The sequence below is a fragment of the Mya arenaria genome, chromosome 7 (assembly GCF_026914265.1).
Source record: "Mya arenaria isolate MELC-2E11 chromosome 7, ASM2691426v1".
In the NCBI taxonomy this organism is placed as follows: Eukaryota; Metazoa; Mollusca; class Bivalvia; order Myida; family Myidae; genus Mya; species Mya arenaria.
The window spans coordinates 1,764,788-1,836,876 of record NC_069128.1 but is presented as its reverse complement, the minus strand read 5'-3'; the positions used below and the strand labels follow the sequence as shown (position 1 = coordinate 1,836,876).

At 35.4% G+C, this 72,089-nt stretch overlaps 3 protein-coding genes and 1 pseudogene across 3 annotated transcripts; 1 reads left to right on the top strand and 3 right to left on the bottom strand.

Annotated features, from left to right (window-relative positions):
- Positions 1-15,671: 15,671 nt before the first annotated feature.
- LOC128240402 (uncharacterized) lies at positions 15,672-20,042 on the bottom strand (annotated as a pseudogene).
- Positions 20,043-26,186: 6,144 nt separating this feature from the next.
- LOC128240401 (neurogenic locus notch homolog protein 1-like) lies at positions 26,187-47,027 on the top strand. The gene is made up of 14 exons (XM_052957037.1): positions 26,187-26,255; positions 26,942-27,007; positions 29,191-29,298; positions 29,856-29,972; positions 33,221-33,376; positions 34,543-34,659; positions 38,238-38,363; positions 40,585-40,782; positions 42,623-42,751; positions 43,184-43,303; positions 44,039-44,140; positions 44,622-44,791; positions 46,234-46,353; positions 46,872-47,027. The coding sequence occupies exons 1-14, from the start codon at positions 26,249-26,251 to the stop codon at positions 46,968-46,970; spliced, it is 1,635 nt and encodes a 544-aa protein (XP_052812997.1). The 5' UTR covers positions 26,187-26,248; the 3' UTR covers positions 46,971-47,027.
- A 2,132-nt stretch (positions 47,028-49,159) lies between these two features.
- Positions 49,160-52,915, bottom strand: LOC128239937 (uncharacterized). The gene is made up of 5 exons (XM_052956393.1): positions 52,860-52,915; positions 51,642-51,785; positions 51,098-51,203; positions 50,383-50,542; positions 49,160-49,388 (listed from the first exon to the last, which is right to left on the bottom strand). The coding sequence occupies exons 2-5, from the start codon at positions 51,779-51,781 to the stop codon at positions 49,288-49,290; spliced, it is 507 nt and encodes a 168-aa protein (XP_052812353.1). The 5' UTR covers positions 51,782-51,785; positions 52,860-52,915; the 3' UTR covers positions 49,160-49,287.
- An 8,942-nt stretch (positions 52,916-61,857) lies between these two features.
- On the bottom strand, positions 61,858-66,531 carry LOC128241766 (uncharacterized). The gene is made up of 5 exons (XM_052958844.1): positions 66,491-66,531; positions 65,226-65,369; positions 64,246-64,351; positions 63,504-63,672; positions 61,858-62,726 (listed from the first exon to the last, which is right to left on the bottom strand). Exons 2-5 carry the CDS (start codon positions 65,363-65,365, stop codon positions 62,626-62,628), a joined length of 516 nt encoding a protein of 171 aa, XP_052814804.1. The 5' UTR covers positions 65,366-65,369; positions 66,491-66,531; the 3' UTR covers positions 61,858-62,625.
- Between the last annotated feature and the right edge of the window lie 5,558 nt (positions 66,532-72,089).

Genomic DNA, 72,089 nt, shown 5'->3' with positions numbered 1-72,089 from the left:
TGACTCAATTGTCTAGCCTCAAACCATGCACACACTGATTGCCTGACTCAATTGTCCATTATCAAACCATGCATACACTGATTGCCTGACTCAATTGTCTAGCATCAAACCATGCATACACTGATTGCCTGACTCAATTGTCTAGCCCCAAACCATGCATACACTGATTGCCAGACTCAATTGTCTAGCCCCAAACCATGCATACACTGATTGCCAGACTTAATTGTCTAGCCCCAAACCATGCAAACATTGATTGCCAGACTCAATTGTCTAGCCCCAAACCATGCAAACACTGATTGCCTGACTCAATTGTCCATTATCAAACCATGCATACACTGATTGCCTGACTCAATTGTCTAGCCTCAAACCATGCATACACTGATTGCCTGACTCAATTGTCTAGCCCCAAACCATGCATACACTGATTGCCTGACTCAATTGTCTAGCATCAAACCATGCATACACTGATTGCCTGACTCAATTGTCTAGCATCAAACCATGCATACACTGATTGCCTGACTCAATTGTCTAGCCCTAAACCATGCATACACCGATTGCCTGACTCAATTGTCTATTATCAAACCATGCATACACTCATTGTTAGACTCAATTGTCCATTATCAAACCATGCATACACTGATTGCCTGACTCAATTGTCTAGCATCAAACCATGCACACACTGATTGCCAGACTCAACTGTCTATTATCAAACCATGCACACACTGATTGCCATACTCAATTGTCTAGCATCAAACCATGCATACACTGATTGCCTGACTCAATTGTGTATTATCAAACCATGCATACACTGATTGCCTGACTTAATTGTGTATTATCAAACCATGCACACACTGATTGCCAGACTCAATTGTCTAGCATCAAACCATGCATACACTGATTGCCTGACTCAATTGTGTAATATCAAACCATGCACACACTGATTGCCTGACTCAATTGTCTAGCATCAAACCATGCATACACTGATTGCCAGACTCAATTGTCTAGCCCCAAACAATGGATACACTCATTGTTAGACTCAATTGTCTAACCTCAAACCATGCATACACTCATTGTTAGACTCAATTGTCTAGCCTCAAGCCATGCACACACTCATTGTTTTACTCAATTGTCTAGCCTCAAACCATGCATACACTGATTGCCTGACTCAATTGTGTATTATCAAACCATGCATACACTGATTGCCTGACTTAATTGTGTATTATCAAACCATGCACACACTGATTGCCAGACTCAATTGTCTAGCATCAAACCATGCACACACTGATTGCCAGACTCAACTGTCTATTATCAAACCATGCACACACTGATTGCCAGACTCAATTGTCTAGCATCAAACCATGCATACACTGATTGCCTGACTCAATTGTGTATTATCAAACCATGCATACACTGATTGCCTGACTTAATTGTGTATTATCAAACCATGCACACACTGATTGCCAGACTCAATTGTCAGCATCAAACCATGCATACACTGATTGCCTGACTCAATTGTGTATTATCAAACCATGCACACACTGATTGCCTGACTCAATTGTCTAGCCTCAAACCATGCATACACTGATTGCCTGACTCAATTGTCTAGCCTCAAAGCATGCATACACTGATTGCCTGACTCAATTGTCTAGCCTCAAACCATGCATACACTGATTGCCTGACTCAATTGTGTAGCCTCAAACCATGCACACACTGATTGTCAGACTCAATTGTCTAGCCTCAAACCATGCATACACTGATTGTTAGACTCAATTGTCTAGCCTCAAACAATGCACACACTCATTGTTAGACTCAATTGTCTGGCCTCAAACCATGCACACACTCATTGTTAGACTCAATTGTCTAGCCTCAAACCATGCATCCACTCATTGTTAGACGCAATTGTCTAGCCCCAAGCCATGCACACACTCATTGTTTTACTCAATTGTCTAGCCTCAAACCATGCATACACTCATTGTTAGACTCAATTGTCTAGCATCAAACCATGCACACACTGACTGTCAGACTCAATTGTCTAGCCTCAAACCATGCATCCACTCATTGTTAGACTCAATTGTCTAGCCCCAAATCATGCACACTCTCATTGTTAGACTCAATTGTCTAGCCTCAAACCATGCATACACTCATTGTTAGACTCAATTGTCTAGCATCAAACCATGCACACACTGATTGCCATAGCGAGGACAGTTCACATGAAGGAACGTGCTATATGCATTATCAGCAGACCATATTGTCAATGCTACGCACATCGATACGGTGACTACTGTGAATATTATGGTGTGGTGGTCAATAAATTTTTAGATTCATCTGTGTATGCTAAGACTCATAACTCATTGATCTGTCACTACGAAACTATGGCTTAATTGTTGAAGTTATGCATGCTGTTGGTAAATGGTGTAAGTTTTGCACCGCTGTTTGTGTTTACGTCTAGATCATTGCGGAGCTGTGTCGCCGTGCTTGAATGGTGGGACCTGTGTAAACCAGATGGACTTTAACCATCCTTACACTTGTACATGCCCATATGGGAGAGAAGGAACCCATTGTGAGAATGGTATGTCCAATTTACAAAGGATATTTTGTAAGTTTTTATGTAAATATAATAATTTTCATGATTAATAACACAATGGCTTTGAAAATCATGCAATACGAAGAACAGTACGTGTACAAACATGATGGACGTTAACAACCAACACTTGTACATATCCTTATGGTCAAGCGTTGACAAATGTTAGAATTGAAAACCACACTTACATCACAGATGTAAAATAATCATAGTTTTGTATTCAATATTAATGTAAATACTATATCCTTAAGATATACATATACGTGTGTGTTTTCATATAAACCAGACTTATGTAAACTTGGTTTGTTGTTTTGTATGTCTCTTGTTGGTTGTTTTTCTCGCAAGGTCTTGATCGATTCTCGAGCCATTTAACAATCTACTGGTATGTTGTTACTTGTGAGCTCTTGTGAGTTTTGTGTCTCTTGCACTTTTGTTACAATGTTCTGTTTTATTTGTGAATTGTTATTAATATTTGCTTTTAAGCATCACCAATTACAACGACTACACTACTCCTGACACCTCCAACCCCAACAACTCAACCGGTGACCTCAATAACGACCCAAACCTCTGGTAAAGGCCTTTCATTTTTTGCCAATTGTGCAGCTTCTCAGCTTGCCGTGTGGCTGTACTCGCAGTGTATTATGCACTTGATATTCGGTTAGCGCAGTGGTTAGCGCACTCGCTTTTCTCCGAGGCGAGCCGGGTTCGATTACCGGCCTGGGCGCATGTGAGTTTGGTTTGTGATCACCAAGCCGGACAATTTAGTTTCCACCGATACTCCGCTTTCCCCCACAACACAAGAACAAACTCTCGCGTAAAATCGTGCCAACGAGAACGACGAAGTAATAGTTAATACAACTTTCTTCTCAATTGTTGTAAAATAAATTAAGTTTAAACTAACATGCACAATTTATTATACTTATTGTTTATTGTTCATAATGCTTTCTTTAATCATGTATGGATTGTGTTTATAATCGAGTTAAATAATGGTTTATTTCATTATATGATATAACTTAGTTTGCATTGCATGCGTTGATATTCTTGGAAATAGAGAGGCGCTTTAACAGGCGCTAGAGGGCGTTGACATTATTGGAAATATCAACACTGTCAAACGTCTCAAGACGGCAATTATTCGTTTCGTTGAAGGACCTTGCTTACATTTTGTTCTAAATTCTAGAAAGGACAACTACAGCAACAACCACGACTCAACGAACTTCAACTACTACGCCAACTTCATCGGTGACATCAACAACGGCACCAACAACGACCCCACCCTATCGTAAATGCACTTTGATATGAAATATTTAAATGCAGCTCTTTCAGTACCACGCATATGTATTTATTTTAATTGATATGCTGATTATATCTATTGTATTTGTTAAGGATGACTTTAAACAATATGGCACGATTTGGACGAAGACCATATTATATAAAATCTGTTAATAGAAATGTAAAATAATGGAAAAGAAATCTGGGTGATTGGAATATAAAATTTATTGGAAAATTCACCGAATAAATTTACTATGGTCTCTACGAGATTAGTAAGATACATATTTTCTTGAAAACTGGTCATTTGAAAACATTTCTAAACAAAATAATGTGTATTTATATAAATTTAGATAATTCACATCGCAACAAATATTGTTTTTCAACAATTTTTCACTGCGACAAAAAAAATTCTATTCACACTGCTACATATAATATTTCAAAATATTCACATAAGAACACACTAATTTTCACAAAGTTTTACACTGAAACATACACACATTTCTTTAGAGTATTAGAAAAGCACCAACAACTTTTTCTCAGCGTTTTTCTACTACAACTCATTCCCTTTTAAATGCATCAACACATCAAGATATACTGTAAATTCATAATGCAACAACTAATGCACTCTTCATGTAATACCGTTTACATATTATTCACAGACACTAATTTTCGGAGTGTTCACAATGCAACAAATACTTTATATTTTCTGCTATTCAAAGCTATCACATTGTAACATGATCTCTTATTCAGAGGACTGGCACTGCAACAAATACTTTATATTTTCTGCTATTCAAAGCATTTACATTGTAACATGATTTCATACATTTTTACACTGTTATCAATACTCGTTTGCAGCCTATTCCCACTGCAACAAATACTCGACTGTTGCTGACCTCGCGCATAATAACTCTGTGGAACAACGTACTGCGTTTCAATGTTCAAGCGGAAGTCATACCGGATCAGACGCTTTCGTTCTTGACAATTGCAACGTTACTGTTACATACCAGTGGACACAAGGGAGACAAGTACGTACAAGTTGTAAAGTTGCTTAACCGAACGTGTGAGATATTTTCTTGGTACGGTCCGTGATTCCGCCATTCCTCAACCAAACATATATCATGATAATATTGTTTTTAACATTTTGGCTACTGGGTTGTCCCTGTAGTTATATTGTATGTTAAGTGTCAGATGTGACTCATTACATTACATATACACAAAATTCAGTCATAGCACTAAAACAAGGCGTTTGAAGATGAAGCATGTACACGATCAATGTTATCCAACTGGCAGAGTATCTTATATCATTATTATCCTTATCTCTAGATTAGCCTAGGTGATAACATTGGTCAGTTATTCGGCAATAGCTGTTTAACCTCAGTTTTGACCCAGATGTCAAGGTCAAATGGCTTAGATTGTAGACCAATCATATATTGTGTTTAATGAATAATGTACAAGAAATAAAGGAAATGAACCGTGTTGGTAGGTTTATAGTTGAGTCGGTAAGCTTACGAGAGGCACGAGGTTTTGAAGTCGAATAGTAAAAACAAAAATTACGACGTATGTTTCTAATCGGAAGATTTTGGTTACTTATCTATATAAAAACAAATACTCTGTTTATTACTCACAATTTGCCTCCGAATTCCCCCATTTTCAGAAAAATAAAAAACAAAAACAAAAAGCAATATTTTATTTTCACCAATCTGGAACAAAATCGAATAATAATAAATCCACTGTGTTTTTATTTGTAAACAAAGCGATGATAGACCAATAATCGCAGCCTCGCCATGAGATTGACCTCCATAAATATTACTAATATATTCGTGTGAAAACTTCGGGCCATGTCAGATGAGGTTTGCCAGAGGTGGCCTAGTAGCTACGATTCATTAACATCATAACTGTTTGCTATTGAAAAAACACGTATTAAGACCTGTTTGTAAGTCCTTGATATTACTAACAATTAATTACATATTGACGATTAATCCGTTATATTTACATCCGAACTTGATTTTCTGAACGATAAAATTGAGATCATTTTGCATGAACCGGTCGATCTTTCGTGACCTTTGTAGGCGGAGTTTGGCAAGAAAAGCAACGCTCTGATTGGGCGCTGGTGAATCACCGCGCGTAGTGATCTTACTACGATTTACTTTATTGCTAAATATAGCAGGGTACATGTTCCGTTGAATGCTGGCTTGTTTACATGTTTCTTTTGATGTTTTACGAAGAATTTAAATGAAAGACATTATTTTCTAGAAATATCATTAAAAATATTCTTGATTTTGCATTTCGTAACAAAAAAAAACACGCATTGAACAAATAATAAAAACAAATTAAACTTACGCGGTTTTTATTACGGTTCGTCTGCAACAACTATCAGAACAAACATGGCTGATGATTCTGAGTTCGGCGATTTCTAGGACAAATGTATGATCCATTATCGGATTCATATAATGAATATCTTTCTACGATAGATTTAGGCGATATCTTCGACCAGTTTATCTACATTAAAATATCTACCTGAAATGATTGGTTAAAGTGTCATGAATAATCGCGAGTTCGAACAAACGTCTAAATATTGACAATTCGAGAAGACTAGCACATCACAACACTTCAATATCTTTGCCAAAGTTAAAAGATAACAAAAAAATAATGAAATTATGACGTTATGATTACCTTGAACTAGAAGTAATCCATAAAATCACCGTGACCACATGTTTTATGCCCACTCACATGGGTCATGCTCATGTAAAACTGGAGTTAAAATCTATCGAAAGTTCTCTTGACTAAAATAAACATATTACAACAAAAATCATTATTACCTCCACATATTTTACAGAAACTATCATATAAATAAAAAAAGTCTTTGATTATTTTTTTCTTCTGCAAATTACTTACGGACTATTTATTATGCGGTAGATAAAACGAACACACAGCTAAAGCACCAAGGGCGATAAGTGCCCTTACCATTAACATTCGCTCTACACGTTTTGTTCGCCTTTGTTGTAATTAAAGACTTGTTCTCAAACACTATTAGGTCGAAAAAATAAACATATAAAAAGGGAAAATGTAAATATAAGTATTGATTCTTATGTCAGTGTGTTCATGCAGTATGAACGCACGGCCACGATTTTCTATATTATGCAAAATTGCGGCCAAGCGTTCATACTGCATGAACGCACAAAACATAAGAATCATTCCTTTATTCCCGTATATATATTAAAATCATATTTGGCACATACCATCTCAGAGTAATTATGCACATGTTCTAATAACTCTGCTATGAATATTATTGCGACAAATATTAGTGTAAAAACTGAAGAATCGACCTCCGCAATACTTAAATATAAATCGAATCAAAACACTCAGAATCTACTCTGAAACTTATTATAGTTTTAAGCTGTTTATTGAAAACGGCCCCTGGATCGCATACATGCATTTTTTTTTATTTTTCTAGGATACCTAAACGTTTTCTTAATAACAATTTAACAAATAAGTCATGAACAAATGCAAGCTTGTCGGTGTTGTTCACTGGCGTTTCGATGCGAAAAATGTTGCAAAAACTTTGAAAAACTAACATAAAAATTGAATTTTAGTTTGTGATACATTTTGCAAAGCCTTATTGATAATAATGTGTTGATTGGACATATCACATCATTTGAATTTCATATTGGAGTAGTCTCTCGCCGAACTGTAAATGTGTACGTAAATTGTGTTTTTATATAACCTAACCTTATCTGTTTCTCTTTGATTTAGGTGGCTACCGGTTGTTCCAACATACCAGCTTTCACTCCCATTGCAACGTTTCTCGAGGGTACATTTTCAATCAATGACTTGGCCGGAGTCTTCATTGAGTGCCTTCCAAATGGGTTCAAGGTATGTCGTAAATAGAAAGAAATTTTATGTTTTACTTCGAACGGTTCGAAATATTGCCGGATATACATCAATAGAGGGTCTTAAAATTAGATTTATTTGGTAAATATTTTGTACATATGCGACAGTGTTACTAATAATGACGCTGATTCAACTCAACTGGTGTTTCGCCGTCTCGGACTTCACGAAGTCGAATATCCCCTCACGGGTCAAAACGCTGTACTTATAAACTTTTTTGTACATAGTGATATATTAAACATGAATCGTTAAAACCACAAAGCATACACAAAATAACATATAAATTGATAAATTGCATTTTCATGACTGCTCAGACAAAAAAGCATTATATAATATGACGTGACTTCAGCTGAGTGCAATACGGGCGTAATGCAATGGAGCGGTATACGGATTACTGTATGTTGCCTTATGTTTAGCTAGTAGCTCAAAGAGGCGTATAAAATACATTGTTATACGAATGATGAGTTTATTTGTCAAATAAATGCATTCATGACAAAACTGTGTGTTCTGATTTTAGATTGCAACACAGTCTTGTGACCAGTCTCCAACGATCTTGCACATTGAGAACGGGGCTTTAGGAAAGCTAGATCCAAGGGCTTATTTTACTGTCCAGTAATGAGAAGTAATGTTATACATAGACGTGTATGAATGACATTAAAGACTAGTTTGGCTCGTTTCAGTCGTCATTTTTCCTTGCCTATCCATATAGTAACAATATGGCGTCATAAAACCGTCCTGTTTTCAAGGTATGTTGGATAATGGCCGAGGTTTTCCGATTGATGCGTTTCCATATTTGTACCTGTTCTTCCCAGCACTGGGCTATAGACTCACGAGCTACGACCCACATTCTCAGAATAATATTTGAATGGATAACGATAGGCGATCAAAATTATGGTAAAATAAAATATAAATAAAGAATATGATTTATTTGAAAAACTTGAAACGGCTATGTTTTTCGACTTCTAATTATATTGCGTCATGACGTTAAGGTTAGTAATGAACGAGGCATGCACGTTTTGGTGCTCGCCATTATCTTTGTCATATTTAGAGATAAATATATGTAAGAACAATATTATTATTATTTACGTAAATGCGGGACGGACAGACAACTCCGAAAATCGTGAACTCTGAGTGGCCAGTTACTCGGCATACCTCGTTACCGGTTTCCGTATATCCACCGGGTCGAATATTTAATTATTACCCTCATATATGAAAGTATCAATAAAAATATTCAAAGAGTTTTCTTTACGTTTGCATATACTCTTTCCGATGTTGAAATTCCAATATCATTCCTTAAACATTCTTTTAACGTTCTCCGATCTCAGGTAAAACGTGAGCAAAATCACAACATGATCTGGGGGTTTTTGTCCTTCATGATAATGTGGCCAATACTTTGAGTCTTTTGAGTTATGGCGGATTTTTGTAAAATTGTCATTTTTATTTAAAGTAAGATTCGACTGCAAGATAAGACGGTCTGACGAGTGGCATGATATTTTTTCGCTTACCTTTCGGTTACAAAAAGCAAAAACTACAACATGTTGCGGTTTTTTCTACCGTTTTTATTGAAATTCATTTACTTTGTTCTAATTAGGAATATTTAAAAGTAAAGAAGATCGGAAACCCCGTAAGAACTAAAGGAACTTTGCAAATAAAGCCAGTGTTTTTCCTACTTTTTTTCTGACCAAAAAAAAATAGAGCAAGGTTATATTACACAATTGTCTAAAACAAGAAAAAAACACTCACGATGGTTGTATTCAGCCTGAAACAATTATAGAGTAAAATAATATTTGATCGAATAAAATTATGAAAACAAATAACTTTGTGAACTTTTGATATTTGATCGAATGACGTGGTAAGATCCAAAATCATTGGAATGGAATAGAGTTTCATCGATTTGAGTGAAATTCTTTCCAAATTATTGTCCATTCTATGCACCTTTAAACCTATTCCGGAAACAGTTGTCAATCAGGATAGGAGCAAGAGTATCAAATTCGTCTTTGCTAATTGTATCGTCAACAGTTACTGAAATATCAGCAATACAGTGGTTAGCACTATGGACAAGTCCAATTGCCAAAATCAGTTCACAATAACTGTATTTAAGGCCACGAGACTCAATGCCAAACATACCTTATTTGAGACATACAAACGTCACAAAGTCATTAAAATAACTTTTCCAATAAATATTTGGGTTACCGCCGTAGAACGATCAGCGAATCGGAAACCAACAATATAAGGTACTTAAGGTATTCGATGTTCAAAATGGATGTTTCAAAAGTTTTTTCATCAAGCTATTATAACCAATAAAAGTAAATGTTCATTTCTGTTGAACCCATACTTTTGTGGTACCATTTGAAGCGTTTTTGAATGCTGACTACTAATGTTTAGGTTAGAAAAATTACTGAAATTGCACTTTGAATAAGGAATTAAACTTGAGTTTTTAATAGAGTTTCAGTATATGTTTTAACTCTTTTTCTGCTCATCTAACCTTTTTAAGTGATTCCAAAATGATGTGGTGTGACCAAACATCTGATATTTGCTTAATTGTTCATGGAATACGTTACTAAAACTGACTCTCGTTTTCGGTAAGCGATATTTAGGTTATTTTAAAGAATATTCGGTATGTAAAGACTATGGTGATAATTAAAGAAGTCCAACTTCAACATAAATTATTTATTTATGAAACATTATGTAAAGACTGGAATGCATTGCGCAGAAAAATGCGTTATACAGAAACTGTGTTTACAGTTGTTATAAACTTTTATTTACGCTGAAAGCAGAAATACATTATAGGATTAGTTTAATCTTGATCAACTTTACGATTGTGAAGAACAGACATCGACGTAGAAGGCAAAGTCACAGTCAATTGTACGCGGTTGCGCGAAAGTGTGACTTTATTTTGGTATTTTCTTGGAAACAGCTGTGCCCGTTGGAAGCCCACTTGTCCGAACCAAACTAACATGTAAGGGCAGAAATCAAGCTATGCACACCTGGGCCCAATTTCTCGAAACTTATTAAGTCTCTTATAATACGATTTAGCTGATTTACTATTTTTGTTCCCTATGATTTGTGTAATATTTTTGTAAACTAAAACAGGAATGAAGCTGGTGAGACAAAAAAACTAAACACTTTTCATGCATCAAATCAAATTTAAGTATGTATTTTGGCTAAGTTAAATAGGCTACTTAAGCCTGTTCAGCTCACGATTTTTCGAGCAATTGGGACCTGGTTGAGAAGGGAGTACGATGACTACTCCATTTCCTGTAGGAAAAATATATGATTCTTTGTTATACAAAACTATCATAATAAATGCTGTTTGAAATTACCTGTTGCCTTGTTTAAAGCGTTCAAGAGCATGTTAGCTTCGGTGGTGTTTCCAAATACCGACCACATCTCAGCGTTCGAAATGCTGCCATCTTTATCTTTGTCGTAGAAGTCAAACTTGCAGGGATCAGCCATGAATTTCACATTAAAGCTTTGAAAATCCTGATCAAACAGGAAATAATATATTTCATTATGTTATATTTATGAAATGTCCCTGAAATACAACCTCTTCTGTGGCATGTCGTGGCCTAATCAAATGAATGGACATTCATGGTTATATTCATACAACTCTAAATATACCTTCACAGCCCTCCTGAATCTCCACGCTAATCCTGCATATCCACCCAATTTCTATTGGCATTAATGCTGGCTCCGATACTAAATCTCGATCTATGCCTAAAAGGTAACCAATAAAGTCCAGTATAGGAGCCATGGCATAAACCAGCGTTCAAAAACCTTTTAGCATTGATGTTCATTTTTTAAAGTTCAAGTCAAAAGACTTTTAAATTTATTACTTTCTTATATGTTCAATCCGTCATGAATATCTGAGCAGTAATTACACAGAGTTTATAATGTTTGACCTGCATCATCTAAATAAATTTTCTGTATTGTTCTATACTAAAACATGGAAACGGAAAAAAATCTGAAGATATTGTCAAATTGCCTTATAGCTACGCCTAGAAACGTTATGCTTTTCCAAAAGCCGTCTTTGATTTTGCATACTCCGGCTTTTACTGTTTGGGTATAGTTCACCCTTCAAATACAAGTCAGTTGTTATACCATCTCCCTATGTCTTTCAACACTTTGTCCAAACCTTTAACGCTCTGCCTCCATTGTCCTATATTGTAGTGTATGCTACGAAGAATCAAAACATGTCACTATTTATTCTATTCCGGGTACGGTTTATAATGGAATATTCCTTTTTAGGTGTGAAATGGAGCTTGATAGTGTTGTTAACAGTAGAGACAAGTTTTGCTATTTTATTGTTTTACCTGGTACAGCCAATATCTCCTCTAACCCCACCGCCAAGGGCGGGACCCAACCGAAGGTCGAATGGACTCCTATATTGTATTGTTCATTATATGCTATGAAGAATCAAAACATGTCATTATCTATTTTATTCCGTACACGATTTATAATGGAATATTCCTTTCTTAGGTGTGAAATGGAGCCTTATAGTGTTGTTAACAGTAGAGACAAGTATTGCTATTCTTTTGTCTTACCTGGTCCAGCCAATATCTCCTCTAATCCCACCGCCAGGAGCGGGACCCAACCAAAGGTCGAACTGACCAAGGATGACTTGTGTTAGGCAGAGGCCAATTATCAGGGCAGCGTATCTTGTTAAATGATACAAGGTCCTGAAAATATGACATTAAAATTACAAGTTCTTGTGTAAGACAGAGGATGCTTATCACCCAACCGTATCTAGTTCCTGATAAAGTTGGTTAAAATGTTATGGATGTTTAATCAAAGTACAAAATGTTTGTCCTTCTCAGAATGCCGTTATCAGGCAAATGAATGTAGTTTCCTGATCCATGGTCATAGTAATGTAATGGATAGTTTTTGGTTAAACATTTCCTGCGCACCTGCACCGGGGATGAGCAAAAAAAGTCACTTGACCACAAATGCAAACGCCAGTAGTATTTTGCCCCGCTTGATCGTCAGTCCAGGTAAGTTTCTTATCGATATTATTGTTATACGTGGGAGTTCATTAAAAAGACATAGCGCAAAAAAGAATGCATGGTTTTGTCTTTCGATCGGTGTATTGGTCACTGTTCATGTTTGCATAGTTTCCGAGAACACTTCGATAAAAATATGGCCCAGGAATGCAAACGCACGTAGGTGCTATTTAAATGTCAAATATTTAATAAAAAGCCATTGTTTTCCAATGTTTGCCTTTCTATTGTTCAATAATGGTTTTTATTTGTTATATGTATATTTTGTGCGATGCAATTTGTACAAAAATGCATTTTCTGAAGAATTTAAAATTTGGCAAACGCACGTTGGCATTTTCATAATGCAAACGCACGTAGCCTGCCTAAAATGGCAAACGCATGTAGGTATCTCATAATGAGTAGTGAACGCATTTGTCGTTAGCTTTTGAAACTAAATTTAGTTTATTAATATCTTCTTTCTCTGATATCCATTAATATTGAAGTAAGACTTTTTTTTCATAAACTTTAGGAAAAGTGAAGCACTTTATGAAGTATAACTTAGCTCTTTGCACAAGACATATTTTGTTGATGAAAATGCCTTTACCGATGATGTACTTCTAACAAACTACAAAGTGTGTAATGTATTTTGAGAAGGTATCCAAGTGGCGCTGAATTAATGAATGACTGTCTGTTTCAGTGATGTCATTTGTTTGCCGTGTTTGCGGGACTACACTGAAAACGGCATGGGGGCTGCGACTGCATGAGCAGCGACATGACGGCCTAGGAAAGTACTCATGCTGCCAGAAGTCATTCCTCACCAAGGAAAGCTTGACATGACATATGTTAGTGTTTGTGCATGTTTTTCATGTTATGTATTGGACAATACATATACACATTTATAAAAGTATTTCCAAATGATTGCTCAGTTGTTGATACTATTTACATATACACAAACCTAGGGCGTGTTGAGTATTTATCCAAAAAAAAGTTTGTTGGATGACCCTAAAATGAAGTTTGCAACTTTCAAAACAAATGCGGTGTTTTAGAAATTAATATGGAAGTTATATGTTTTCTTATGATTTATTTATTTTATTAATATCTGTTTTTGTATGGGGGGATCTCTTCATATATCACAATATATTTAATAGATTATAAGAATATCAACTGTAAATATTTGTGCTCATTACTGTTGAATCTATGTTGATGTTTTTTTTGTTTCTTCACAGGAGCAGCACTCACGGGGAATCCATGCAGTATGTCTGTACAAAATGCAAGCAAGTGTTTGCAACACAGGCAGATCTTACACGACATCGGCGAGGAGAAGATGGTATCCTTGCCGAATGTAAATGTGATATCTGCGGGCTTTCTTTTAAAGAAAAAATTGACCTTAAGGCCCACATGGACAGCCACACGGGCGAGAAGGGCTACACTTGCAACGACTGTGGGAAAAGCTACCGCCATCGAAGCAGTTTATGCAAACACAGGTCTTTAAAACACTCAGAATAGAGATTGTGTTTTTGATTATGTTGTTTCGAAAACAGTCGTGTGTCACCTTTTATTAACCATTATGTTGAAATTGTTTTACTGGTGATCCTATATTATATAAATACCAACTGAAATGTATTTTTTCTGCTAAATTCACACGGCAAAATGCATAACATTAAGTAGATAAAACATAACTCTTCATTAGTGTGTGCATTTACTCTCTATTATTTCAACGGAATATAGACACACTATTACCCAAAACGCCCTTTAAAAGGTCTAAATTATTAAGAATTTAATCCATACAAATGTTTTTTTCTTTTTCTCTCCGCTGATAAACCATTTCCTAATACTACATACAACTACATAAACTATATGAAGTCACTAGTTCTCCAAAATTTACACTTTGTTTGGCGGTAGTCAATTTAAGTTATCATGCATAACCTTTGTGATAAACCATTTATTTGGATATGAGTTTATGTAGAATTAATAGTTTCATGTTTACTTGATTTGTTATGTGATTACAGATGTGATTATATATGTGATTTAATGTGATTATTGGTGTGATTTAGTCAGACTTTCTGTGATCCTTTTATCGTGTGATAATCATTTTAGAATTATGATTAATCTATGTTTTTTTTGTAATACTATTACAATTTTGTTAAAAACGTATGTGCCATACAATGCTGCTTTTTATTCTGTTGTTTTTGTTACTTTCTTCTTGTAATTATGCATCAGTATTATACAGGTATATAACATTGGTCTCAGGTTATACTTTTTGATTTAAGATTTGATATTCTGTCGCAGTTTTGATATAAGTATATCATGACTCAGTTAATACTTGTCTAGTACTAGTCATTATAAAATAAATGAAAAAGCTTGACATATCTTTTACTTTTTTACGGAAAATCGTACCAAAGTATGAACAATTATAAAGGAGATGTAGCAGTCATGCTGGACAACAAATGAACGTATATGCATTCGATTAGTTTGCGTTATAATTGTTTATTCTTAAATTGCTTCTTGGTGAAGTTTTACATGATCCTTCATAGAGATAAGTATAGTTATACACTCTGGTAATGTAGTGTAGAAACATATAGAAATCAGTGGGTAAAATGCAGCACTCAACACCTATTTGTTAAAGGACAGCGGCGCTAAAACTCTTTTAGTAGCATGTACTTTGACATCAACGAAATTTATTTCACGATATATTTATAATGGTGTATTTATATAATAAAATGTACACGTATAACACAAACACATGAACAGTTCTTAAAACGGTTATTGTGAACAGAGTTAATAGTCAACAGCTGTGGTTAGTATTCGAGTTAATCATTTACCATATCTGACGTATACCTGAACTAGAGTTCACAATTCAGCAGTGCATTGATATGAAACCGATACAAAATCTGCATAATTCTGAATTCAACTTGTTTTATGATATTATATCAATACATGAGTTTCATTTTATTAATTTAAGTGTCTATTCCCATGCGATCTGTGATCAGCATCTTTGACTCATTTCGCCTAGCGCGCTCCCATCGCACACCGAGCGTTCCCTTTTGTAGAGCGTTTCTGTCCATGGAAACGGTCCCTTGCTTGTGAACACCCCTGCGCTGTTCATCAAACGCATGATTCCTGTAAAATAAAAACACTATATATAAATCAATTGTTCAGATTAATTATTCTAAACTCATACGGCATATTTGCATACTCATCCACATAAACACTTACTAATTGTGTTATATTTGATAAATGTAATAAACTGTCGAACTATAAAACAGTTCAATTATGTTGGACATTAGTTTGGATGATTATTCAAGTCAATTTAAAGTACTGTGTGCATGTAACATATTTCACAACAATAAACCAATACTAGCGTTTAAATTTATAGCTCTTATTTTTTTTCAATTCAATTTATACACATGTGAAAATATACGTTGTGGATTTCTCGTGTAAAACGATTGATTAAAATATATTGTGTAAACAATGGTTGATAAAAATGACATAACTTCAAGCTAATTGAGGATACAGATGAGGGGCTTAATGTGTTGCAGGCTGGGCAAGTGTCTCCGCAAGTGGTGTAGTGTCCAGTCACTTCTTCTACCTCCGTAAGTCCATAGACATGAGATCGTCCAGTTATGTACACAAACTTTCTGAAAATAATTAATTCAATCATTATTTGCAGTGGTGGCGTTAGTGGTAGTAGTAGCAGTAGTGGTGGTAGTTGTAGGGGTATCAGTAGTGGTAGTGGTAGTAGTTATGGTAGTGGTAGAAATAATTCTGGTAGTGATAGTGGTAGTAGTATGTATATAAGTATTATTTTTTTTTAAAAATTGAGCAGTATTTGGATAAACAAAACACCTGTCGGGATCTAGACGAACATGGAGTTGTTCGATGGCATTTCCAATGAATCGTCCGAATTCATCAGCTGTCACCGTGCCGCAACCAGTCCTGTCATGTAGCACAAGTTCGGAGAAAAATGTCTCACCAATAAGACTACTAAATGCCCTCACATTGTAGGTTCCAGCGTGACACAGTGCGTACAGTATCGTCTTTGAATCGATATGCACTATTAAAGCCTCCCAGAGCTGAATTGGCCATCCGTTTACGTACATGGTTGGAGGTGGGAACTTGAAAAATTTATTCGTGATAGAAGACGTGTTCTCAGTCCCTCTCTCATGTTAAACCGTTCTATGGCTGTCATTCCTGAACTGTCTTCAGCTTCCCACCACAATCGAACATCACGACACAGATCAGCTGATTTAATTTCACCAGTTTTACGCATTTCTAGTTCAACCGCTTCAGAAAAGTGAGTCGCTGCCATTGACTACGACATTGGATCTGTCACTTCATCTACCATAATCGGAGTTAAAAGAGTATTCCCATCCTTGGCGACTTTTCGCCATGCCGCGTTGCTTAGGTTATCCAATCCGCCTTTGCACGACTTACGTCTTGTTCTTGTTAGTAAATGTGTCGCATCAATACATTTCACCTCCAATTGATTTCTTCGCAAACTATATTCAGGCTGATAAAACCATTCCCTGCAAGCACAACCGCCATCAATTTGCATATTATTGGAGACCCTTCCTTCGGCAATCCATTTTATATAACGATCGGACCACATACACTCTGCAATTGCACAGTTAAGTTCATATTTTGATGCGCATTTTGAAAGTACCTTTGTTGACAATTTGGATAGTGACGCAAAAGTTGACGGCTTTTTGGGTAAACATTTCTTGTCGTTTCTCGGTATTGACAGGCCTATACGAAGAGAAAGCACATCAAGCTTCGCCTGCTTTGTGGCTGTTTCTTTCACTTCAATCTGTTTTATCTTTTTAAAATATCTCACGATCACTCGTAGATCGACATCAAGCAGCGATACAAGTTTCTCAGAACTCGTAAGTATTTGCTTGATATCGTCGGGTTCAGATGAGTCCCATTTTCCTTTCTTATTGCTTGATTTATCAGTTCTCAACAAAGCTAATATATATTTTGCATCTTTCTCGCTTACATATGCTTTTGGCTGTGACCGATCCTTTTTGTTGTCGTGTAAAGTAAAGGGCGATTTACAAATTTCATCTACAGTGTTTGTACAGTTATTTTCATTTTGTACCACTAAATCATCGCGTTCATCAAGTTCACCTCGGTTTGTTTCTACATCTTCATTGTCTTCGTCTTTCTCGCCGCTAACCACATTTACTACATCTATGCCTTGAGCTTCTCCTATCGGAACTGTCTTTTGTTCATTCGCAGTCATTGTCTGGTTTGTCTTCCGTTTGATTGGGGGTACATTGTTCATGTGGTTTGAGACATGAATTTCACACAATCCTGGTGAACGTTTGAAAAACCATTTAGGAAATTTGTTCATTTCGATGAATTTTGAGATAATTTGAGCCTTTTTCATCTGCTCTACCTCATGCCAAACGTCTTTTTGTAGTTGAAGAATAGTAAGTGGCCTATTATCAGCACTTCTTGCTACTAAATTGTGCCATTGTCCATCAAACGATTGGCATGGAATGTGCAGACCAGCATCATGACATTGGTTGTGAACTTTTTCCGCTATGTTTCGCATGGTTTTGGTGTCCAAACTATAACCTTTTGTAAACCATGCAACTGGAGCAGAAAGACAGATGCTTTTATTCCAGCTTCGGTTCAGGTCTGCGCATATGAACACTACAGATTCGGATGCCCTCTGTCTTTTTAGTTCATACATACATTCATGCAGATCTGCGATATTCATAATCAGGCTTATTGCTTCATCAACTGTTCTTGTGATTTGCAATGTGTTCGTATTTTCGGACTCTCCATCTTTGGCTGACTGAAACAGGCCAAGGAATTCTGCGTTCTTGCTTTCCTTCTGTATTTCGTCTTTCAAGGCCATCTGGTAGTTTGTTTGGAAGTGTTTGCTTTCCTGAATTGAATAACGATCTAGCCAACGACATGGCTTTGCTAAATAACATTGTATTTCGTTTTGACTGAAATACAGATGTTTTGGTCTCAGTCCATGATACATACAGAAGTCGATCAACATCTAATGCTTCCATTTCTGACAGACATTGCAGTAAATACCTTTGTGGAAAATATGTGTGAGCCTCGCGCATTGGACATTTAATTTCAAGTGCAACTTTGGTATCTGTTTGTGATGGTCCTTTTCGCAGACTTCCATCCGGTGAAACCACAAAATATGGTTTCAAATGTTCATCCCGAAACACAACACATCCTTCTTCACAAACTACATATTCTGGATACAATACCGGTGCTATTTTACCTACAAGGGTCGCCACCGCGTGAATTTCACTTTCTTCACCATGCTTCATTGCTTGTTTAACGTTCTCTGGGAAATCATTTTCTGGAAGGCCACATATTACTTTTTCTAAGTACTCCTTTTGAGATTTTAAACCATCCAAACCAAGACATTTGTGTAAGGTGCTTCCGGTCACCTTTGCCGCAGACCTAATTTGGAACCACTCTTCAGAGCGTTGTTTCACAAGTCTAGTACTAGGCGATGTACTTACGGAAGATAATTCTTTGATTGCCTTATATGTATCCATTGATTTAATGTCAACATATATGTCATCAACGAACGTCGACCCATTCAATGCGCTAACTATAATGCATATGTCTTTAATTACATCACCAGCCTTTTTGGTGAATGCAGTGATGTCATGCATGTACCCAAGTATGGCACTTATCGCGTAACTGAACTTGCCGTTCCGCCAATTTGAGTCACCACCTCTCTCGATCAGTTTTTCTTTTGCATATTCCTTTTTCTTCTTCAACTGTTCCATTTCATTCATACCAGAAGATAATCTCTTTAGAGAGTGTACTAGCACATTTTTCATGTTTGATTTGAGCTCCTTTGGCATATCTGAAATATGTGTCCGCCTTTTGCATTGCATACTGATTGAGGCACTCAACACATTCAGTTCGGTCATTGTTGTTTGAAGAACAGTTCTTCTTTCTTCTAATGTTTCCCCGTCCTCAAAACCAAGAAGGTCAACATCTCCACTTTTTTTGGTTAAACCTTGTTTCAGCTTCTTGCCGTCAAATGTAAGGCATGCCGATACGTGTCCAATCTTCTTCCCAAGCTTTGAGATTGCGTCATTTAAGATACCAGGATGGATCCGGTCTGCGTTCTCATATGGATCAAAAGAACGCAGAATTTTGATGTCTGGCACTGCAAAATTTACATTTGACGTGGTCGGGCTGTGCTGGCTTTTTTGAGAAATGCCTTGCATGATCTCGTTCTTATTTTTGAATCCTGACATGAAGTGGACAAATCTACTTCCAAAAAGTCGCCATACAGTTTTCCAGAACTGCTTTGTATCATCACAGTATCGCATTCTTGAGGTATTTGGTTGATCAAACCAATGCACAACTTCTGACCACAGTAGAAATGCTATGTTATTTAATGGAAACTTGTCATCACTTATTTGTTTGAAAAACTCTAACATAGTTAAATGGAGATCTCCATCTTTGGACAGTTTCTGGATGACTGTAGGCAACAATTTCTGACATACACGCACTGTTTCAGCCACATCGCACTTATTACTTTTAACATCACAAGCTTCAACCACATCAGGATAACTTGTATGCGAACACTTCTGTGCATTGTTAACAGTATCACCCGAAAGAAAGTCTTTTTCTGTTTCATTTACAATTTGTTCCTGTATTTCCCCGAACCAATCATTTTCTTTAGATGCATTTTCTGTCTGAAAAAGGGGCCTACTAGTTATTCTTTTAGCTTTCTAAAGTGGAGATCGAAATGGTTCGTGAATAGGAGATTTTCCTGGAGTGTGTTTGCGTTTGAAAAGATTGACAGGTGTCTTCTTAGGCGTGATGACAAAGGAATGTTCTGCTTTGTTTTTCAGCTTTATCGATCTTTTTTTCATCCTGCAAAGACTAAGTTATGATTTTTTTCTCGTCATCCTATAAAAGAAGAAATACGGTTTAGTTCTATGTTTTATATATTGGATATTTCATTAGTGAACAATCATCACGGAGTCTATTAAACCAGTTTTCTAAAATTGATTAAACGGTTAAAAGACGGTTTGTATAAACCTTAGTTAACGAAATAATGTTCGTTTTTAATCACCACGAACATTTAGTTCTTTTAAAGCTGCACTCTCACATATTTACCGTTTTGACAACTTTTTTTGTCTTGAAAAGAGCAAATTTTTGTGTAAATATCTGCAAACCAATGATATAAGGCTGGTAACAAAAGATCAGATCCGAGAATTTCATATTTAAATTCAAATATTGATGTTTTATGCACTTTTCTTAAACCGTTAGTAACGGTTTAAACCATAAAACATTCATTTTCGAACGGAAATATGAAAATCTGCGATCTGTTTTTGTTCAACAGTCTTATATCATTGGTTTACAGATATTTACGTTAAAATTTGCTCTTTCCAAGACAAAAAGTAAAAAAGTTGTCAAAACGGTAAATCTGTGAGAGTGCAGTTTTAAAGCATGAGTACGCGATAACTTTTAGCGGCTTATACGTAAATATTCGCTATAAAGCACTGCCGTTTTCAACACTTTACATTAATGACTCAACATTACTGTTTTTCTTACATTTATTATATACTTATTCTATTTAAAAACATTAATGCGACCATTTCTGATATTATATAGCTAATACTTTTTCATGTACGCTTAATTGTAACGAAGCTCCTGAGATATAACTAAATATTTTCACCTCAACTTCCATTCCGTAAATAAACTGCCTTTCAGCAATTGCGTTCATCAATCGATCAATGTTCGGATCGCAATTCATCGCATCGCATAAAAATATACATGAAAGCTATTGATCTTGTTATTGTTTGTATTGTGCCAGTATGTCCCGTAAAATATAAATCAACATTTTAGAAAGTGCTAAGTTATTTTATTTTAAACGTTTTGTTGCCAAAAGTGTTTCAATTTTATGTTTAAAAGCGTTTTCAAGTGGTTGATCTTTTCCCGCGTTATTGCGACGTCATTTAAAAAAATGTTTCCGGTAACAGTCAAGTCGTCCAATTTACAAAATGGGTAAGAAAGGAATACTGAAAGATAATCCGAAATGAAATGAAGTATGTTTTAACGTTTTTTGAATAAAATAATGAACTATTGGTGTAAAAATAAGGAATGAATTGCGGGGTTGATGTCATTATCGGGGATATGAAAGCAATTGAGCTGGTCAAAGTACGCGTAGAGTCCTTCGCACTCCACACACTTAGACCAGCCCAATTGCGTTCATACCCCGAAAATGACATCAACCCCGCAATTCATTCCTTAAATCACCTTTCCTGACCCGGATACAATTCCTAAATATATTTCAGTAAGGGTATACCTCCGAGAGGTTGTGGGGAATACACATAAAAGCTTGCCTTATTTTCGTTAATTCCTACTTTTGATTATGTCAAAATTGATTATCAACTATATGATAAATCAATAACTGTTATGTATATATTTAAAACAAATATTGAGTAGGAACAGGCGTATATGTAATTTCACAAAAGAAAGCGCGTGCGACATAATGTGATGTTGTGGCGAAATTAACCGGAAATGATTATTCATTGGGCTAGAAAATATTCAATCAAAAAGTTATAATGGTTACATTTAACTTAAGTATCGATTAAGTCACATTGGGATACTTGACACTTTGTCATGCCTACATGCGTTTGCCACTTTAGGTAGGCTACGTGCGTTTGCATTATGAAAATGCCAACGTGCGTTTGCCAAATTTTAAATTCTTCAGAAATTGCATTGTTGTACAAATTGCATCGCACAAAATATACATATAACAAATAAAAACCATTATTGAACAATAGAAAGGCAAACATTGGAAAACAATGTGGCTTTTTATTAAATATTTGACATTTAAATAGCACCTACGTGCGTTTGCATTCCTGGGCCATATTTTTATCGAAGTGTTCTCGGAAACTATGCAAACATGAACAGTGACCAATACACCGATCGAAAGACAAAACAATGCATTCTTTTTTGCGCTATGTCTTTTTAATGAACTCCCACGTATAACAAAAATATCGATAAGAAACTAACCTGGACTGACGATCAAGCGGAGCAAAATACTACTGGCGTTTGCATTTGTGGTCAAGTGACTTTTTTTGCTCATCCCCGGTGACCTGGGCCCAATTTCTCCCAATTTTCCTGTGTTAGGTAATAGGAGTTCAACTAACAAATGAATGTCAATACTTATGTCCATATGCTTGAAATTGTGTCAAGAAAACACAGCTTTATAACGAGTGCTAGTACTGTAACTAACTATAAATATACTGGACAGCAAAAGGCAAGCACTGCTAACAAATTGGTAAACACACTTATCGCCTGATAGTGTTTGCGCTAACATAAACCAACGTGTGTATATAACGTGATAAGAGCAGTTACAATGCTATGACGCACGGCAACATTTTGCTTCTCTTTAGGACGAAAATCAAAGGTAACTTTTTACTTTTTTACTTTTTCATTATTTTTAATGAAACATAGCGCATTGTGTGCCCTTTACATTGCACTAGCTCCGTTCTCAACAGGAGATTGAGTAAGGATTTAGTTTTTCCGCGTGATATACACACACCTGCCTGTCATGTGGAAGTAAGCGTGTTGTAATACGATTGCTGTACACTTAAGCTATACTTTAAGATTTATTCTACTGTTTTACAAAATGTATTTTGCGTGAGTTTGACCTTGAACAATTACCATTAAATCAACCAATCAATCATAGAAGACACAAGAAACAACTACTTTGTTCATAAATGGCATCACCACCATGGAAAAACGCCATTGATTATCGTAAATATAACAAGTGTACACTATAAGCTCTTACAGAAACACATTTGCTCCAATAGTAGAAAACTCTTATTGAATGAGCACTGATATTATACATTCTGTTTAATATGCCATTTCCACCGCTATGGTTACACATCTCTTTCCGATTGTAAATTTGCCTGATATTTAAGATCATAGTACATTCTTTCCTTTTAGAATCTTTCAATTGTAAAATAAAGCATTACAGATTGAAATGAACATCTATTCCCGTTTAAGTAAGCTTTAAAACATATCGTTTATTGATAAATTGAATGGTGAAACATATTTTAACTTAAACGTTTAAATTGAATTTACAAATCCAAACATTAACAACAACAACAACAACAACAACAACAACATCACCATGAACAACAAATAGAAAACATCCTCACCTTTTGACGACAGCAAGGTGATAATCAACGATACACTTAAACTGTGTGTTCACAGTACATACATATTTATACAAATCTTTCAAAACCGCAGACTTATCTGGGATTTTGTGGTTATAGCTGCATCTTCACAAAAAGAGATAGATCAAATTGTGTTCTTTTCAAATAGAGATTTATTACGAAAATCAAAGTAACTAAAGTTGTGAAAGTTTTTTGTGCAATCAATAATGGTACCGGGGGGGGGGTCCCAGAATTGTAGTAAGAAGGGGTGTAACTAGGTGGCCTTATGCCCCGCACCCCTACCTCAGAACCAAAATTTATTTTGTTGAAAGTGCTGGCACAGGGATTTGGGGGTACTCCTCCAAAGAAATTTGACCCATCCCCACTTAATTCGCTTATTAATACACTTATATTGGATTTGGGCATATTGGACTTCATCTTTTTGTCTTAGTAAAGTTCATAGCAGATATGCTTACGAAAAGATATAACAATGAAATCAAACAATGTTAGAAATGCTTCAGCCATACAATTCAGTATATTGCTAAATAAGCTTAATATATAGGCCATTCAAAACGCTTAGTTTCTTATCTTAATGTAAAGTTTAATCCTAGTTGCTTATTGAATACGATCCCAGCAGAATAATGTTATATGCTGAATATTTGAGGTAATTTATTTTTCTCAAAAACCGTTGAATAGTATGTACATGTTGCCATGTATGTAAAAATAAGTATGTACATATGCTAGTATTTGCATGTCAGTATTGAACGTACGTATTTGTATGTCAGTATGTACCTGTTAGTATTTGTATGTCAGTATGTACACGTAAGTATTTGTATGTCAGTATGTACACGTAAGTATTTGCTTGTCAGTTTGTACACGTAAGTATTTGTATGTCAGTATGTACCTGTTAGTATTTACATGTCAGTATGTACCTGTAAGTATTTGTATGCCAGTTTGTACACGTAAGTATTTGTATGTCAGTATGTACATGTAATTATTTGTATGTCGGTATGTACCTGTTAGTATTTGTATGTCAGTATGTACACGTAAGTATTTGCTTGTCAGTTTGTACACGTAAGTATTTGTATGCCAGTATGTACATGTTAGTATTTACATGTCAGTATGTACCTGTAAGTATTTGTATGTCAGTATGTACACGTAAGTATTTGTATGTCAGTATGTACACGTCAGTATTTGTATGTCAGTATGTACACGTAAGTATTTACATGTCAGTATGTACCTGTTAGTATTTGTATGTCAGTATGTACACGTAAGTATTTGTATGTCAGTATGTACACGTTAGTATTTGTATGTCAGTATGTACACGTAAGTATTTGTATGTCAGTATGTACACGTAAGTATTTACATGTCAGTATGTACCTGTAAGTATTTGTATGTCAGTATGTACACGTAAGTATTTGTATGTCAGTATGTACACGTAAGTATTTGTATGTCAGTATGTACACGTAAGTATTTGCTTGTCAGTTTGTACACGTAAGTATTTGTATGCCAGTATGTACATGTTAGTATTTGCATGTCAGTATGTACCTGTTAGTATTTGCATGTCAGTATGTACACGTAAGTATTTACATGTCAGTATGTACCTGTTAGTATTTGCATGTCAGTTTGTACACGTAAGTATTTACATGTCAGTATGTACCTGTTAGTATTTGCATGTCTTATAACCTTACACTCCCAGCCATGAAATATACTTATAATCTTACACTCGCGGCCATGGAAGATACTTATAATCTTACACTCCCAGCCATGAAAGATACTTATAATCTTACACTCCCGACCATGGAAAATACTTATAATCTTACACTCCCAGCCATGAAAGATACTTATAATTTTACACTCCCGGCCATGGAAGATACTTATAATCTTACACTCCCGGTCATGGAAGATACTTATAATCTTACCCTCCCGGCCATGGAATATATTTATAATCATCTTACACTCCCGGCCATGGAAAATACTTATAATGTTACCCTACCGGCCATGGAAGATACTTATAATGTTACACTCCCGGGGATGGAATATACTTATAATCTTACACTCCCGGCCATGGAAGATACTTATAATCTTACACTCCCGGCCATGGAAGATACTTATAATCTTACACTTCCAGCCATGGAATATACTTAAAAGCTTGATATCATAATTCTAACTTACATACTTGTCTCTAAACTGGTTAGCTGTAAAATTCAAGTCAAAATGCACTCATTTAATTCATTTAGTATAGTACATTTCATTAACGATATATATAAGGTCTGGCCAAATATGTAAACTGATAAGAAAGGCACAGCCTGCGTATAGAATAAATTCATACAGTTCGTTTAAGAGTTTGAACAATGGCTGGTGAGTTTTCGTTTCACATTTATTTCGATTATGATTGCACGCATTTTAAGTATAATTACTCTCTTTTAAGATATTCCATTATAATAAGGATGAGTTGTGACCTTATATGACATTGGTTTTAGTTCGATAAAGTTTTAATATGTGAATATAATAGTGAATATGGAACAAATTTATTATCAATACAACGATACAGTAGCTTTTACAACGCTTTAGTATTTAAGTACATATATGTTGACCATGACCAGGAGATGAACCCTATAAGGCATTGGGGTTTTTTGGGGATTGTTCCCATATAAAGTAATTTACTCAAGATGTTATTGTCCTGAAATGAATCTAAGACATTATGTTTCATTCAATAGTTTTCTTCATTGAAAACATATAACAAAACCTTATTGTTGAATGAAAAGTGTTGCAATTTTAAACACAGCATTACACTCATAATGTCCGAATATATTTTCATAAAAATGCAAAACTCTTATACCACATTATTTTGTGAAATTTGGTCACTTCTAAAACTCACACAAGTATATTTTAAAAGTAAATAACATCTTGCCTCACAAACCTTTTTGAAGCTAAATAAAACATTATGAAACGTTTAAATCATTGGTCTGACAAACCCGCTTTGTATTGTGAAAGACCATGAACATATTTATTTGTTATGATTTTTTTCCAATGTATATTTCCAGGACTGGTTTTAATCCTCTCTGTTTTCTTAACATGGCAGACAATAGAAAGCTTCTTGTTGGACGATCGTGAGTCTTTCTTATTTAACTATATACTTATAGAACACGGGAGAGACTCGGCCCCTATTTCTAGAATTACCCTAAGTTCCTTATATCTTCATCAACCTTTATTTGTTGAATATCTGCAATAGTCAAATTGTATAAGATTCTTAAGCCTATCACGATTTTGATTAATTGGTGTTGAACTTTGACGTGTGCCATCAAAGGAAACAGTAACGGTATTGAAATATGTTTTTATCTATACATTTGACATAAATGAATTAGGTTGACGTGCATATTGAGAATGAGCTTTAATAATACATCGATTGAACGGGCACTGCGGTGGGGCGGTGTTGGTCATGTTGGGTATGGGGAATATATGGGAGCACTGTGGTGGGTTAGCGTTGGTTATGTTGGGTATGTAGAATATATGGAAACACAGACCTAGGGCGGTGTTGGTTTGTGGGTTATGTGAAATATATTGGAGCACTGCAATGGGGCTATGTTGGTTATGTAGAATATGTTGAATATATGGTGAGCACTGCGGTCGGCAAGTGTTGGTTTTGAAGAGTATTAGGAATAAATGGCAGCATTGCCTTGGGGAAGCGTTGATTATGCCGGGTATGTCCGGGCGGTGTTGGTTTGTGGGTTATGTGAAATAAATTGGAGCACTGCAATGGGGCTATGTTGGTTATGTAGAATATGTTGAATATATGGTGAGCACTGCGGTCGGCAAGTGTTGGTTTTGAAGAGTATTAGGAATAAATGGCAGCATTGCCTTGGGGAAGCGTTGATTATGCCGGGTATGTCGAATATATTGAAATTGGGTATGTGTAATATATGTGAGTACTAAAGTGTGGAGATGTTGGTTGTGTGGGGTATGTGGAACATATAGAAGCACTGCGCTGGGGCGAATCGATTGTGGGCAGATGTTGGAAAAAATTTGGCAGTGCGGTCGGGCGATGTGGGAACCGTACGATGATGATATGTGGGAGCACCCTAAGGTTGAGTTATGTGGGGTAATGTAGAGTTATCGGATATATGGAAGCATTTCCGTGGGGGATGGTGTAGCACTACGATGGAACAATGTAGAGACGCTGCAGTGGGAATTAGTCGGAACAATTATTAGGGGCAAATGGGACCACTGTGCTAGGGTTAAGTGAGGAGAGAGCATTTGATAATGTAGGATAATTGTATAGCGGCTGGTCTTTGTTGGAGCATTGCAGTAGGGAGATGTGGGGTCAGTGCTTTGAGAGAGTGGTGTCAGTGAGATGTGCGATGAGGTAGCACTTCCGTAGGTTGATATGGGATCATTGCGGTAGAGAATAAGGGGAAAATTGCGGTAGGAAGGATGGTCGGGCAGTGCGATGGGTAATGTGTGAGCATTGCGGTGGGTCGGTGTAGCAGCAATACAGTAGGTGGATGAATGAGTGATGCGATAAGGTGATGTGGGAGCACTGCGATGGCCTGTATTTGAGCACTGCGGTTGGCTGATGTGGGAGCACTGTGGTGGGCTGATGTGGAAGCACTGCGGTGGGCTGATGTGAGAGCACTATTGTGGGCTTATGTGGTAGCTCTGGGGTTGGCTGACATGGGAGCACTGCGGCGGGCTGATGTGGGAGCACTGCGGTGGGCTGATGTGGGAGCACTGTGGTGGGCTGATGTGGGAGCACTGTGGTGGGCTGATGTGGGAGCACTGCGGTGGGCTGATGTGGGAGCACTGCGGTGGGCTGATGTGGGAGCACTGCGGTGGGCTGATGTGGGAGCACTGCGGCGGGCTGATGTGGTAGCACTCTGGTGGGCTAATGTTGGAGCACTGCGGTGGGCTGATGTAGGAGCATTGCGGTTGGCTGATGTGGGAGCACTGCGGCGGGCTGATTCGGGAGCATTTGCGGTGGGCTGATGTGGGGGCACTGTTTTTGGCTGATGTGGTGGCACGGTGGTGGGCAGATGTGGTAGCACTGCGGCGAGTTGATGTGGGAGCACTGCGTTGGGCTGAAACGGAATGTAGGAGCACTGTGTTGGGCTGATGTGAAAGCACTGCGGTGGGCTGATGTGGGACCATTGTGGTGGGCTTATGTGGTAGTACCGTTTATTTATGTGGGAATATCTTTTAAACATTTCATATACTTCAAATACAAAAAAAACTTCGATAAAATAAGTGTAATAATTGTTTGAAGCTGAATCCCATTATGGCATTATTCTATATATAGGTTGTCATCAATACACATGTAGCGGCAATGGAGATTGTTCCGAGGTGAATGGCCTTGTCACGTGTCACTGTCGTCGCAATTTCGCTGGAAACCGATGCGAGCTAACTGGTAAGGTACCTAGTTCCAATATTAATAAATTTTACAAATATTCACCCTGCGCTATCTTATATCATTATGATAAATTAAAAAAGCAGCCATTTTTGTTTATTTGCTTAAAACTTCATCATCTATGTTTATATAGAGTGTATGATTATCAACACTAAATGGACAAACTTGCTTTGGAAAATGAAGCCAGTTTTAATATATCTTAAAGGATTTTGAACACATTTTTGCAATGTACACATTCAATTTCGAAAGCCTTTTAGATGTAGCATAAGTTTTTTTAAAACTGGGGTATAGGAACAATGTTTGTGGAACGTGACTACACTTAATGTACATAGTGATTACGTTTGATCTAATACTTCATATAAACAACTGTACCGAATAAATATTCCATGAAGACATGCCATACGCAAGTTTCATAAAGAAATGCCATACGCATGTTTCAATAAGAAATACTCCATGAAGAAATGTCTACCGCATGCTCAATTAATAGGTATCTCTTGATTTGGAGGATGCCTCTTTCTTTTATAATTAGCATTATGATATATATCATTTGTCCACAGACTATTGCCTGGGTCTTCCTTGTAGAGGTCATTCACAGTGCGAAGACATTAAAGACTTTCCACACTTTATGTGCACATGTGACGCAGGTTACACTGGACGATACTGCGACACACATGGTAAGCACACACCATGGAGCTCACTTTTCAGACAAAACATTAACACTTTCCATACTTCCTGTGCACATGTGACGCAGGGTTCACTCGGCAGTACTGCAGCACACAGGGTAAAAACAAACCATGTAGCTTACTTTCTAACAATATATAAACATTCCTCACACTTCCTGTGCACATGTGACGCAGGGTACACTCGGCAGTACTGCAGCACACAGGGTAAAAACAAACCATGTAGCTTACTTTCTAACAATACATTAACCACTTTCCACACTTTCTGTGCACATGTGACACAGGGTACACTCGGCAGTACTGCAGCACATAGGGTAAGAACAAACTATGTAGCTTACTTTCTAACCATATATAAACATTCCTCACACTTCCTGTGCACATGTGACGCAGGGTACACTCGGCAGTACTGCAGCACACAGGGTAAGAACGAAACATGTAGCTCACTTTCTGACAATACATTGAACATTCCTCACACTATTTGTGCACATGTGACGCAGGGTACACTCGGCAGTACTGCAGCACACAGGGTAAAAACAAACCATGTAGCTTACTTTCTAACAATACATTAACCACTTTCCACACTTTCTTTGCACATGTGACGCAGGGTACACTCGGCAGTACTGCAGCACACAGGGTAAAAACAAACCATGTAGCTTACTTTCTAACAATACATTAAACACTTTCCACACTTTCTGTGCACATGTGACGCAAGGTACACTCGGCAGTACTGCAGCACACAGGGTAAGAACGAACCATTTATATTAGCTCACTTTCTAACAATACATAAACATTCCTCACACTTCCTGTGCACATGTGACGCAGGGTAAACTCGGCAGTACTGCAGCACACAGGGTAAAAACAAACCATGTAGCTTACTTTCTAACAATACATTAAACACTTTCCACACTTTCTGTGCGCACGTGACACAGGGTACACTCGACAATATTGCAGCAAACAGGGTAAGAACGAACCATGTAGCTCACTTTCTAACAATACATTAAACACTTTCCACACTTTCTGTGCACACGTGACGCAGGGTACACTCGGCAGTACTGCAGTAAACAGGGTAAAAACAAACCATGTAGCTTACTTTCTAACAATACATTAAACACTTTCCACACTTTCTGTGCACATGTGACGCAGGGTACACTCGGCAGTACTGCAGTACACAGGGTAAAAACAAACCATGTAGCTTACTTTCTAACAATACATTAACCACTTTCCACACTTTCTGTGCACATGTGATGCAGGGTACCTTCGGCAGTACTGCAGCACACAGGGTAAAAACAAACCATGTAGCTTACTTTCTAACAATACATTAACCACTTTCCACACTTTCTGTGCACATGTGACGCAAGGTACACTCGGCAGTACTGCAGCACACAGGGTAAAAACAAACCATGTAGCTTACTTTCTAACAATACATTAAACACTTTCCACACTTTCTGTGCACATGTAACAAAGGGTACACTCGGCAGTACTGCAGTAAACAGGGTAAAAACAAACCATGTAGCTTTCTTTCTAACAATACATTAAACACTTTCCACACTTTCTGTGCACATGTGACAAAGGGTACACTCGGCAGTACTGCAGCACACAGGGTAAAAACAAACCATGTAGCTTACTTTCTAACAATACATTAACCACCTTCCACACTTTCTGTGCACATGTGACGCAAGGTACACTCGGCAGTACTGCAGCACACAGGGTAAAAACAAACCATGTAGCTTACTTTCTAACAATACATTAACCACTTTCCACACTTTCTGTGCACATGTGACAAAGGGTACAGTCGGCAGTACTGCAGCACACAGGGTAAAAACAAACCATGTAGCTTACTTTCTAACAATACATTAAACCCTTTCCACACTTTCTGTGCACATGTGACGCAAGGTACACTCGGCAGTACTGCAGCACACAGAGTAAGAACGAACCATTTATATTAGCTCACTTTCTAACAATACATAAACATTCCTCACACTTCCTGTGCACATGTGACACAGGGTACACTCGGCAGTACTGCAGCACACAGGGTAAAAACAAACCATGTAGCTTTCTTTGTAACAATACATTAAACACTTTCCACACTTTCTGTGCACACGTGACACAGGGTACACTCGACAATATTGCAGCAAACAGGGTAAGAACGAACCATGTAGCTCACTTTCTAACAATACATTAAACACTTTCCACACTTTCTGTGCACATGTGACACAGGGTACACTCGGCAGTACTGCAGCACACAGGGTAAAACAAACCATGTTGCTTACTTTCTAACAATACATTAACGACTTTCCACACTTTCTGTGCACACGTGACACAGGGTACACTCGGCAATATTGCAGCAAACAGGGTAAAAACAAACCATGTAGCTTACTTTCTAACAATACATTAACCACTTTCCACACTTTCTGTGCACACGTGACACAGGGTACACTCGGAAATATTGCAGCACACAGGGTAAGAACGAACCATGTAGCTCACTTTCTAACAATACATAAACATTCCTCACACTTCCTGTACACATGTGACGCAGGGTACACTCGGCAATACTGCAGCACACAGGGTAATAAAAAAAACTATGTAGCTCACTTTTCTGACAAAACATTAGCCATTTCCCGCACTTTCTGTGCACATGTGACGCAGGGTACACTGGACAGTTTTTCAACACACAGGGTACGAACAAACAATGTAGCCGACTTTCTGCCAATACATTTACCACTTACCACACTTCAAGTAGCTCTCTAAATGTCAGCGTGTAAAATTGAAGTTCTAATCGGTTTGTTTTTCATGTATGTATTTATTTCTACATAAAAAAACGGAATTATCGTGTATAGCAACGAAAAAAATATACCTTTTTTACACGTTGCATAGTTATCGTAGCAAAGTGGTCAGACAGATAGTGCACACAAACCGCGTGGTTATACCGAAACCCTGCCTCTTGGTCTTTGCTTATAATCACTAGGCTAGTGGGTGGCTAATATAAGTTCCCCCCCAATAAAACATCAAAACTCGTAAGCAATATGTATTGTGGTTACGGCATTTAAACTGTCAGTGGCAACGGGGTGCCGCTGATGGGAACAATTTTCAAACCATATATCATTCCTTTAATAAAGTTTTAACAATTTTGATAGTCGATATTTTTAAGAATGTGCTAAATCACCGTCTATACATGTAGTTTGAAACATTTCGAAACTTCTGATAAAAACCTGATAAAATGTATAACTATATCTCTCGTTAAGTGACCGGATCCCAGTCGAATTTCAATGGACAAACCCATACCGCACATACATGTGCTAGTCAATATTGTAATCACCATGGCGACTGCTCTGACGTTAACGGACAACAAACATGTAAATGTCACTCTGGATATTCAGGACATCAGTGTCAGCATACAAGTAAGATCGGTTCTGTTATTTACGTAAATCATTTCCTTGTTAAGGTTTTAATCCTTGATGCCAGTTTCATAAGTAATAAACAATTGCCAAGTATTTGCATAACATGTTTAAATCAACGTATATCAGAGTACGTCTAGGCCCTGCGCCACAATGGGAGTCTTGTGTGTCAAATGTAAAGGCGAATATTTAAAATTATAATTATTTTTTTATTTATTTTTGAGATTCAATTCTTTGCAAGAATGGCACTTTGTACTTGTCTTGTCATGACTAAAGGGGGCAGTATCAATCTATTATCATACTGGTGAAAATAACATGTACATGTATTATGTATATCATTATATTAAACAATATCATCGTCTTGGTAAGCAGTTGTGGTAAGCAGGTTGGCAAATAAAATGAATGAATTATATCAAACAGAAACGAAATATGACTCAGTTTCCATGGAAGCCAACAATTACTACTATAACAAAATATGTTTATGATTCAGACAAGATTGTGACCTTCAATAAACAAGCGTGTAACATGAAATGTCTGTATTGCCTTTCTGTTATTGGTTCAAATAAAATGGAATTGGTTTAACGCTTTAATTGTTATATGTTTCATATTGCAACATATTCCATCTTCTTAGTCTTGTAAGCTTACAACGCCCCTAGCTATCATCTCAAACGAAAGACAACAGCCTGGCGACAGAAATTCACACAAGCTTGTATTCGAAAATATCATAAATTTACTTTAAGGTTTAAGTTATCGTTCTTGCTACACTGCAATATTTCCCTGATTTAGTACTGCCGAAACTCGCTACATATATATATATATACTTAAATAAATGATTACAGCGAATCTCTAAACAGCGATTACTTCCAATGCCGTGCAGAAATCACTGCCATGTCGTCAGTTAATCACGTGATGATGATAAAAATCACGTGTCGCAATTTAAAAATATTCATAATTTTGGAATCAACGTTATTTATCCGAACATTAATACATGTAAAACTACTTTTCAAAAAATACCTGTTTGCAAGTAAATGGAGGTCACTGTGTAGTAGATCGGCTTACATAATGTTTCGTGTATCTTTATATTTTCTATAGGGCATTGTCCAAAACATGTTTGAGTAAGTTGGTTAACACTGTGTTTTCTATAGATTTAACTTTAATTATGCTTACAGCATGTTCTGAGTCCCTGTGTTCCGAAAAAGGCAGCTGTACCTACTTAGATGGTGACACCAGCAATATACAGTGCCAATGTTACCCTGGCTTTTACAGTTCAAGGTGTCAACACGTTGGTATGTGATTTTCACCATTTGCTTATGCTAGAAGGTCATCGACTCCAGCAAGCTAATCAGAGGAGCACAATATATATAGGCGCTAAATATATACGGTTATTGTCTTACGTAACATATTGGGTCGTGACGTCATACTCAATGATCTTCTCACTTAGGTTTGGACGATAAACTAAATGTTTGTTATAATAATAGCTCATGCATAACACATAAAGCAAACATATTCCATCGGTCGATGTGGTTCCCCATGGAATGAATTCGTTTAATGTCTAAAACATTGGCTTTAAACTCAACTTGTACTGTTATACTCCCTTATTCTGTTGCTCTACTGTTTCATATCCGAGCTAGATTTATAAAACGAACTAAGGGTAAAACATAGTTTAAAAAAAACAACCTTTCATCCTATGTACACGATTCCAGAATATTGAGCAACCGACAAAGGTGTACTTTGTTATGTTGAATACGGTATATGTATATATTCCACAGACGTACAGCTAGAATGGATAAGGGTTGGTTATGTGGAATACGGTGTATGTATATATTCCACAGACGTTCAGCTAGAATGGATAAGGGTTGGTTATGTGGAATACGGTGTATGTATATATTCCACAGACGTACAGCTAGAATGGATAAAGGTTGGTTATGTGGAATACGGTGTAGTTATATATTCCACAGACGTTCAGCTAGGATATATAAGGGTTGGTTATGTGGAATACGGTGTATGTATACATTCCACAGACGTTAAGCTAGAATATATCAGGGTTGGTTATGTGGAATACGGTGTATGTATATATTCCACAGACTTTCAGCTAGATTATATAAGGGTTGGTTATGTGGAATACGGTGTATGTATATATTCCACAAACGTTCAGCTAGAATATATAAGGGTTGGTTATGTGGAATACGGTGTATGTATATATTCCACAGACGTTCAGCAATATATAAGGGTTGGTTACGTGGAATACGGTGTATGTATATATTCCACAGACGTACAGCTAGAATAGATAAGGGTTGGTTATGTGGAATACGGTGTATGTATATATATCCATAGACGTACAGCTAGAATAGATAAGGGTTGGTTATGTGGCATACTGTGTAGTTATATATATCCACAGACGTACAGCTAGAATAGATAAGGGTTGCTTATGTGGCATACTGTGTATGTATATATATCCATAGACGTACAGCTAGAATAGATAAGGGTTGGTTATGTGGCATACTGTGTAGTTATATATATATCCACAGACGTACAGCTAGAATAGATAAGGGTTGGTTATGTGGCATACTGTGTAGTTATATACATCCACAGACGTACAGCTAGAATAGATAAGGGTTGGTTATGTGGCATACTGTGTAGATATATATATATATGCACAGACGTACAGCTAGAATAGATAAGGGCTCGTTATGTGGCATACTGTGTAGTTATATATGTATCCACAGACGTACAGCTAAAATAGATAAGGGTTGGTTATATGGCATACTGTGTAGTTATATATATCCACAGACGTACAGCTAGAATAGATAAGGGTTGGTTATGTGGCATACTGTGTAGTTATATATATCCACAGACGTACAGCTAGAATAGATAAGGGTTGGTTATGTGGCATACTGTTTAGTTATATATATCCACAGACGTACAGCTAGAATAGATAAGGGTTGGTTATGTGGCATACTGTGTAGTTATATATATCCATAGACGTACAGCTAGAATAGATAAGGGTTGGTTATGTGGCATACTGTGTAGTTATATATATCCACAGACGTACAGCTAGAATAGATAAGGGTTGGTTATGTGGCATACTGTGTAGTTATATATATCCACAGACGTACAGCTGGAATAGATAAGGGTTGGTTATGTGGCATACTGTGTAGTTATATATATCCACAGACGTACAGCTAGAATAGATACGGGTTGGTTATGTGGCATACTGTGTAGTTATATATATCCACAGACGTACAGCTAGAATAGATAAGGGTTGGTTATGTGGCATACTGTGTAGTTATATATATCCACAGACGTACAGCTAGAATAGATAAGGGTTGGTTATGTGGCATACTGTGTAGTTATATATATCCACAGACGTACAGCTAGAATAAATAAGGGTTGGTTATGTGGCATACTGTGTAGTTATATATATCCATAGACGTACAGCTAGAATAGATAAGGGTTGGTTATGTGGCATACTGTGTAGTTATATATGTATCCACAGACGTACAGCTAGAATAGATAAGGGTTCGTTATGTGACATACTGTGTAGTTATATATATACACAGACGTACAGCTAGAATAGATAAGGGCTCGTTATGTGGCATACTGTGTAGATATATATATACACAGACGTACAGCTAGAATAGATAAGGGCTCGTTATGTGGCATACTGTGTAGATATATATATACACAGACGTACAGCTAGAATAGATAAGGGCTCGTTATGTGGCATACTGTGTAGTTATATATATCCACAGACGTACAGCTAAAATAAATAAGGGTTGGTTATGTGGCATACTGTGTAGATATATATATCCACAGACGTACAGCTAGAATAGATAAGGGTTGGTTATGTGGCATACTGTGTAGTTATATATATCCACAGACGTACAGCTAGAATAGATAAGGGTTGGTTATGTGGCATACTGTGTAGTTATATATGTATCCACAGACGTACAGCTAAAATAGATAAGGGTTGGTTATATGGCATACTGTGTAGTTATATATATCCACAGACGTACAGCTAGAATAGATAAGGGTTGGTTATGTGGCATACTGTGTAGTAATATATATCCACAGACGTACAGCTAGAATAGATAAGGGTTGGTTATGTGGCATACTGTGTAGTTATATATATCCACAGACGTACAGCTAGAATAGATAAGGGTTGGTTATGTGGCATACTGTGTAGTTATATATATCCACAGACGTACAGCTAGAATAGATAAGGGTTGGTTATGTGGCATACTGTGTAGTTATATATATCCACAGACGTACAGCTAGAATAGATAAGGGTTGGATATGTGGCATACTGTGTAGTTATATATGTATCCACAGACGTACAGCTAGAATAGATAAGGTTTGGTTATGTGGCATACTGTGTAGTTATATATGTATCCACAGACGTACAGCTAGAATAGATAAGGGTTCGTTATGTGGCATACTGTGTTTGTCTAGAATCAACAAACGTACAGCTAGAATAGATAAGGGTTGGTTATGTGGCATACTGTGTTTGTCTAGAATCAACAAACGTACAGCTAGAATAGATAAGGGTTGGTTATGTGGCATACTGTGTAGTTATATATGTATCCACAGACGTACAGCTAGAATAGAACAGGGTTCGTTATGTGGCATACTGTGCATTTATATATATCCACAGACGTACAGCTAGAACAGATAATGGTTCGTTATGTGGCATACTGTGTAGTTATATATATCCACAGACGTACAGCTAGAACAGATAATTGTTCGTTATGTGGCATTCGGTATTTGTCTAGAATCAACAAACGTACCGCTTGAATAGATAAGGTGCGGCTATTTGTTTTCCCAAAAAATATAGTAATTTGCATGTTCACCATTTGTTATTCAGCGTTGCAAATAACACATGGATCATGTTTGAGCTCGTGTTCTGGCCACGGGGATTGTTATAACGTTCACGGGATTCATGTGTGCAGTTGTCATCATGGCTTCTATGGGGATATGTGTCAACATACATGTAAGTAATCATGTGTGCGTACATAACGCCGACAAAAGTCAATATATATGTATGTATTATATGTTTGCGTAAACTATACCGCCAAAGTCAACATATATGTAAGTATCTCTGTGTGCCGACATTATGCCGCCATTTGTCAGCATATATGAACTTTTTTGTATGCGTTAATTATGCCGCTATTCGTGAATATATTTGACACTTTTGAGACGCAATATGAAATGAAGCTGTTCTTTTGAGCCTGTCCGTGTTGTTTTTATTTAATTATTAAACACTCTTTCTAGTAAAAAGCTATGTCACACAAATAACGTGAATGGCGCCCCGCTAGGACTGCTTATGCCGTGACCATATACTTCTCATTATTGGGTCACTAAATACTATCGTACCGAAATGGCATCTTTTTTTTAAGAATCCGATGAATAATTGAAACATTTTCCATAAACTGATAAGCTTAAACAAGCCGACGTAGTATATACGTTGCAGGGTTCGAAGGTGATCCGGTATGAGATATATCCCTCTGTAAAGGAAAGTATATCGACTTTTATATGGTTTTCTTGCACACCCTATATCCCACATCGCACCACCTTCTATCTCCGTTATTTGCAATATCCGAATCATTAACGTATCGGTTGTTACGTGTAAACGCTATGTCGCTTTAAGGAGAACCCAACAATGAATGCTACGGATATTTACATTTGGATGGGACTGTCTTATCATAAATTCTGCATGACTGATATAAGCTGTGGCTGTATAACTTATCTTGGATCGTGTTCAATACGACTGATCTAAGGTTAATAAGTAAAATCTGTGTTATTTGTTAGACTATCTAATCAATTCATAAAATCACTACATTAAATATCTTTGACTTCTGCAAAGATACAACTAAGACCTATATTAATTACGTCGACTATTGCCGAATCCAATAACCATCTTAGCTTTAACTTAATTTTAAAGTGACAATCTTATTCAAAATCAATACATACACATGTAAAACATACATCTCGTTTGCTTGAAAAACCTTTAACTACTTACTAAATAATGAATTTATGGAAAAAAATAAATACCGATAACATGATTGTAACAGTGTATTTAAATGCTGAAAGCGCAAAAAATATTAAATGATTGGTAAACGCTAAAAGATTTACTATGGTCTACTATAATAAGTCTTATAAAGAAGAAATAACGTGTTTTATGCTTATTTCTTTCAAATTAAACTCGGTATCCTTTATAAGAACCATTGTTTTCGACATTTATTCATCTTTTTTGGAATATTAAAAAAAAATATTATTAATTGTGGTAAATCTTATTTGGGAGTAAGAGTGCATCTTTAAGAGTACAATGTTAGGATTTGAATATTGGTCATAAGACTGAAAGGAATCCCTGAGACATATTTAAGGTATATATGATTAGATCTATATTGAATACTTCATCAGGTCCCATTATCATGAAACTTTTTTTTCTCAACTCATTGTTGTTCCACACAAAGTCATATCTGACTTGATTTGTAATTTAAATGATATAAATAATTCTTTTTGTAAAAGATTTGCTCTCTCTTCAGCATAATATCGAATCCATTATGTTGACAAACATCATTGTTTAAAAGAAAATAAGTTCTAGAGCCATTCATATACCAGAGTTATAAATAGAAATATTGGATTGTAATCAGGTACAACGTCTTTGCTTTAGGATGTTTTGTTTTGTTTTTTATTACAAGCATCCTTTAGTCATCATTTTTTAGGAGAAAGAGAGCGCCATTGGGGACCCATTTCAAGTAGTCGTGAACCTTACGCTGCTAAAGAGTTGCATTGTTAGACTTTTAAACAGATTTAAGATTATTGACATTACGACTAAAATCGTGAAAACGTGCCCTGGTCCACAAAATAGTTATCTTGTATCGTACGTTACTGGTTAAATTACTGCTTTGCATTTGTTCTAGTTTTATCTTCTTTTGTTTCGATTTGGCATACAATTGATAAAATTGTTTCCTTATAAATGACATAATTTAAAAAGTGTTTGTTACTTGGAATCTTTGATATTAAGGTGTATAGTAAATATGTTGAGACATTGATACTCCAATTCGTTTATGTGTATGCGTTTAAAGTAAACAACACTAGATATAAAATGTGGTAATATCATATAGAAATTTAAATAATACATACAATACTAATGACTTTAAATAAGTTGAGCACATTTTAAACTTTCTTTTTTTTATTGTTTTAACCAGTATTTACAACTACAACGAGCGCAACCACCACCACCACCACCACCACCACCACCATCACCACTATCGCCCCACCCGCAAATACAGTCCACCACTGTGACCGATCGTACTGTAATGGTTACGGAGACTGTGAAATAATCGATGGTCAGAGGAGATGTTTATGTTATCAAGACTTCCACGGCGACACTTGTCAATATAGATGTAAGGATTGTTTAGACGAATTCTTTGCACTTGACCAAATGTACTTAACATGCCAAATGCGATATAAGACAAATTATGAAAAGGATTGTTTAGGCGAATTCTTTGCATTTTACCAAATTTACTTTAAATGCAAAGTTCTTATGTGCTTGTTTATGGATGAACGTCCAATTAGAACGGTTACCTGTAGTATCAACACTAACCGCTCAAAAACAATTAGATTTTAAGGAGTATCCTTTTCGAAAAAGAGAAACCGAATAAGTTTGATTCAAATATTGTTCCCGCTCTTCAATCTGTTTCTATATGTTTTTGAACAAACTAAAGCTCCGCTCAGTTTACCTACTAGTAATAAGACTCAATGATTTGGCCTGCATCCATGCATCCACTGATTGTTAGATTCAATTTAGTAGCATGCAATCATGCATTCACTCATTGTGAGATTTAAATTCTGATCTGGAACCATGCATCGACTGATTGTGAGACTTAATTTTCCGAACTAGAACCATGTACGCATTGATTGTCGGTCTAATTTGTGTAGCCTGCAACCATGCATCCACTGATTGTCAAAAACTATTTGCTGGTTTGGAATCATGCATTCAGCAGATACATTGTTCTAACCTGGAACTATGCATGAATTGATTGTCAGATGAACTCTTCCAGCCTGGTGCAATGAACGATTGTTCGCCTCAACATGTCAGACTTAAACCATATACCAACTGATAGTAAGACTTGAACCATGCACAACCGATTGTCAGCATCATTTTACTAGCCAGTATCCATACATCTACTGATTATTAGACTCAATTTTTCTAGCCTGCAGACACACATTCACTGGTTTCAGACTCACTATTCTAGCCTGGAGCGATGCATCCTCTGATTGACAGACTCAATTTTCATGCCTGGAGCCATATATTCACTAATTGTCAGACTAAATTATATCTAGCATTGAACCATGCACAACCAATTTTAAAACACATTGCACCATCCAGTAACCATGCATACAGTGATTATCATACTCAATTTTCTAACCTGGAGCCATGCATTCACTGATTGTCATACTCAATTTTCGAAGCCTTGAGCCATGAGACCACTGATTGTCATACTCAATTTTTCTACCCGGGAGCCATGCACCCACTGATTGTCAGACTCAATACTTTTTGCCTCAAACCATGCATTCACTGAATGTCAGACTCAATTTTCCTCGACTGAAACCATGCACCCACTCATTGTCGGGCTTCTGTTATTAGCATGGAACCACTAGACCGACCCACTTATTGTTAGACTCAATTCTGCTGCCTTGAACCATGTATCTATTGCTTGTGAGGCTCAATTTACAATTCTCGAAATATACACGATCTGACTGCTTTACCCCATTTCCTAGTCTGAATCAATACCCTAGCCGGAAACAATGCAACTACTGATTGTCGTATACAAATATTTAGGTCTGATACATGCATCTGACTCAATTTACTATTCTGGAACCACATAGTCAATTGTCTAGCCTCAAACCATATCAACTGATTTTCACACTCAATCGTCTAGCCTCAAACCATGCATTCACTGATTGTCAGACTCAATTGTCTATCCACAACCCATGCATCCACTGATTGTCAGACTCAATCGTCTAGCCTCAAACCATGCATCCAATGATTGTCAGACTCAATCGTCTAGCCTCAAACCATGCAACCACTGATTGTCTGACTCAATATTCTAACCTCAAAACATGCATCCACTTATTGTCAGACCTAATATTCTAGAATCAAACCACATATCCTTTCATTGTCAGACTCAATTGTCTAGCCTCAAGACACGCGTCTACTGATTCTCATACCTAATTGTCTAGCTTCAAACCATGCATCCACTGATTGCCATAGCGAGGACTGTTCACATGAAGGAACGTGCTATATGCAGGATGGAAGACCACATTGTCAATGCTACACCCATCGATATGGAGACTACTGTGAATATTTTGGTATGGTGGTCAAGATTATGTTAGATTTTCTAAATTGTATGACTATGATAGTGTACAACTTTGATAACATTTGCCACATTAGGCTGCGTTGTGCATTTAAACTATTTAATTTGTTAAAAATGAGAATACGATAATAAATGACCAATCAATAAGTTAAGTTAAGCTTATTGAGACAAAACCAAATAATTAACCAGATTATACAGATAAAGATAAATTGGATGCAAATGTTTTAATCGCAACGGACTTTCTATTACATATGATATATATATACAAATTGGTTAACATATAAGGAATGTGATGAATTAATGGAAAGTTCTACATTAAACAGGTGGAATACGGGAAGGTATAATCATTTGTTTCGTTTTTGTTCACTGGTCACAATAGAGCTATGGCTAAATGTTGGAAGTTTTGCACCGCTGTGTTTTTGTCTAGATTATTGCGAAGCTGTCTCGCCGTGCTTGAATGGTGGGACCTGTGTAAACCAGATGGACGTCAACCATTCTTACTCTTGTACATGCCCATACGGACGAGAAGGAAGCCATTGTGAGAATGGTATGTCCAATTTACCCAGAATGTATTTTTTTTAACTTTTTATTAGAATATAATAAGTTATATGATTAATAACAGAGTGAAAACCATGCAATATGAAGAGCGGAACGTGTACAAACATGATGGATGTAAACAACCCAACACTTGTACATAGCCTTTCTTCTTTTGCACATTGTGCATTGAGTCCCAGCTGGCCGAGTGCCCGTTCTCGCAATAAATTACCTACTACCTGCATTTGCTTCTCACGTAGGGTTAGATTTCCGGTCTGTGCACATGTGAGTTTATTTTTTGGTCACCAAGCCGGACAAATGGGTTTCCTCCGTTACTCCGGTTTTCCCCAAAACACAAGTCCACAATCTAGTGTAGCGGTGTGCCAACGAGAGTCACTGAGTAAAAGTTAATACAACTTTCTTCACAATCGCTGTAAAATAGATAAAGTTTGAACTAATATGCAAAATTTAAATCACTAATTGTATATTCTTCATTTTGCTTTCTATAATCAAGTATGTGTTTATAATCGAGTTAAATAAAAATTAAATTGCATTTACGATATGACTTAGTTTCCATTGCATGAGTGGATACTCTTGGAAATTGATCGGCGCTGAAACATGAGGTAGAGGGCGTTGACATTATTGGAATTATCAACACTCTCAAAAGTCCCAATACGGCAATGTATTGTTGTACGACAAATATTCGTTTTGATGAAGAATCTCACTTTCATATTGATCTCAATTCTAGAATCGCCAACTACAACAACAACAACGACTCAACGATCCTCAACTACTGCGCCAACTTCATCGGTGACATCAACAACGGCACCAACAACGACTCCACCCTATCGTAAATGGCACTATTGATGTGAAATATTTAAATGTTGCTCTTTCAGTTCCACACACATGTGTATATTTAAATTAATATTCTGATTATATCTATTGTAATTGCTAACGATGTTTATGTTAAATATGTGACGATACGGACGAGGGCCATATTATATAAAACTTTCACAGCAACATAAAAAAATATCTTCAGAGTATCCGAAATGCCCAAACGAATCTTTCTCAGCGTATATCTACTACAACTCATTCTCTATTTTAGTGCATCAACACAGCATGTTATACTGTAAATTGATAATGCAGCAACTAATGCACTCTTTATTTAATACCGTTTACATATTATTCACATGACAACAGACACTCATTTTCACAATGCAACAAATACTTTATATTTTCTGCTATTCAAAGCATTCACATTGTAACATGTTTCATAGTAATCAAAGCACTCGCATTGCAACAAAATCCCTTTTATCAATACTCATTTGCAGCCTATTCCCACTGCAACAAATACTCGACTGTTGGTGACCTCGCGCATAATGACTCTGTGGAACAACCTACTGCGTTTCAATGTTCAAGCGGAAGTCATACCGGATCAGACGCTTTCGTTCTTCAAAATTGCAACGTTAATGCTTCAAACCAGTGGATGCAAGGAAGACAAGTTCGTATTTAAGTTGTTTTGCCAAATTTGCATAATAATTATTATCATAAGTATTCTTATCTTTAGATATGCCTCATTCATTCTATTGGCCAATTACTCGGCGATACATGATTGACCTCAGTTTTTACCAAGATATTATAAGTCAAATGGCTTAGATTGTTTAACAATCAAATGTAGATGAAGAAAAGGAAATGAATCGCTTTGATTTGATTATAGTTAATACGGTGTGCTTACGAGGCACTAATAAGACGTCTTTTTGAAATGAAAATTTCTGGATACTCATATCTAATTGATTTTCATTGGCAAACATTTGTGTGTGAAATTGACATGAACTATTATATTTAAGAGTAACCTATTAAAATGTTTTTAAAACATGATATATTTTAGTAATTTATCGTCAATAAAGACTTTTAATGTGTCTTATCGGAAGACTTTGGTTACTTAAAAGAAATCAAAAACAAAAAAGCAATATATTAATTTCACCAATCTGAAACAAAATCGAACACAATTACAAATCCAATGTTTTCTCATTTGTAAACAAAGCAAAGATAGACCAATAATCGCAGCCTCGCTTTGAGATTGACCTCCCAAAAATATGGCTTATAGAAACCAGTTCAGGAACTAGTACATTTTCTATAATGGTTGCCTGTTCGATTAACTATGAAAACTTCTGGCCGCATTTAACAAGGTTTGTCAGAGATGGCCTAGTAGCTACGATTCCTAAACTTCATAACTGTTGCTGTTGAAAAACTAGTATTATCACCTGTTAATAGGTCCTGGATATAATTAACAATAAAGTACATGTTGACGATTAATCCGTGTTCCCTTATTTCTATTGAAATAATACTTGGGCACATACCATCTCATGCGTATGTTCATTACTATTACTGCGAAAGAACTGTGAATACAAAATCGACCTCAGCAGTACTTAAAACATTTGAACGTTATAATGTAGACTTTGTTTACAAACGGATTATCTTTTATATGTTTTTTAAGATATCTTTGCGTTATTACTATCTAAAATCTCTAAATTAAGATAGTTCTAAGCGGTTAATTAAAAACGACCCCTGGATCGCATACATATTAACAAAATATTGTTGATTTCCAGGATACCTAAATGTTTTAAGTAATAACACTTAAATAAACCGGTTATGAAATATACAAGCTTGTATAGTGTTGAACGGCGTTTTGATGCGAAGAAGTTTTCATAAATGTAAAAAAAAACTCCAATAGAAATGCATTAAAATTTTGAGTTTGTGATACATTTGCAAACTTTTTTGATACTATCGTGTTGATGGAACACGGCACAACATTTAAATTTTATATTTGTGTAGTCACTCTCTGAAAAACAACTTCGTACGTAAATTATGAGTAGTTCATACTTATCCTAACGTTTTTGTAATAACCTATCCTTACATATTACTTTTACATATTTGTCTTAGGTGGTTACTGATTGCTCCGACATACCAGCTTTCACTCCCATTGCAACCTTTGAGGTGGGGACATTTTCCAGCAAAAACGTGGCAGGAGTCTTCATTGATTGCCTTTCAAATGGATTCAGGGTATGAAATTAATAGAAAGAAAATCCATTTCCAGTTCGAACGGTTCGAAAACATGCCCAATAGACATATATTTCATTAATAGATTGACTGGGAATTTCCAGGGAAATATTTTGTATATATATATATGACATGGTAGTTAGTATTGTATTCGACTACCGTCGAGTTTTGCAGTTTCGGAATTTACGAAGTAGAACATGACCTCACGGGTCGAAACGCTGTACTAACATTATGATTAGTTAATATTTTTTCATGACGGGCTCAGGTCAATTCTCCTGTCCACGGAGGGACAACTTGGGCATTATGGCCTCATCTCATCAATGACATTATATTATGAAGTGACGTCAGCAAGTGGAAAACAGCCGTATAACACTGCAGTTGTATATGTATTGCTGTATTTAGCAGTTTTCATCACTAGCAGGTTTATGAGGCGTATGTAGCATAAAAAAGAGTAATAAGAATGATGTGTTTATTATAAAAAATAAATGCCTTCATGAAAACACTTTTAATTTTGTTTTTAGATTGCAACACAGTCTTGTGACCAGTCTCCAACGATCGTGCATATTGCGAACGGGGGATCGGGAAATCTAAATCCAAATGCTTATTATACTGTCCAATAAATTAGAAGTAACGTTATATATAACCATGTGTACATGGTATTAAATACTTGTTGGGTTCGTATTTGTCATCTTATTTCTTTGCACAACAGACATGCATTTCCGTAGTTGTACCGGTTCTTCCACAAATTCGGTTAGTCAACTGACGTGTTACAACAACCATTCTCTGAATAATATTTGAATGGAAAACGAAACGCAATTAAAAGTATGGTGTTTTAGAAAAGCACAGCAAAAATAGGATTTCCTTAAAGAAAATATAATAACACATTTTAAAACCTTGAAACGGTGATGTTTCTCTGGAACTATTTGACGTCGACTAAATATTACTGCGCATCATAACGTTTAGGTTAGTTAACAACGAGGCATGCTCTATTTGATGGACTGTTCAAGACGTCATTTTCTTTCTCATATTTAAAGATAAAGATATGTAACAACAAGAAGCATTCACGTAAATGCGGGGTGGGCAGAAAAATCCAGCCGTCCTGAACGGAGCGTGGCCTGTAAAAAATCCAGTTATCTGCTTCCGTACATTCCCTCGGGTCGAATATTAAATTTATTGTGCAGGATAAATACCAGTATATTGTTTTCCTTACATTCGCATAAATCATTCCCTATGATGAAATTCTCACCCTCGATTAACATACTCTAAAGAGATGAAGTAAACCGTGGGTAAATTCACCAAATGATCTGTTTTATATTTCATCGTGCTATCAAAGTAATGTTGCCAATTTTGCTGCGAGTCATTTGAGTTATGCTGAATGTCTCCATAATTATCTACCCGTGTCTGGTTGTTTTTATTGAAATCTTTTTTTCGATCAAAAACAAAAGCAAATGTGTCGTTTATTCAAACATTTTCTATAGGAATCCAAATACTTTATCTTAGTTAGAATTTATCATAAATAAAAACGTAAAAGAACGGGAGAAATTACAATAACCTTGCCAATTAAGCTAATATTTCTTCCCAATTAACTTGTCTAATTTCTGACTAATATCAAAGAGCAATGTTATATTGCACATGTGTTAAACGAAAACAAAATACGTAATTGTTGTATTCAGGCAGAAAAAATGCTTAGTACATGATAAAAACTGTCCGTTTGAAGATTTAATACAATATATTCTAGACTCGAATCAGTGTATGCCAACTATCTTAAATTGTTTTCATCCTAGCTGCCCCTCGACGTCGAGAGCGTATGTAGACGGAGCGCATGTCTAATGGTAACATAAACACAGCCCGAATAAACATTTCATACTAACAAACTTGGTACTCCTCATGTGTAAAATCTTAAAATCACCCTTGCTTTTATTGCTGTTTTAAACGACTAATTGGTCTTAGTATTTCCTATTATAGGAAACTGTATGTAATATATGTCCACTTTGTTTGTATATATATGTTTAATTAATTGTTTGTTAAAGCGTTATTGTTCTGATCACATGGTTGTAATTACCCATGATCTAAATAAATCTTGAAATCTTGAAATCTTGAAAACGGCGCGTGGTTTGTAAGTGTCAACAAACTACCGTAATATCGGAGCATATTATTTGTTAATCTTGATACTGTAAATAATTAGAACATGCGTTCTTGAACTGTATGTGTCTAGAACTTTTGCCCAGAAGACAAAAAATGCTTTTTCATATGTGTAAACTACTTTGTATTTGTTTTAATATTTCCCTTATGCACCATGCTATTTAAAACTTGATTGTTGAAGTCCAAAGATGCGTTACAGTGTTCATGTGTATTAGATACTCGTAAATCAAGCGGAACTTGATCAGTAGTGCGTACTTAACCATTTAATACAAAAGCATATGGCCGTTAACGAATAAGTATTGCATACTACTATGATAAAGTATCTATGATAGTAAAGTAAACTTTCACATTTAAATGCATAACGGAAAAATAGATACTTCCAATAACCAATATCGTGTTTACCGAAATGAGTTCATTCATAACTTTATAATGGTGAGAAGTGGGAACATCTTGATTAGTGTTATCAAAAGAAATAAATAGTCGGTATTGTTCCAAAATATAAATTATAGTTGGTTTGAACGAATATGGCAGATTGGGAAACCGGGAACAAAAATGTTATGTAACGCATACATATATATGACGACACATTCTTATTTGGATAATACTAGAAATAATAGAAACATAATATTGCTATGGTAAGAACAACTAAAATTGAAACATTTTCATATTTAATCGATTTAAGTGTAAAGAACAAATAACATTGTGACAGATTGATAGTTGATCGAATTAAGTGGTAAGAGCAAACATCATTGTCACTGAATATAATTCAATCGATTTAAGTGCAATATTCCCCAACTATTGTCTACTCCTTGCACTTTTAAACCTATTCTGGAAGCAGTCGTCAATTAGGACCGGAGCAAGAGTAACAAACTCGTCTTTGCTAATTGTATCGTCAACTGAAATATAAACAGTACAATGGTTAACACCAGGGACAAGACAAGTAGCCAACATGTTCACTATAACTGTACTTAGGCTACAAGGCTTAATGCCAAACAAACACTTAATGAGAGACACACAGCGCCACAATACAACACAGAAATACAACATATGCAGTGAAAAAACTTTGTCATTAACTATTGCGGTTACCGCCGTGGAACGGTCTGCGAATCTGAACCACACAATCTAAAGCGATGTGCAAATAGGTTTGTTTTGTGTTTGTCAAGATTATCAATAAAAGTAAATGTGTTTGCCTGGTGAACCCTCATTTTTGTTATCGTTTAAAAGGGTTTTGCTTGCTAATTACTGATATGTCAATTAAAGACCGAAATTACACTCGAAGGTATTGCAGCTTGACTTTGCAATCGCGTTTTCGGTATAAATTTACAAATTCTGTTCTTTACTGTATATTTAACTTTTTCAAATGATTCCAAAATAATATCGGGCCATCAGGGATCAGATATTCACTTGTTTGGGAAACATAAGTAAGACTGAAGCTCGGTTTTGGTAAGCGTTATTCAGGGTGTAAAAAGTATTAGGTAGGCAAAAGGGTGGTACGCGATACGCAGAAATTAAATGAAATCGTATTATGTACGCAACTCTTTTTTACAGTAGTTATAAACTAGCATTAACGCTGGATGCAGATATGCATTATATACTTAGTTTACACTTGGTTTAATTTACGATTGTGATGAAGCATAAATCAACAACGTAAGCTAAGTCATACTCATTGGCATGCGGTTGCGAAAGAGTATGACTTTATGTTGCTTTGGAATCTCGAGAGCCCGAAGGAATTCAACCTTACCAAACTTGCATACGCTCTAGCCGGAAATTGAACCACGTATACGCCTGGTACAAAAGGGAGTGCGCAAACCAATGCATTACTTATACACTTTTCAGTAGTTATTTGGTAATTATTGTATTACAAGCGCAATAAATGCTGTAATAAATAACCTGTTTCTTTGTCGAAAGCATAGAAGAGCATGTTAGCCTCGGTGGTGTTTCCAAATACCGACCACATTTCAACGTTTGAAATGCTGCCATCTTTATCTTGATCGTAGAAGTCAAACTCGCAGGGATCAGCTATCAGTGTGACGTTAAAGCGTTCGAAATCCTGACGAAGCAGAAAATATTACATTTCATTTATGATATATTTGTAAAATGTCCCTAAAATAAAACCCGATACAGAGGCGGTTAGTGTTAATATTTAAAGGTAATTGAATCCAATCTGATTATCACAATACTGCCATATTGTTGTTTGTTTCATTACGTGTTCCAGTTTGTATTACATTATCATCTGATTGCATACTAAGTGTCACACTAAACTAAATAAAGCATAATTCATAAAGAGGCATCTACGTCGGTATTGTTTTGGAACAATTTCTGCCATTTTCGCTTTCTTTCAAAGCAAATATCAACACCAAGTTTTGTTGTGTTTTAAAACTCATGAAATCATTGCATGTGTTTATTGGATGGCTAGGCCTCTTCCAAATATTTGCCCTGACAAAACATTACATGACATTGTGTCAAACTATCGATTCATTCTGAAGCTATCGATACTTTGACAGACTGTGATCAATATAATTCCGCGAACAACTTCTGCAGCCTGTTGTGATCTAATTAAATGAATGCATAATCATCGTTACATTTGTACACCTTAAGAATATACCTCCAAAGCCCTTCGGAACCTCCACGAGAAACCTGCTCTTATTCCCCAATTTCCATTGGAATCCAAGCTGCCTCCGATACTGGTTCTTGATCCACGACGACCACGCCTGAAGATACCCAATAATATCGAGTGTAGGTTTTTACCTACAATTCAGGCCTTGGGATATACCAGCCTCTACGCATTGTTGTTATTTTTTTTCAGTCAACATAAATATTTGTGTTGTCCCCTGCCAGCAGAAATCACGCTACGACCCCTTTTCCCTTTTGCTTCAAAATTCTTTATTTATAAATTCGTTACAAATATTCATTTACGTAACTCTGTGCAATAATAACAGGGTTTTGTTTAACCACCTGCAAATGATTAATGTCAAATCGACTCCCGAAATAGCATATGATAACTTTTATAACGCACTGTTATGTAATTATATACGTATACATTGTATGTACATGTATATTGTGTAATTATAGTAAGGTGAAAACGTCCAAATGAATGGTCTATATTGTTCTATATTGTTGACATAAGTATTGCTATTCTTTAGTCTTACCTGGACCAGTCAATATCACCCCTGATCCCACCACCTCTGCCACGACCCACTCCAAAGTCAATTGAATTCCTCTGACCCAGGATAATTTGTAAAAGGCAGAGGCCAATAATCAGGCCAGCGTATCTTGTTAAATGAACCATGATCCTGAAAATATAATGGTGAAATATAAACCAAATAAAGTTTCTTGTGTAAGGCAGAGATAAGTTATCAGGCAACTGTGTCTACTTTAATGATAAATGGTAATTCAAATGTAATGGAGGTCTAACCAAAAGAAAGAAAAAAAAAACACAAAAACAATTGTGTTATGCAGAATCTAATTATGAGGCAAATGAATGTATTTCATGATCCATGGTCATAGAAATGTAATGAAATATAACCAAAAAAACACACAAATTCCGGTGTAATGCAGAGTCCAATTATCAGGCAAATTTTTATCAAAAATAAATTACATTTGTATAGCAAATGCTAGTATTGAAACCTTCTATAATATCATGAACAGTACAAGACAAGTATTGCTATAAAATCGGTCAAGACAAACACACATATTACGTGAATTTGCGCTTACAGTAACTACTAATTTGAAATGTCAAAACTATAAGCCAAGGAAGCATGATGTAATAGTTTTGTTGTACTTTAAAGCTATATTCTAATGTTAACACTTACTCTATTGTATTACACAACTAGTGAGTTTAACCTGAATAAACAACAATTATAGAAAAACGAAAGAAACAGTTAGTTTGTTTATATCATAAAATCCATCCCCACCATGAAATAACGTCTTTTTATATTTTTATATATTACAAGTGTAATAACTATGCCCCCACGTAAACTCGTTTGATTCAATTGTAGAATTCTCGGTAAATACATTTCGTATTGAATGACCACTCATATAATAGTCTCTGTTTAAAAAATAAATCAAAATATTCTTTTTACTGCTAAACGGTCTATGATTACACACATAAGCCCGTTTGTAAATGTACTTCCCATATATGATCATAGTGTATACTTTCCCTTGAGAACCGTTCAATTGTAAAATGAATCAATATAAAATGAAGTGAACATTGATTCCCGTTTTTGGTGAATTTATAATTATTTCGTTTATTGATGAATAGAATGGTGAAAAAATGTTTTAAATGAAACATTATAGTATAATTTTAGTTTATAAATCCACCTTAAACAACAACAACAACGACAATAACAAACATGAAATATCCTCACCTATGGGCGACAAGTGATGTATATATGCAACAAGCTGATTCTCAACGATACATTTGCACTGTGTGTTCGCTGTATATATACCATTATTACAAACCACATACACGTCTGGGGATTTTATTGTTATTTCTGCATTGTAACAACAAGTGTGCTATGAAGTTTACGTCCTCTTTAATAGTGATTGATTATGGAATTCCTGGTAATGGTTAAATCCGTGTGTTGAAATCTTCTGCAATCAGTTATGAAACGCTTATATTTAATTGGACAAATTGGGTCTCATCTCACTTTGTTTCAATAACCTTGACAACAGATGTGGTTAGTAAGATATCACAAATAAATCAAACAGTGATATGATATGGTGAATATTTGAATTTAAATTAACTAAAAAAACTATTTGTTAGTCTTAGATGCGAATACTAGTAAGCAAATGTCAAAAATTGTAAGTATGTACATGTTAGTATATATAAGTTTATATATACACGTTAGTGTATACGTGCTAGTATGTACATGTTAGTATGCATATGCGAGTATGTACATATAAGTGTATACATGCTAGTATGTTCATGTAAGTATGTACATGTTAGTATGTACATGTTAGTGTATACATGTTTGTATGTATATGCTAGTATGTACATGATAGTATGTACATGTCAGTGTATACAGGCTAGTATGTTCATGGTAGTATGTACATGTTGGTATGTACATGGCAGTGTGTTCAGGCTAGTATGTTAATGCTAGTATGTACATGTCAGTGTATTCAGGCTAGTACGTTCATGTTAGTATGTACATGTCAGTGTATTCAGGCTAGTATGTTCATGCTAGTATGTATATGTTAGTATGTACATGTCAGTGTATTCAGGCAAGTATGTTCATGTTAGTATGTACATGTCAGTGTATTCAGCTAGTATGTTCATGATAGTATGTACATGTCAGTGTATTCAGGCTAATATGTTCATGTTGATATGTACATCTTAGTATGTACATGTTAGTGTATTCAGGCTAGTATGTTCATGTAAATATGTACATGTTAGTATGTACATGTCAGTGTATTTAGGCTAGTATGTTCATGTTAGTATGTACATGTCAGTGTATTCTGACTAGTATGTACATGCTAGTATGTACATGTCAGTGTATTCAGACTAGTTTGTTCATGTTAATATGTACATGTTAGAATGTACATGTCAGTGTAAACTAGCTAGTATGTACATGACAGTATGTACATGTCAGTGTTTACAGGGTAGTATAGTCTTGTTAGTATGTACATGTTAGTATGTACATGTCAGTGTATTCAGACTAGTATGTTCATGTAAATATGTACATGTTAGTATGTACATGTCAGTGTATACATGCTAGTATGTTCATGTTAGTATGTACATGTCAGTGTATTCTGACTAGTATGTACATGCTAGTATGTACATGTCAGTGTATTCAGACTAGTATGTTCATGTAAATATGTACATGTTAGTATGTACATGTCCATGTATTCAGGCAAGTATGTTCAGGCTAGTATGTACATGTTAGTATGTTCAGACTAGTATGTACATGCTAGTATGTACATTTCAGTGTATTCAGGCTAGTATGTTCATGTTAGTATGTACATGTCAGTGAATTCAGGCTAGTATGTTATGGTAATATGTACATGTTAGTATGTACATGTTATTGCATTCAGGCTTGTATGTTCATGATAGTATGTACATGTCAGTGTATTAAAACTAGTATGTTATGTTAATATGTACATGTTAGTATGTACATGTCAGTGTGATCAGGCTAGTATGTTCATGCCAGTTTTTACATGTCAGTGTATTCAGGCTAATATGTTCATGTTAGTATGTACATGTCAGTGTGATCAGGCTAGTATGTACATGTCAGTGTATTCAGGCTAGTATGTTCATGTTAGTATGTACATGTCAGTGTATTCAGGCTAGTATGTTATGTAAGTATGTACATGCTAGTATGTACATGTCAGTGTGATCAGGCTAGTATGTTCATGCTAGTATGTAGATGTTAGTATGTACATGTAAATATGTACATGTCAGTGTATTCAGGCTAGTATGTACATGATAGCATGTACATGGCAGTGTATACAGGCTAGTATGTACATGTTAGTATGTACATGTCAGTGTAAACTGGCTAGTATGTACATGACAGTATGTACATGTCAGTGTGTACAGGGTAGTATAGTCTTGTTAGTATGACTTTGTTAGTATGTACATGTCAGTGTATACAGGCTAGTATGTACATGATAGTATGTACATGTCAGTGTATACAGGCTAGTATGTACATGTTAGTATGTACATGTCAGTGTATACAGGCTAGTATGTTCGTGTTAGTATGTACATGTCAGTGTATACAGGCTAGTATGTTCATGTTAGTATGTACATGTCAGTGTATTCAGGTTAGTATGTTTAAGTTAGTATGTACATGTAAGTATGTACATGTCTGTGTATTCAGGCTAGTATGTTCATGCTAAAATGTGCATGTCAGTGTATTCAGGCCTAGTATGCTAGTATGTATATGTTAGTATGTACATGTCAGTGTATACATGCTAGTATGTACATGTTACTATGTACATGTCAGTGTATTCAGGCTAGTATGTTCATGTTAGTATGTACATGTTAATTTGTACATGTCAGTGTATTCAGGCTAGTAATTCAAGTAAGTATGTACATGTCAGTGTATTCTGGCTAGTATGATAATGCTAGTATGTACATGTCAGTGTATACAGGCTAGTATGTACATGTTAGTATGTACATGTCAGCGTATACAGGCTAGTATGTTCATGTTAGTATGTTTATGCTAGTATGTGCATGTCAGTGTATACAGGCTAGTATGTACATGTTACTATGTACATGTCAGCGTATACAGGCTAGTATGTTTATGTTAGTATGTTCATGCTATTATGTACATGTCAGTGCGTTCAGGCTAGTATGTTCATGTTTGTATATACATGTTAGTATGTACATGTCAGTGTATTCAGGTTAGTATGTTTAAGTTAGTATGTACATGTAAGTATGTACATGTCTGTGTATTCAGGCTAGTATGTTCATGCTAAAATGTGCATGTCAGTGTATTCAGACTAGTATGTGCATGTTATTATGTACATATCAGTGTATACAGGCTAGTATGTACATGTTAGTTTGTACATGCCAGTGTATACAGGCTAGTATGTTCATGTCAGTGTAAACAGGTTAGTATGTTCATGTCAGTGTATACATGCTAATATGTTCATGTCAGTGTATACAGGTTAGTATGTTCATGTCCGGGTATACAGGCTAGTATGTTCATGTTAGTATGTACATGTCAGTGTATACAGGCTAGTATTTTCATGTCAGTGTATACAGGCTAGTATGTTCATGTTAGTATGTTTGTTTTAGTATATACATGTTATGTTTTGCATGCTAGTTCTTGCATGTTAGTATGTACATATTATAATGTACCTGAATAAATGATATGATGCCATTTTACATATATTTGCGTTAGTACATACTAAAATTCTTTATCCTTTTAAGTGGTTTGCGTAATATTTAGTAAACTAACCACTTACTGGGTCATCCATTGTATATATATATATACAACTTTGATAAAATCGCTCCTAATATATGTACTTACATTAATGTTAACTTAAGACCGTCTGCCTTTTTATTGGACATAATATTATCTTAACAATTGAAATTTGTAAATGCACGAATACAACAACAGTAACAGAATTCAAGGAATTCTCTGAAGTTTGTCTTTTACTGCTTACAGTGCAATAGCTAGTTTTACAACTAGAGCATCGATGTATAAAAAGCTTCGAATTATCTATAAGCTCTAGCTTAATTTAATTTAACATGCTATTCAGTAATTGGTCAACGACTTATTGAAATATGTTCAAGTTAATAATAAATGCTCTATTCTGGTCTGTTAAAGAAAGTGTAGACCTTTCTCTAAGTAAATGATAAATAGATCCTGTTCACTGTGAGTAAGCCAGAATAGCAACGTAAGCGTCAATGTGAACGTGACTTGCTCAATGTCAAAGTAAACATGTCCTATTTTAATACGAAAGTTGTTATTACTTTTAACGTACTTTTTGTGTCGAAGTGTCTGCAAAAACATTCAAGACGATTTGAGATCGCTTAAACTGGGGGAAATATATTAAATTGTGTTTTTAAGTTTGCAACAATAATCGCGTTTTTCCTCATTGAATATTTCGAAATCATATAGAAAGAAGCCAACCACTGATTTCATATCTAAATTACATCCTTTTACGAAAGCGACTTTACTCGTTAAACACAACAAAGGTTATTTCCCTTCTTAAATATAGTGAAGCCAATCAATGGTTATCTTTCTAAATTACATCCTTTTGCTATGACGGCTTTGCTTTTTGCTGAACTTGTATTTTTTCACTTTGTGATTTTTCTTTATACACTACGCATTAGACATATAGATAAAATAAGGTTTAACGCGAAATACGACGTGTAATTTGACGTGTAGCAACACCTACGTTTATATTTGAAAAGAGTGTATAGCTGCACTCTCAAAGATTGACAGTTTTAACATATTCTTAAATTTTGTCCCAAAAGCGGCGGAATTTGACTTCAACACAATTTTTGTCCATCAACTTTAGAATTAGTTTATAATATTGAAAGTAGACGATACATGGTCTCTGTGCTTAATATTTATAACCTTTCAACGCCTAATACATCTATTTCAGAGTATTGAGTTACAACAAAATTGAACTCTCTTATCGAAAAAGAACTTGTTGCTAGGGAGAAAACTACTTTTATGGCAGTTAATTATAAAAACTTTTTTACCAATGATCGCTCAGATAAATATATCTTTTGGACATGCACAGATGTTATTGAATAAATCTTTTCTAAAATTTGGTACATGTTTATATAAACAATTAATATGCATTCCTATGTGTGTTTATTATGTACCTTTACTTACTGATCGCCCTTTAAACTGCAATGAAAGTGAACATATGTTGAAATATCTAAGTTAAGAGATCTTGCGTTTGTTGATGAATTCTAGTGATACTTCTAAATATATTGACGATATTCTGAGTTTGGATAATCCGGTATTTACAGATAATACTAACTCGATATACCCTTCACAACTGCAACTTACTAAATCTAATACCTCCAATCTAAAAGCATCCTATTTGAATTTGCAACTCGAAATTAGGGAAGATTAATTTAATATTAATCTCTATAATAAACATCATATCTTTGAATAGTTGTTGCTTTAGGTACACTGAATTATATTTCTTGTCTGCGGATAGAGTTGGGTTGCCTTTTCATCGAAGTCCTTGAGGTTTACATATTACTTTATTTTAATTTGTTTTATTATAACGTGTCTCAAGTTAATACTTTGATCAGATTTACAATTTACGTTTTTACTTAATTCGCCATTGTTGGGATAACAGTGAGGTTGTGCAAACAGACTAGTTAACCCCCAGTAAATTTACATTTTACTGACCGTTCCTATGCGGTACCTAACAATCCTTGATCAACACCCCTAGTTATTTTAATATATTATGTATGTAGTGTGCTGTTTGCGGAGTTTTGTGCTGTTCTGCCATGTTTTTAGTTTGGAATTGTTTGTTTTTGTGTTATATGTCATTGTTTAAGCTTTCGACTACTGTACTGGTTTCTGTTGTTTTGTTTTCATATAAATAACATTTAATGCATTCAATTCAGTTATATAAAACAAAAAATAAAATTTACAATAGTACATATCTCTTTTGTTTGGAAAACTACCAAAAAAAAACATTTTTTTTTTAAATCGGTATTAACGCTTTTAGCTATGAAACATCCAATTTCGAACATAAAGATTTAAAACTGCGGTCTGATCTGTTGCCAGCAATCGTATATCACTTGTTTTCAGACATACACGCAAACATTGGCACAATACCTGACAAAACAAGCTGCCAAAGCATTCAGCTTTATAAATTATTTGTGAAATATCGTTTTGATTTTGTTGAAACTGCATCAATCCCTATTAACGTGGAAACGTACATTGCATTCTAAACTTGTAAAATATACACATAACTCGATGACGTAGTACACAAATAGAAGTCCTGTCTCACACGTTCCGGTATCGTTTCACAACCTGTCCGGTAACGATTTTAATGCAAGAGGTGAATTAACATGCATCATGCAAAAGACAAACTGAATATTTTTTTATAATATTTAAGAATTTAATGATTATGGTTATATCGGCTAAATGCAATACAATGAAAACTACAGGGACAAGCAAAGTGCCAAAATTCAAATATAAACCTTGTTAAGAGACACAATGTAAGCGACCAAACGACACTTGACGAGAGACATTTAGGTACAAACAGACTGGACACATGCATTAAAATAGCTTTTTCAAACACTCAAGGGATTACCGCCTTGGATAAGTCTTTAGCCATGGGCATAAACATATAGATTGAGATGAATTTAAATTGTAAAGTGTACATATACACTATACTCTGACCATTACGTTATTTGGTATTGAACACATACATCAGAGTAAAAAGGAAAAAAAAAATGATAACGTTGTATTCGGATTAATCCATACGAACCTTCCTCATACCAACACATGTAGACAGTCCAACCATATCAAGGACATGAAAAATACAAATCGATTTTTTTCTTGTCATGAATCGTATTGCCATGAAGGCGCATCGTAAAGGTTGATGCATTTAGTTTTTAATCTTAATGCATTATAATATTTACCCAACTGACTTAAATTTTCAAAACAAAATTAATAGCTACGTGGCCTCAAATTCCCCTGATAAAAAAGCTCCAAAATATCACTAAATGTTTGTTTATTTCTACATTGTTTAATGATGCATTAAAATTGGCAAACCTATATTGCGCAACTCGAACATAGACTCTGAACATTGTGTGAAGTTAGCTTAATATACGACATTAGACATTCAAAAGAAGAATGTCGTGATGGCAAAACGTTTGAAGATGGAGCTCCCCTGGGCTCAATTTTGGGTCCTCTTTTATTTTTTTATATACATTAATGACATAGTAAACGAGATAGATTCAAATGTCAACCTATTTGCTGATGATACAAGTCTATCTGTTATAGTGGACACCCCCCCGCAACAAACTGCAGCTTTAAAACTACAGACAGATATAAACATAATATACATTTGGGCTGATGAGTGGCTTGTAAAGCTCAATCTCGAAAACAAAACAAACCCATTCATACGCCTGTGTACATGTTTGACACTGATATCCCGTTTGTTGAATCTCACAAACAACTGGGTAGTTTTCTTTCTAATGAGGGAAATTGGCATACTCACATTAACTCTATTAAAGAAAAAGCTTGGTCTAGAGTTAACATCATGAAACGTCTACGCTATCAACTGGATAGGAGGTCTCTGGAGGTTATTTATTTTTCTTTCATAAGGCCAATCATGGAGAATGCGGATGTCATCTGGAATAATTGTACACAGTATGAAAAAAACGAACTTGACAAAATTCAAAACGAATGCGAATGCATTGTTACTGGTTGAACTCGCCTTGTTTCTCTGCGTCTGCATCACATTGACTTTGACTTTGAGAGCATGGAAACAAAGACGTGAAAAACACAGAGCTTTTATCTTTTACAAATGAAAAATGGTCTCTCTCCTGATTATCTGTCAAGTTTGGTTCTTCAGACAGTTGGTCAAGCATCAACTCTATATGAATTCATTCCTTCCTACATCAATCGCAGCATGGAATAGTCTCCCAGCTGAAGCACAAATCATTGACAGTGTCTCTGGCTTTAGTACCTTAAGTCGGATAATTCCAAACCAAATACTCTGTTTTATTATGGGAAACGTCGATTACAGGTCATTCACACTCGCTTACGGAACGAATGCAGTTCATTGAACCATCACCTGTTAAAAACATTGTGCCCTCATCCCTTTGTGCGTGTGGAGTTCAGGAAACAACATATCATTATCTTCTTATCTGTCCCCTTTATAATGAACAAATGAGACTTCTTCTTAACTCTGTAGAGGCTTTGACTGACGTAACGCTTCGCAATTTACTATACGGTGACACTGCCCTCATAGCAGAACAACATAAGACACTGTTCGATGCAGTTCACCTCTTTATTCAAATGACAAAAAGATTCGATAGCCAGTGACAGTCACTTCCTACTACCAAATATCTATCCAACTCAGAAGCGTCTCCTTTCTGCATACATGTGATATTCAGCACTACCAATCAGGGCTCAGTGAAGAAAAGGCACTGGAAGTTGCTCATTTAAACCAACCACCCTACCCTCTATCTTCACTCTTATCCTCTTTACCTTCTTATTCAATGGGAGTATATCCACAGTATTTTTCCTTTTTACTCTGTTTCGAAGTTTCCCCCGCACGTTTTCGAATAAGTCAGCTCTTTAAAATGAACTTGTTAGTACTTTATCTTGCTATATGTTGCTTTTGGTCTGTAGTCTATGAAAATGTGTATTAGGATGGATGGGTTTTTGTCTCAAGTATTACGATTGGAGACTCCGCTCAATGATGACTATACCCATTGTGTCCGTGAATGTAGTTTCGTCATTAGAGTTAACATTCTACAAACCATCGTTTAACATTATCTTAGCTAAGGAACTTAAGTAAATCGTGGGTAGATACGCCAAATGATATGTTTTATATTTCATCGTGCGATCAAAATAATGTGGTGATTGGATGGTGGCCAAATATTATGCGAGTCATTAGAATTATGCTGAAAGTCTGCAAAATTATCTCCCTGTGAAGTTTAATATTAAAATGATTTTAGATTGCAAGATGAAACGGTCTAACGAGAGTCAGACTATTTTTATCGCATGCAATTTTCGATAAAAAATAACGAAAATATGTTGTTAATTCTTCTATTAAAATTTATATACTTTGCTCTAATCAAGATTGATCAAAAGTAAACTAAACGTGTATGAATTACATAAACGTTGCCAATGAAACCACTAAGTTTTCATATTAGACCTTTTGACCAAAATAAAAAAGAGCAGGGTACGTACACATGCGTTACAGAAAAAAAATCGTGATCGTTGTATTCAGCTGGAAACAATTTTTTACATATGATGCATGGATGTCCGTTCGTCGAAGATAAAATACAATATACTCTAGACAATAATCAGTCCGTGCCAACTATCTTAAATTGTTTTTATCCTCCCGACAACCCTCGACGTCGAGTACCTATATAGATGGCGTGCATGTTTAATGGTAACATTTACAAAGCATAAAACTTGGAACAACTATTAGATGTTACATGTTTTAGTAAAATTTACTTCCACATACTAAAATATGAAAATATATGGTAAATAGTTATTTCCAATAACCTATGTTTTATCTACCAAAATGAGTTCATTTTACTAACAAACTCGATTATGGTTAAATGGTCGAAAGTGTTCATAAGTGTTATCTCAAGGAGTGATAAATAATAAGAATGATTCCCCAATAATGATAAGAGTCGGTATTAACGAACAGGGCAGGTTGGGAAACCTAGGACCAAGCTATTACCATTCTCGTACACCAGAGTGATGATGCTACGTGTTCCACAGTTTAATCATTATCAAACATCTGATGAATGAGAATGGCTATCATCTAACGCATAGATAATATATATGACGACACAATCTGATATAAGGATCAAACTAAACTGTTATAAAACATATTCTGTTCATGGTAAAAACAACTAATATTGTAACAGATCAACTTTAATCTAATTAAGTGGTAAGAGCAAATATCATTGTAATTGAGTAGAGTTTAATCGATTTGAGTGAAATTTATTCCCAATTATTGTCCATTCCTTGCACTGTTAAACCTATTCTGGAAGCAGTCGTCGATCAGGATCGGAGCAAGAGTAACAAACTCGTCTTTGCTAATTGTATCGTCAACTGAAATATAAACAATACAATGGTTAATACCATGGACAAGCCAAATAGTTAGCATGTTCACAATAATAACTGCATTTAAGTCCATAAGACTCCATGACAAACACATTCTTATTGAGAGAAACACAGAGTCACAATATAAGACAGAAATACAACACATGCAGTGAATTTAACTTTATAATTGCATAATGAGGTAACCGCCGTGGAACGGTCAGCGAAACTGAACCTGACAATTTATACCGATGTATAAATAGGTTTATTTTGTGTTCATCAAGATTATCAATAAATATGTTTGACTGATCAGAATTTCACTCAATTGTACATGGGATACGTCATTAAGACTGACTCTCATTAGCGGTAAGCAATATTTAGGGTGTATTAATATTTAAGAGTATTCGGTATGTACATAATGGTATGCGTTGCGCAGAAAAAAAAATGGCGTAATGTACATAAACTGTTTTACAGACATCATAAGCTATTATATACGCTGAAAGCAGATATACATTAAAGGATTAGTTAAAAAATAAGTTTACGTTTGTGAAAACATACATCATCCAAGTATGCTAGGTCAAACTCACAGGCACGTGGTTGAACGAGATTATGGCTTTATATTGTTTTTGAAACAGCAGTGTACGAGCCCAACGCACATAAGTAAGGGCAGGAATCGAACCCGGAACACCTGGTTAAGAAGGGAGTGCTCTAACCACGACATTACCTGGACAATCATTGTATTATTATTTAATATACAAGAATAGTGTCGTAAACATTGTAATAAGTTACCTATTCCTTTGTTCAAAGCATAAAAGAGCATGTTAGCCTCGGTCGTATTTCCAAATACCGACCACATCTCAACGGTTGAAATGCTGCCATCTTTATCTTGATCGTAGAAGTCAAACGCGCAGGGATCAGCCATAAGCTTTACATGAAAGCTTTCAGTATCCTGATCAAACTGTAAATATTACATCATAATTATGATTTATTTGCAAAATACAACATTTTAGTGTAAATATACAAACACAAAACAGACAGTCATTTAGGGAAGTGTTACATTTACCCTGATTATCACAATACTGTCATATTTTATTTCTTTCGTTACGTTTTCCAGTATTTATAACGTATAACACTAATTTAAATAAAGCATAACTTATAAAGATACATCTAAGACGATATTCAGGGTTTTTTCATCTTCTTTAGCAGAGGTCGAAATTCGGCAATTTCCAAAATGAAAAAAAGACACTTATTTCACAACAAATATTAACACAGAGTTGGGCGGTTTTTTTCTTTAAATTCAATAATTCATTGTTTTTGCTGATGGAATATTTCAGGCCTCTTCCCAACTTATGGTGAACAAGCCCTGACAAAACACCATATGACATTGTGTCATACTGTCGATTATGAAGCTATCGATACTTTGACAGATTGTGGTCAATATAAATCCGCGAACAAATTCTGCGGCCTGTTGCGGCTAAATTTAATGAATGCATAATCATCATTACATCTCTACTCATTAAGAAGAATGTACCCTCAAAGCCCTCCGGCGTCTCCACGAGAACCCTGCACTTATCCCCCAATTTCCATTGGTGTCCAAGCTGCCTCCGATTCTTGATCTTGATCCACGACGACCACGCCTGAAGGTACCAATAATATCGTGCATAGCTTAAATATCAAGCCGTGGAATAAACCGGCATTCAATAACCTCTACATTATACGCCCACTCCCCCTTTTGGTTTTAAAGAGTTTACATTTAGTTATCGTTGGAAATTTATTTTTATTTTACTCTTTGCAATTTTAACAGAACTGTGCTTAACATGCAAATGACTAAATGTCAAATACACTTGCGAAATATTATATGATAGCTTTTGTAATGCACTAAAGTTTATGTAAATATATACGCTTACATTGTATGTACATGTATATTGTGTAATTAAAGTAAGGTCACAACGTCCAAATAAATGTTCTGTATTGTTCTGAAGATATTGTCAAATTGACCGATAGCTACGTCCAGACATCTTATGATTTACGGGAAGCCGTATTCGAATTGGCACAATCTTGATTTTACGGTTTTGGTACAGTTTACCCTTCTCCCGATAATTGTGGTAAAGTAAACCCCATCAGTAACTATTTTGTTAACGGTACTTCCCACCAGTACTAGCATAAAGGTCAGTTGTAAGAAAATCTCACTATGTCTTTCAACGCTTAAAAGTACAAACCTTTTAAGCGTTGAATCTATTGTCCTTTATTGTATTGGTCATAAAATGCTACGAAGAATCAAAACATGTCATTATTCATTTTTTCCGGACACGATTAACAATGGGATATTCCTTTCTAAGGTTTGAAATTGATTAAAATCTCGACATCAATTGCATAAGACCTACCTCTCTTGCCCACCGACAGAGCTGATTTAGCACAGCCTTATAAGCTCGCTATTGTTATAGATACTCTTCAACCGTTTGGCGATACACATGAGGGACAATAAAAAAACAAGCAATGCTATACTCTTACCTGGTCCAGCCAATATCACCCCTGATCCCACCACCTCTGCCGCGACCCACTCCAAAGTCAATTGAATTCCTCTGACCCAGGATAATTTGTAAAAGGCAGAGGCCAATAATCAGACCTGCGAATTGTGTTAAATGAACCATGGTCCTGAAAATATAATGGTGAAATATAAACCAAATAAAGTTTCTTGTGTAAGGCAGAGATCAGTTATCAGGCAACTGTGTCTACTTTAATGATAAATGGTAATTCAAATGTAATGGAGGTCTAACCAAAAGAAAGAAAACAACAACACAAAAACAATTGTGTTATGCAGAATCCAATTATGAGGCAAATGAATGTATTTCATGATCCATGGTCATAGAAATGTAATGAAATTTAACCAAAAAAACACACAAATTCCGGTGTAATGCAGAGTCCAATTATCAGGCAAATTTTTATCAAAAATACATTATTTTGACCAAGGGATTGCTACTGTCTCAGGGAAATTACATTTGTATAGCGATTGCTAGTATTGAAACCTTCTATAATATCATGAACAGTACAAGACAAGTATTGCTATAAAATCAGTCAAGACAAACTCACATATTACGTGAATTTGCGCTTACAGTAACTACTAATTTGAAATGTCAAAACTATAAGCCAAGGAAGCATGATGTAATAGTTTTGTTGTACTTTAAAGCTATATTCTAATGTTAACACTTACTCTATTGTATTACACAACTAGTGAGTTTAACCTGAATAAACACCAATCAATCAAACAATTATAGAAAAACGAAAGAAACAGTTAGTTTGTTTATATCATAAAATCCATCCCCACCATGAAATAACGTCTTTTTATATTTTTATATATTACAAGTGTAATAACTATGCCCCCACGTAAACTCGTTTGATTCAATTGTAGAATTCTCGGTAAATACATTTCGTATTGAATGACCACTCATATCATATCCTCTGTTTAAAAAATAAATTAAAATATTCTTTTTACTGCTAAACGGTCTATGATTACACACATAAGCCCGTTTGTAAATGTACTTCCCATACATGATCATAGTGTATACTGTCCCTTGCGAACCGTTCAATTGTAAAATGAATCAATATATAATGAAGTGAACATTGATTCCCGTTTTAGTAAGCTTATAATAATTTCGTTTATTGATGAATAGAATGGTGAAAAATGTTTTAAATGAAACATTATAGTATAATTTTAGTTTATAAATCCACCTAAAACAACAACAACAACGACAATAACAAATATGAAATATCCTCACCTATGGGCGACAAGTGATGTATATATGCAACAAGCTGATTCTCAACGATACATGTGCACTGTGTGTTCGCTGTATATATACCATTATTACAAACCACATACACGTCTGGGGATTTTATTGTTATTTCTGCATTGTAACAACAAGTGTGCTATGAAGTTTACGTCCTCTTTAATAGTGATTGATTATGGAATTCCTGGTAATGGTTAAATCCGTGTGTTGAAATCTTCTGCAATCAGTTATGAAACGCTTATATTTAATTGGACAAATTGGGTCTCATTTCATTTTGTTTCAATAACCTTGACAACAGATGTGGTTAGTAAGATATCATAAATAAATCAAACAATGATATGATATGCTGAATATTTGAATTTAAATTAACTAAAAAAACTATTTGTTAGTCTTAGATGCGAATACTAGTAAGCAAATGTCAAAAATTGTAAGTATGTACATGTTAGTATATATAAGTTTATATATACACGTTAGTGTATACGTGCTAGTATGTACATGTTAGTATGCATATGCGAGTATGTACATATAAGTGTATACATGCTAGTATGTTCATGTAAGTATGTACATGTTAGTATGTACATGTTAGTGTATACATGTTTGTATGTATATGCTAGTATGTACATGATAGTATGTACATGTCAGTGTATACAGGCTAGTATGTTCATGGTAGTATGTACATGTTGGTATGTACATGGCAGTGTGTTCAGGCTAGTATGTTAATGCTAGTATGTACATGTCAGTGTATTCAGGCTAGTACGTTCATGTTAGTATGTACATGTCAGTGTATTCAGGCTAGTATGTTCATGCAAATATGTACATGTTAGTATGTACATGTCAGTGTATTTAGGCAAGTATGTTCATGTTAGTATGTACATGTCAATGTGATCAGGCTAGTATGTTCATGCTAGTATGTACATGTTAGTGTATTCAGGCTAGTATGTTCATGTTAGTATGTACATGTCAGTGTATTTAGGCTAGTATGTTATGTTAATATGTACATGCTAGTATGTACATGTCAGTGTATTCAGACTAATATGTTTAAGTTAATATGTACATGCTAGTATGTACATGTCAGTGTATTCAGGCTAGTATGTTCATGTTAGTATGTACAGGTTAGTATGTACATGTCAGTGTATTCAGGCTAGTATGTTCATGTTAGTATGTACAGGTTAGTATGTACATGTCAGTGTATTCAGGCTAGTAATTCAAGTAAGTATGTACATGTCAGTGTATTCAGGCTAGTATGTTCATGCTAGTAAGTACGTGTCTGTGTATTCAGGCTAGTAAGTTCATGCTAGTATGTATATGTTAGTATGTACATGTCAGTGTATACATGCTAGTATGTACATGTTACTATGTACATGTCAGTGTATTCAGGCTAGTATGTTCATGTTAGTATGTACATGTTAATTTGTACATGTCAGTGAATTCAGGCTAGTAATTGAAGTAAGTATGTACATGTCAGTGTATTCAGGCTAGTATGATCATGCTAGTATGTACATGTCAGTGTATACAGGCTAGTATGTACATGTTAGTATGTACATGTCAGCGTATACAGGCTAGTATGTTCATGTTAGTATGTTAATGCTAGTATGTACATGTCAGTGTATACATGCTAGTATGTACATGTTACTATGTACATGTCAGCGTATACAGGCTAGTGTGTTCATGTTAGTATGTACATGTCAGTGTATTCAGGCTAGTATGTTCATGCTAGTATGTACATGTCAGTGCGTTCAGGCTAGTATGTTCATGTTTGTATGTACATGTTAGTATGTACATGTCAGTGTATTCAGGTTAGTATGTTTAAGTTAGTATGTACATGTAAGTATGTACATGTCTGTGTATTCAGGCTAGTATGTTCATGCTAAAATGTGCATGTCAGTGTATTCAGGCTAGTATGTGCATGTTATTATGTACATATCAGTGTATACAGGCTAGTATGTACATTGTAGTTTGTACATGTCAGTGTGTACAGGCTAGTATGTTCATGTCAGTGTAAACAGGCTAGTATGTTCATATCAGTGTATACAGGCTAATATGTTCATGTCAGTGTATACTGGTTAGTATGTTCATGTCCGGGTATACAGGCTAGTATGTTCATGTTAGTATGTACATGTCAGTGTATACAGGCTAGTATTTTCATGTCAGTGTATACAGGCTAGTATGTTCATGTTAGTTTATACAGGCTAGTATGTACATGTTAGTATGTTTGTTTAAGTATATACATGTTATGTTTTGCATGCTAGTTCTTGCATGTTAGTATGTACATATTATAATGTACCTGAATAAATGATATGATGCCATTTTACATATATTTGCGTAAGTACATACTAAAATTCTTTATCCTTTTAAGTGGTTTGCGTAATATTTAGTAAACTAACCACTTACTGGGTCATCCATTGTGTATATATATACAACTTTGATAAAATCGCTCCTAATATATGTACTTACATTAATGTTAACTTAAGACCTTCTGCCTTTTTATTGGACATACTATTATCTTACCAATTGAAATTTGTAAATGCACGAATACAACAACAGTAACAGAATTCAAGGAATTCTCTGAAGTTTGTCTTTTACTGCTTACAGTGCAATAGCTAGTTTTACTACTAGAGCATCGATGTATAAAAAGCTTCGAATTATCTATAAGCTCTAGCTTAATTTAATTTAACATGCTATTTAGTAATTGGTCAACGACTTATTGAAATATGTTCAAGTTAATAATAAATGCTCTATTCTGGTCTGTTAAAGAAAGTGTAGACCTTTCTCTAAGTAAATGATAAATAGATCCTGTTCACTGTGAGTAAGCCAGAATAGCAACGTAAGCGTCAATGTGAACGTGACTTGCTCAATGTCAAAGTAAACATGTCCTATTTTAATACGAAAGTTGTTATTACCTTTTACGAACTTTTTGTGTCGAAGTGTCTTCAAAAACATTCAAGACGATTTGAGATCGCTTAAACTGGGGGAAATATATTAAAATGTGTTTTTAAGTTTGCAACAATAATCGCGTTTTTCCTCATTGAATATTTCGAAATCATATGGAAAGAAGCCAACCACTGATTTACTATCTAAATTACATCCTTTTACGAGAGCGGCTTTACTCGTTAAACACAACAAAGGTTATTTCCTTTATTAAATATAGCGAAGCCAATCAATGGTTATCTTTCTAAATTACATCCTTTTGCAATGACGGCTTTGCTTTTTGCTGAACTTGTATTTTTTCACTTTGTGATTTTTCTTTATACAATACGCCTTAGACATATAAATAAAATAAGGTTTAACGCGAAATCCGACGTGTAATTATACGTGTAGCAACACCTACGTTTATATTTGCAAAGAGTGTATAGCTGCACTCTCAAAGATTGACAGTTTTAACATATTTTTAAATTTTGTCCCAAAAGCGGCGAAATTTGACTTCAACACAATTCATGTCCATCAACTTTAGAATTAGTTTATAATATTGAAAGTAGACGATACATGGTCTCTGTGCTTAATATTTATAACTCAACGCCTAATACATCTATTTCAGAGTATTGAGTTACAACAAAATTGAACTCTCTTATCGAAAAAAAACTTTTATGGCAGTTAATTATAAAAAAACTTTTTTTTACCAATGATCGCTCAGATAAATATATCTTTTGGACATGCACAGATGTTATTGAAGTATTACCTTTTGTTCTGAATAAATCTTTTCTAAAATTTGGTACATGTTTATATAAACAATTAATATGCATTCCTATGTGTGCTAATTATGCACCTTTACTTCCTGATCTCTCTTTAAACTGCAATGAAAGTGAATATATGTTGAAATATCTAAGTTAAGAGATCTTGCGTTTGTTGATGAATTCTAGTGATACTTTTAAATATATTGACGATATTCTGAGTTTGGATAATCCGGTATTTACAGATAATACTAACTCGATATACCCTTCACAACTGCAACTTACTAAATCTAATACCTCCAATCTAAAAGCATCCTATTTGAATTTACAACTCGAAATTAGGGAAGATTAATTCAATATTAATCTTTATAATAAACATCATATCTTTGAATAGTTGTTGCTTTAGGTACTCTGAATTATATTCCTTCGTCTGCAGATAGAGTTGGGTTGCCTATTCATAGAAGTCCTTGAGGTTTACATATTACTTAATTATAATTTGTTTTATTATTGCGTTTCTTACGTTAATACTTTGATCAGGTTTACTATTTACGTTTTTACTTAATTCGCCATTGTTGGGATAAGAGTGAGGTTGTGCTAACAGACTAGTTAACCCCCAGTAAATTTACATTTTACTGACCGTTCCTATGCGGTATCTAACAATCCTTGATCAACACCCCTAGTTATTTCAATATATTATGTATGTAGTGTGCTGTTTGCGGAGTTTTGTGCTGTTCTTCCATGTTTTTAGTTTGGAAATGTTTGTTTTTGTGTTCTATGTAATTGTTTGAGCTTTCGACTACTGTACTTGCTTCTGTTTTTTTTTCATATAAATAACATTAAATGCATTTAATTCAGTTATATAAAGCAATAAAACAATCTACAATAGTACATAACTCTATTGTTCGGAAAACTACCGAAAAAATTTTTTTTAAATCGGTAGTAAAGCTTTTAGCTATGAAACATCAAATTTCGAACTTAAAGATTTAAAACTGCGATCTGATCTGTTGTCAGCAATCTCATATCACTTGTTTTCAGACATATACGCAAACATTGGCTTACTACCTGACAAAACAAGCTGCCAAAACATTCAGTCAGCTGATATTGCAGCTTTATAAATCATTTGTGAAATATCGTTTTGAATTTGTTGATACTGCATCAATCTCGATCAGCGTGGTAATGTACATGGCATTCTAAACTTGTACAATATACATATAACTCGATGACGTAGTACACAAATAGAAGTCCTGTCTCACACGTTCCGGTAACGTTTCGCAACCTGGCTGGTAACGATTTTAATGCAAGAGGTGAATTAACACTGGTTCATCATGCAAAAGACAAACTGAATATATTTTTATAATATTTAAGTATTTAATGATTATGGTAATATCGGCTTGATGCAATACAATGAAAACTACAGGGACAAGCAAAGTGCCAAAATTCAAATATAAACCCTGTTAAGAGACACAATGTAAGCGACCAAACGACACTTAACGAGGGACATATAGGTACAAACAGACTGGACACATGCATAAAAATAGCTTTTTCAAATACTCAAGAGATTACCGCCTTAGATTAGTCTTTAGCCATGGGTATAAACATATAGATTGAGATGAATATAAATTGTAAAGTGTACATATACACGATACTCTAACCATTACGTTATTTGGTATTGAACACATACATCAGAGTAAAAAGGAAAACAATTCATAAAGTTGTATTCGGATTAATCCATACGAACCTTCCTTATACCAACATATGTAGACTGTCCAACCATATCAAGGACATGAAAAATACAGATCGATTTTTTTCTTGTCATGAAATCGTATTGCCATGAAGGCGCATCGTAAAGGTTGATGCATTTAGTATGCATGATACTATTTACCCAATTGACTTAAATGATCAAAACAAAAAAGGCATTTGCC

Coding starts and splice junctions, on each gene's coding strand:
- LOC128240401 (XM_052957037.1), top strand. Junction 43,304..44,038: donor AGGAAGCCATTGTGAGAATG/GTATGTCCAATT, acceptor TCTCAATTCTAG/AATCGCCAACTACAACAACA. Junction 44,792..46,233: donor AGTGGATGCAAGGAAGACAA/GTTCGTATTTAA, acceptor TATTTGTCTTAG/GTGGTTACTGATTGCTCCGA.
- LOC128239937 (XM_052956393.1), bottom strand. CDS start 51,781: ATGGTTCATTTAACAAGATACGCTGGCCTGATTATTGGCCTCTGCCTT. Junction 51,204..51,641: donor GGTGATATTGACTGGTCCAG/GTAAGACTAAAG, acceptor GGGTATCTTCAG/GCGTGGTCGTCGTGGATCAA. Junction 50,543..51,097: donor GGTTCCGAAGGGCTTTGGAG/GTATATTCTTAA, acceptor CTGCTTCGTCAG/GATTTCGAACGCTTTAACGT.
- LOC128241766 (XM_052958844.1), bottom strand. CDS start 65,365: ATGGTTCATTTAACACAATTCGCAGGTCTGATTATTGGCCTCTGCCTT. Junction 64,352..65,225: donor GGTGATATTGGCTGGACCAG/GTAAGAGTATAG, acceptor TGGTACCTTCAG/GCGTGGTCGTCGTGGATCAA. Junction 63,673..64,245: donor GACGCCGGAGGGCTTTGAGG/GTACATTCTTCT, acceptor TAATATTTACAG/TTTGATCAGGATACTGAAAG.